Consider the following 72089-nt stretch of genomic DNA (forward strand, 5'->3'; position numbering starts at 1 on the left):
GAACAGAATAGTCATGGAATAAACAGAAGTAAAAGAAGTATAGTAATCTTGTGTTGGACAGGAGTAAAGTTCCATGGTTTGGGGATAAATTTCATTATTTGGTAAACATTGTTGGGAAAGGGGGCATCTTGGTAGCTCATTGGATTGAGAGTCAGGCCTAGAGATGGGAGGTCCTAGGTTCAAATCCGGCCTCAGAAACTTCCTAGCTGTGTGACCCTGGGCAAGTCACTTGACCCCCATTGCCCACCCTTACCACTCTTCCACCTAGGAACCAATACACAGAAGTTAAGGGTTTAAAAAAATTGTTGGGAAAAGTACAAAGCAGACTGACAGAACATAGCTATAGATCAATACATTTTACTATCAACCAAGATAAGGTCAAAATGATTACATGACCTCTATCTTAAGGTAGATCAGAGCAAATTAGAACAGGAAACATAATGACTATTAGATTCATGGATATGTGAAGAATTCATGAATAAACAAGAGATAGAGAGCACTGTGAATTGAAAAATGGGTAATTCTGAGTGTATTTAAAAAATGGATTTTAACAAAAAGATGAATGTAGCCAAGATTAGAAGGAAAGGAGAAAATCTTTGGAAAAAATTTTATATATAGTTTCTCAGATAGAGTCCTCATTTCTTAAATATATAGAAAACTTTGGCAGATTTATAAGAATCTGGCACGAGGGCAGCTACATGTTTCAATGGCTTGAGATCCAGGCCTATAAATAGTAGTTTCTGGATACAAATCAAGTCTCAGAGACTTTCTTGCTGTCTGTCACCCTGAACAAGTCATTTAATCCCTATTATTTAGCCCTTACCATTCTTCTGCCTTGCAACCAATGTAAAGCATTCACTATATGATGGATAGAAAGGCTATTTTAAAAATGGAAGGAAGAAAGAAATTTAAAAGAATATGGGGTTCCCCAATTGATGAATTATTAACTGATATGAACAGAGAGGTATTGGATAATAAAAAATCAAAGATATATACAAGTTTGTGAAAAATGCTCTAAATAGTTATTGATTAGAGAAATGCAAATGAAAACCACTAGAATATCAACTTACATCTTTCAGATTGGCTAAGATGATGAAAAGGCAAAGAGACAAATGTTGAAGGTGATGTGGAAAAATGGGAACACAGTAACCATACTTGAGAATGGGAATGGCATGATCTCACTCATAAAAGGTTGGGACTTAGATATGTTTGTAGATGAATTCATGGAAAAGATTGGAAGTAGGATAGGCAGGGTGTACAGTGAAGAAGAAAAAGCAAGGTTGGTGATTAATAATGCCTACTGGCCCACTAAACCATTTGGGGAAAAAAAAAAAAAACATGTTTCTAGCTCCTATACAAATCCTGACTGGATGAAATGAGAAAGGAGATCTGAGACATGGGAATGTACTGAGAAAGAAGGTGAATGGGGGAAGTTAGTGCTGGGTGGAACATTGTAGCTGAAGTTGAGAATCTGGGAGTTGCTGGGAGAGCAGTGAAGAATCGCTATAGATTTCTCCGATGAGGGGTGATAGCATGAAAAAAAGGGAAGAATATTAAAATTAAATTAATCATTTGAGTTAATAGCTACTAGAGTTCCATATTTCAACAGATGCCTAGGATTGTGGGGGACTTAGAACTTGCACCTCAGTCTATCTCTAACTGAACTGAGGAGAAGCTGTGAAGGTCTTTATTCCTCTGACCACCATCAGTACCACTATTATCATATTGTTAATTAGCAGTTAATTGTCATTGTGTGTCCACCAAAGAGAAACTCTTAGAACTAGATTCTGTGCTACCAGAACTAACAATAGCTAAAACAACATTAAATTGAACAAGTGAATGCCAAAATAAAATGAAATAAAAGTTATAGAAGTTGTGGTGGTTTACAGAATAATTGTGAACAAATATGTTTCATTGGTTTAGGAAAATATAATTAAGGAAATTACTTATTAAAAAATTTCAGAGAATTTTAATTAAATTAATTAAAAAAGATTTGTCTCAATATTATATTGCGACTTTCCAGAGTTACCCAAAGAGACTTGAAAGCCAATTTCCTTGTTTTGAAGGCTAGCTTCTTGTCCAAAAATCATGGTTCATGAATGTGATAGAATAGAAATAATCTAGATACATATCTCCTTACTACAAATTATTCAAGACATATTAGCACCTAATTATGTGTTTTCTCATATTTTAATCTCTCTGTGGGTGCATGAGAACCTGAATGCATACTTGTGTGCATGCAGTCATATATGTGTATAGTCGTACATGTATGTATGTATGCGTGTTAATTCATGAGACTGGCTGTGTGAGAATTGGAAATTAATTACATATATTTAGATATATGTTGGAAATTAAGTACATATATTTAGATAATCTGAATTGGAGCTTTATACTATAGTGACACATAGTAAGTCCACTAAGAATTGATGTGCTTTTCCTCCACAGTGGGAGCAAACTGATTCACCTTTTTTCCAAATGGAAATGCTTGTTCAGCCAATCAATTCATCAATCAGAAGACTTTTGAGGGCTTTGGACTTGAACAAATGTTTGAATTCTCATTGATTAAGAGCTCTAGAGTCAATTGTTACCAAAATAAGATTTCAGGAATTTTGTTTGGGCTGCTGTGGTTTATTTACTGCCTTTTCCTAACCTACAAACACTACTGTATAACCTACTCTCCCTCAAGAAATATTTTTTCAAATACTGATTGCTGTAACAGTTATATCATTTTATTTTTAGACCAGAGATCCATTCAGACATCTTACTAAATGCAAAGTATGTCCCCTCTAAACAAACACCCAATTCTTTTCTTTTAGGAAGCTAAGACATTATGAACCAAATATGAAACAATTTTAAAATTCAGAGAGCAATTCTCTCCAGGCTAATTCCTTGCAACTGTCTAAATTTCATTCCATCTTTGGTGAACGAGTAGGGAGCAAAGAACAATAGAACTGAAGAATTTTGGAATGAGGACTGGAAATGACCTTCATGTCTTCTGCCCTGCTCATTTACAGCTGAGGGAGCTGAGGCTCAGAGGACGTCAATGGTTTTTATGAACTTTTTAGGATACTAGGTAATAGTCAAGAATCAACCTGAGGTTATCTGACTCAAATGCAATGTTCTTTCCAGGACAATAAGTTGCAACCACTTGTGACTAACTGGGATGAGAGCTACACTGGCCTGGTCAGTGGTTGCCTGATACTGAGAATGAGTGTTATTGAGTGGAAGGAGCACCAAACTGGGGGATTGGATATCCTGGGTCTAGACCTGACTTTGCCACTTACTGAACTGTATGAGATCACTGGCTCTAAGCTTTAGGGAGAGATGAACTGTGAGATTTTATGTGACTTCCTGAGTCAATGTTCTTTTCAATATCTAAGACCTCAGTCATTCCCCTCTGTATATTGGGTGGATTAGATCTAGATCTCTATTCTACTTCTCAGTTCCAGCATTCTATTAGTGACAGAGTCAAGGGCATATCAGACCACACTGTAGTGCCCATAATACAGGCCCAGGTACCCAGTGAGATAAGATGAGAGGAGAATAATCCAAGTTGATGAATGAGAAGGAGGGACTGTTCTCTCCCAACTCTCTGCTTCACTGATAGAATATATTGGGTAGAATAGCAGGAAAAGGGAAAACAGAAGGCAGAGAAGGGATAGAGATGTTCTTTGAGGTTGGCTCATATCTCTACCTCTCTCTGGATTTGTTCTGCACAGCTTGGGAACTGTGGCCAGTCACTGCTCCTCATTCTCTCTCCCTTTTTTCCTTTTTTTCTCCCTCCCCCCCTTTTTAAAGACCCTCTTCAGCATCCTCATAGTTAGGGGCAGCCCCTTTTAAACAAAGGTCACTAGGGATCACTAGACCCTTTCCAAGTCATTGGGCCTCTGAGTTCCAAATCTATAACTGTGTACTCACCTTCCTTATCTCGATTGGAGTTTATGAATTCTTGCAAGTTCTTCATGATCAAATGTTCTCTCTTTCTGAAGCTCACTCACCTCATCACAATTCTCCACATTTTGTCATTGTGGCTGAGGTATTGCCCTGTGATGGTGGTTCTCATATATAAAGACTCATTTATTGTTGAAGTAGGCTTCGTTTGAGAATTCTGAGTACCTAGTTGTGGTCTCTGAAGTAGCAATGTCACTGTAGTTCAGAGAATCACACTTGAGGCATAAAGAACTGAGTGAGGCATTTTGAATACAAATCTCCCAGATTTGTTCAGTCATTTTCTATCATATCAGAGTCCTCATTACCCTAATTTGGTCTTCTTAAGAGAGACACTGGAGAGGATTTTCATGTTCTTGTCTAACTCATTTTATAGATGAGAAAACTGAAGCAACCATAATAAAGTGACCAGCTTATGGTCACAAAGATATTAAATGTCTGAGGTCAGATTTGAGCTCAGAAAGATGAATTTTCCTGACTCCAGATTATACCACATAGCTGCCTTAGAGTTCAGAAGATCTTAGTTCATTTCTCTCAGACACTTTGAGGTACTTGCATAGAATTAAAGCAGAGAAATGGGTAAGAAGTGAGGTAATGACATCTGAACTTGGGCTACCTGGGCCAGGAGTTACCCTTGTTGCCCTCTTCTCACCCTCACTCAGCAGCTTTGCCATGAAATGATCTCAGCATTATGACACTTTCCTTGTCATATTTGGAGTAATCCAAGCATTTTACCCTAGATAGTGACAATTAAAGAATGAAGCAACGAACAAAGATGCTTTTATTAAATACTTCATGTTCTGGGCATAGAAATAGAAAAAGAAATTAGTAATACATCTCAAGTGACACCCAAGTGGTGAAAACACACTTTAAAAGGACTGTTCAAAGGAGGATAAGGAGACTCAGATTTTGGTCATAGGCAGACCAGTTGAAGGAACCAGAGATGTTCAATCTTTAGAAAGGATGGCACTTCTGTATGTTTTGGGTTGAAGGAACATGAAGGAAGTACTTACTTTGGGCAGCTTGACAGAGGGGCAGGGCATTCAAAAAATATTCTCAGGTGCTTAGAAGGGAGCAGCTTGCCCTTGCCTAGGGTGGCATGCATGCCAATACTTTGACAACACTGTTCTAAAGTATTCAAGCAAATATTGGATATCCATTTTAAGGCATGTGGGAGATGAACATTATTTCTATGTTGACTGGAAGGTTAAACTAGATTCTCTCTGAAGTCCCTCCTTCTCATGAAAAATCTGGGTTTCTATTAAGCTCATGTCTCTGGGGGCCCTATCCAACTGCCCCAACCAATAGCTCCTTAATGTTCCTTCTCTTTTGCTGGTCTCAGGAGCTGAACAGTCTCAGCTCTCCTAGAAGAACAGCCTGGTCTACATCTATAAGGAAGAAGATTTGGAGAGAGAAGAGAGAAGCTGGAGCCACTGAACCTTTCAAAGCATTGGCTTTCTCATTACTAAAATACAAATGACATTATTAGAATGACTTACTGCCCAGGATTCAGTGCATAGTATAACATGCCCTATAAGACTTAAGTTTAGAGTAAGTAGTTTTGAATCCTGGCATTGCTACTAAATATCTGTGTAACTTCAAGTAAATAATTGGAACTCTCCAGACCTCAGTTTCTTTCTCTGTGAATCAGGGACTCTGAGGAGCTAAGTAAATTTGGTATTAACTCTAACAAATTTTATAGTATACATAAAGTTTGTAATTATGATACGAAGTTAAGGACACGGAAATTACTGTTCTGGGTTGATCTAATAATCCTCTTACTCTGGTAATGTCTCCAATAGGATTACCATTGGACAAAGAGTAAGGGCTTTTCCTTTCCCTCTATGATTATTGGCCCAGATGGTTTTTTATTTACCTCAGAGGTCCCAAATTTCCTACATGATCTGCTTTTGCACATCCCTCAGCCTCATGGGAGTATCTGACAGAGTTTGGAAAAGGATCCCTAGACTTCACTCCCCAAACTCCTTTCTCCTTCATTTTATTTTTGTTGCTTCTGAGAGGTTACACATTGAATTCTGGAACTTCTAGGGTGACTGGGTTAGGGGCAAAAAGGTGTTTTGGTTGGGTGAATATTAAAAGGTTTGGTCTCCAGGGAATTGAATAATTATCAATCCCCAATTAAAGAATAACCCTCAGGTCAAAATAACTTTTATGAAGTTTATTTACAAATAAGAAGAGGAAGAGAAAATAAGGAAATCAGAGGGAAGATAGCATAAGATAAATAATCTAATACACTAGGTAATTTGTTCCCATCCCCTAGTTTAACCCAGGCAGATCTAATTAATCCTCAGTCAAGCAAGGCCTAGCTTTGAACCCAAGGTTGTAGAGCCTGAGGGCCAGAAGGCCTCAGAGGTAAATGAAGCAAAGACTTCAGTCAGAACTTTTGAAAAGGAAGTTCCTTAAGAGAAGTTCAGAAAGATTTAAACTTTAAACTTAGCACGTGTAATTCTAAGGGAAAGATTTTAGAAAATCTCACCAAGGTCTCAGGGTCCCATATAGAGAGCTCCACCATCTCCAAGTCATACACAATAAGAAGTCCTTCAGGTCCAAAACGCAAACAAGAAGAGAGAGCTGAACTCACTGAACTCTCTTTTAAATTGGCTTCTTTTGTGTCACTTCCTGTGTCTTCCTCCTAGTTTAAGTATCCAATCACAACAGATGCTTTTCATAGGACTGTCTGGGGGGAGAAGGGGGCAGTCAGTAGATTTTGATTTCTTACTTACTTTAGCACACTTGGGTCACAGACCTCCCAACTTGTGAGTTAAGTGGAGTTGTTAACACTTTTGGTGATTAGATTTGAAAATGGGCAAGGGAGATTTAATTTCATTATCACAACTGTTGGCATTATATCATTGGTCCACACACCTTTGTTCCATTCCTACACTCCTCCTGGCCCACTAATATCCCTTCAAACATTATTGCCAAACTGTATAGACTGTGCCTTCCACATAGCCCTGAAGGATTTAGTGCACCATGAAAATGTCCCAGCCCTCACTGTTACTCTTTTTTCTGCCCCAAATGCAAGTTTTTCTTTTCAGTAAATTAATATTTTTTATATCTATGTTGTTTCTTTCATCTCCTTTCATAGGGTTAAAAGTCTAGAGAAAGGATGGCAATTCCACAGGAATAATGGAGCATGTATTTCCATTGATTCCTTTCATTTGTGCCTGTATCTATGTGTATGTATGTATCACTTGTCCTTTCAAATGAGGAAATAGAGGAGCAGTAACCTCTGATCCTAATAGACTCCATCCTATTATCTCATATTTTGGGAAAACCATGGTGGTTTGAGGAGAATCCTGCCACTTCTTTTCTCCTTTCAAATCCATCTCTTTGCTCTCTAGATTTCCCTTTGCTTTGCCTACTTCAAAAATTATTTCTTTGAGCATAATGCATTTAACTTTTTTAAAAGTACCTTAGGGAGGGGGCAGCTGGGTAGCTCAGTGGATTGAGAGTCAGGCCTAGAGATGGGAGGTCCTAGGTTCAAATCTGGCCTCAGACACTTCCCAGCTGTGTGACCCTGGGCAAGTCACTTGACCCCCATCATCCACCCTTACCACTCTTCCACCTAGGAGCCAATACACAGAAGTTATGGGTTTAAAAAAATTTTTTTAAAGTACCTCAGGGACTGGCAATAAAAGCAAATGTTGATGAAAGAAACCCATTGTACCTCTGACATATGTCGCCATATAGATTCATCTGTTTAGAACTTTAAGGTCTCTTAGAAAAAATATTGGTCAATCTCCTAATCCCACTCTCATCTTCAAGGTAAGATAAATTAGCCTATAAATATTAAATCACTTACTCAAGATTAACTAGATTCTCTGACTCTAAATCTAGACATTTCCTCTCTATTCTCTGATTTCTTCCTACTTCTCAACTCCCAAACCAGATAGTTCTATCCCATTTGCTTTACTCACATTTTCTTGGTTTCTGGGACATTATGGTCCCTGAAAGCAGTAGCAAGAAGATGGCAATGGCCAGCTGTTCCATCATTCTAAATTCAGTGATATGGGTCAACACAGAAATCTAGTTAGATTCAGCTCACAAAGGATGCTCTGATAGCACCCCTCTGCTGTCATATATGCTATTGAATCTCAAGAGATGACACTCCATTGGCCAGTAAGAATTTCAAGGTGGAATCTACTTTCTGTGTCATTTGGAATTATCCTAAACCCTGGGAGACTACAACTACCAGGACTCTCTCTGCTACAACTTCCCTTGCCACCTCCCACTTCCTTTGGGGGAGGTTTCAGGGAAAGTATAAAAGGGAAAGTTTGGCACCTTTTCATTCTCTCAACCTTGGAGGCTGGCTGGGCTCTCTACCCTGAGACCCTGATCTCTATCTTGGTGCCTTTTTCCCTTTCTTCCTCCCCCCTAGTTTTCCCTAGACCTTTCCTTTTCTAATTAAAATAAAACCTAGCTATTCAAAACCTATAGTTGCTCTCTGATCATTTATTTGAGCCCCTGAAGAGCTCTGATCAATTTCCCCTGCTGGGGCTGCGACAGCTACATTCCCTTCTCTTCCTCTACCACCCAGTATTTCTAGAGTGTTGCAACACACTTTTCCCCCAGATATTCTTTGGGTAAGGTTACAGCATGTTGGTCTTGGTTCATTTCAACTACAGAATATAGTGTGTCCTGGTACTTTATATTCATATAGATTTTCAGTAAATTTATTCTATAAATACCAATACACAGCTACCTTGAAAGTAGCGATTTGGACAAAGTTCACAGCCAAAAATTGACTTAAAATGTAGACACCTGAAACAAGCCCCAGGTATGATGAGTTATCCAAAGTACAGTAAAATGTGTTTTCAAGTACTGATTGCTGTAACAATTATATCAGTTTGTTTTTAGACCAGAGATCCATTCAGACAGCCTACTAAAAGCAAAGTATGTTCCCTTTAAACAAATAAAACAACCAATTATTTTCTTTTAGGAACCTAAGACATGATGAACCAAATATAAAATAATTTTAAAATTCAGAAAGCAATCCTCTCCAGGCTAATTCCTTGCAACTGTCTAAATCTCATTCCATCACTGTCCCTGATGAAGGAGGAGGGAGCAAAGGTCAGTAGAAATGAAGAATTTTGGAATCAGGACTGGAAATGACCTTACCATGATCTCTTCTCCCCTGCTCATTTACAATTGAGGGAACTGAGGCTAAGAGGAGGGCACTGGTTTTTATAAACTTCTTAGGATACTAAGTAATAATCAAGATTCAACCTAAGGTTCTCTGACCCAAATTCAATATTTTTTTCCAGAACCACATGTTGCTACCACTTGTGACTAACTGGGATGAGAGCTACACTGTCCTGGTCAGTGGTTGCCTGATACTGAGAGTGAGTGTCATTGAGTGGAAGGAATAGTAGTCTGGGATATTGGACATCCTGAGACTAGACCTGACTTTGCCACTTACCAAATTATATGAGATCATTGACTTCAAGCTTTAGAGATAAACTATGAGAGGTCATGTGGGTTCCTCAGTCAATCTTCTTCCCACTTTTCTAAGATCTCACTCATTCCCCCTCTGTATAATGGGTGAATTAGATCTAGATCTCCTTTGTACTTTTCAGTTCCAGCATTCTATTAGAGACAGAGTCAAAGGCATGTCAGACAACACTGTAGTGCCCATATTAGAGGCCCAGGTGCCCAGTGAGGTAAGGTGAGAGAAGAATGAATCCAAGTTACGGAATGAGAAAGAAGAATTATTCTCTCCCCACTTTCTGTTTCACTGACAAATTGTGTTGGGGAGAATAGCAGGAAAAGGAAAACCAGAAGAAGGCAGGGAGGTGACAGAGATTTGCTTTTAGGTTGACTTTATCTCTGCCTCTCTCTGGATTTGTACTCCACAGCTTGGGAATTGTGGCCAGTCCCTGCTCCTCCTTCCTCTCCCCTTTTGTTCTTTTATCTCTGCCCTTTTGATAAACCCTCTTCAGTCCCCTCCTAGAGACAACCCCTTTTAGACAGAGGCCCCTGGGGATCACTAGACCCTTTCCAAGGCATTTAGCCTCTCAGTCATAGACCTATAACTGTGTACTCACCTTTGTTATCTGGATTGGAGTATAAGAATTCTTGAAAGTCCTTCATGATCAAATCTTCTCTTTCTTTTTGAAGCTGGCTCACCTCATCCCAATTCTCCACATTTTCCCATCCTGGCTGAGGTATTGCCTTCTGATGGTGGTTTTCATATGTGTAGACTAGTTGATTGTTGAAGCAGTCTTCCTTTGAGAATTCAGAGTACCCAACTGTGGGCTCTGAAATAGCAAAGTCCCTGTATTTCAGAGAATCACACCCTGAGGTACAGGGAACTGAGTGAGAAATTTTTAATTCTAATCTCCCAAATTTGTCCATTCATTTTCTATCATATCTGACTCTTCGTGACCCTATTGTGGGTCTTCTTGACAGAGATACTGGATTTTCATCTTCTTGTCTAACTCATTTTATAGATGAGAAAATTAAAGCAACCAGAGCTAAGTGACCTGCTTATGGTCACAGAGCTAATGAGTGTCTGAGGTCAGATTTGAGTTCAGGAAGGTGAATTTTCCTGACTCCAGACTATATCACATAGATGCCTTAGAATTCAGAATCTTATTTCCTATTTCTCCTCATATACTTTGAGGTACTTCCAGAGAATTAAAGCAGAGAAGTAGGTAAGAAGTGAGGTAATGACATCTGACCTTGGTCTACCAGGGCCAGGAGTTACCCTTGTTGCCTCCTCTTCTCACCCTCACTCAGCAGCTTTGCCATGAAATGATTTCAGCATGATGGCACTTTCCTTGTCACATTTGGAGTATGCCAAGCATTTTAGTCTAGATAGTGACAATGAAGGAATGAAGCAATGAACAAAGATGTTTTATTAATACTTAATATTCTGGGCATAGAAATAGAAAAAGAAATTAGTCCCACATCTCAAGTGTCTGACACCCAAGTAGAGAAAACACACTTTAAAAAGGAGTGTTCAAAGGAGGATAAGGAGACTCAGATTTTGGTCATAGGCAGACCAGTTGAAGGAAACAGGATATTCAGTGAGTAGAAAGGAAGGCACTGCTGTATGTTTTGGGTTTAAGATGTCCTCAAATATTTGAAGGACTTTCAGATAGAATGGAGGCCAGACAGGGTCTGTCACTCCAGAGGACTTATTTTTTGAAGGAGGATCAGTACGTTGAAGGAGGATCAGTACAGAGAAGGCAGCAATCAATTGGATAGAAAGAAGAGTCTAAATCTCTGATTGCTCTTAAAAATGGATTAGATTGCCCTTTGAGATTGGGAGCTCCTAAAAGCACCATTGGGAAAGGTTTTCCAGGTTGAGTGCCCAGAGGGCAAATTCAAGCAGTCTATGAGCCTTCATATTACCAGAGAGCTGAGGGAGTAAGTGCTTACTTTGACTGGCTTGACAGAGGGAAAGAGCATGCAAAAAATGTCTTCAGGTGCTGGGAAGAAGGGGAAGGGAAGAGAAGCTCTCCCTTACCCAGGGTGGCCCATGTGACAATACTTTGACCACACTGTTCTAAAGTATTCAAGCAAAGACTGGATATCCATTTTATGGCATGTGGGAGATGAACAGTATTTCTATGTTAACTGGAAGGTTGCACTAGAATCTCTCTGAAGTTTCTCCTTCACCTCATCTCATCTGGGTTTCTATTAAGCTCATGTCTCTGGGGGCCCTATCTCACCTCCCCAACCAATAGCTCCTTAATGGTCCTTCCTTTTTGCTAGTCTGAGGAGCTGAACTATCTCAGCTCTCCTAGAGGAAAAGCCTGTTTTACATCTATGAGAAAGGTTTGGAAAAAGGAGAGTGAAGCTGGAGCCACTGAACCTTTCAAAGCATTGATTTTCTCCCTACTAAAATGCAAATGATGATATTAGAATGTCTTACTGCCCAGGATTCAAAGCATAGTATAACATGCCCCATAAGTCCTGAGGTTTAGAGTACTTAGTTTTGAATCCTGGTATTGCTACTAAATAGCTATGGGACCTTAGGCACATAATTTGAACTCTCCAGACCTCAGTTTCTTTGTCTGTGATTCAAGGATTCTGAGGAACTATATGAATCCCTTCACATTTCTCTCTTATCATACTGATAAAGTACTGGAAATTCTTATTCTTAATTGAATAGTATTGACTTCACCTTGAAGAGGCAATGAGTGACTTTTGCAAATTGAAATGTTATTTTCAGTTGAAGAAACTTCCTAATTCTTAAAACCTTGGCTTGACCCAAGGCTATAAATGATTGAGGAGAGCTGATTCAACTGATTCTTCTCTGATTTCTTTTCTTTTGATTGTATTTTCTATCTGAATTTTTTAGAACAGTTAATGTTTTCTTATTTTTCATATCCAAAACACGCCATTAGTAAAGGACTGATTATGGACCCTTTCCTTAATATGGAGATTCTGGGAAGAGCCAACCTGACAGAGGAAAGAACCCTAGGAGCAGAATATTCTTCTAGTGTTAGAAGTCCATTGGTTGGGCATAGTTCCAGGGAAATGAGGCCAAAGGCCTAGAGTAGGCTTCTAGGATAAGAAGGATTTTGCAGTATATTGGAACAAGGTTAGAGTTTAAAGTTATTAAAACCTCTCCTGAAATTTGCTTTTGGAGATTGAGGAGTCCAGTCTAAATTCTAGTGCTGGTCTCTTTCCTTCTTTGTTCTTTAATTAATTCACTTCATAAAGAATTTTTTATCCTTAACCACACACATTCACTTTCCTTCCTTTCCTTCCTTTCTTCTTCTGATGCTTTCTCTCCCTTTTTTATGTCTCTCTGTTTCTGTCTGTCTGTCTCTCTCTTCTTCTCCATTCACTCTCCCTCCTTACTGCCTCTGTTTCTCCAAACTTGCCTTTCATGACAGAGTATCATTTATGTAGTATAGTTTATAGACTCAGGATCAAGAGACTTTATTCTTCCAAATGGTATCTCAGACACTTATTAGCTGGCTAGTGTAGTGCAAAAGTGCAAACAACCCTGCAGAACCTTGCTAACTACAGAAATTTCTGACAGTTAAGAAGGGTTTAGAACCCTAACTAGAGGTAGTTGGTCCTGGAGGCTCGGTCAGAGCAGAAGAGTCAACTGAGCTTGGTTTTGGGGCTGAAACCTGGCCTTGATTCCTTGATTCTGTGCCTTTTCTCTTGAGATTTTGTAGCTTAGCTAATTCCTCTGGATCTCCCTGACATTCCCTATCCTATTCCCCATTTCCTTTCCTAATTTCCTGTTGGTTTTGGGAGAAGGGTGGATTTGGGTGGTAGCAATCAAACTTTAAAGACTTAAGTTTCCCCATAGTCAAGTAGGGCTTACCCTTGATACAAATTATCTCCTAATTCATTGTGTGTAACTTCCCTAACCTTAAAGGCAACAAAACCTCCCAGGACTGAGTGAAGGCAGACCCTTTCTCAGTCTTCCATTCCTGTGTCCCTCCCCCTCCTGGAGCTTCTCCCTAGGCGGTTGTTAGAGAAACCTTGTATCCCTCTGTCCTTTATAATCGACCCTGAAACTCAATAAACCCTGTTGTCATTTAATCAAACCTTTTGCTAGATCAATGGTTGAATGATAAAAGAGGGATAAGGAGAGAAAGGAATAGATTCTCTCTGGGTCCTGAGGGGAGTTGGAGGCATACATCTTGGAGGAAGTGGTGATCTCTATACTTCCTCTGAAGAAGCCCATCTATTTCATAGACAGGGAAGAGCCTTGGGACACTTCCTTTGTGAACCTGAGAAATTGACTAGAAAGCCCTCTAGTTAGTTTCAAACCATTTGTGACTGGTCCTAACCCTTTGTCTGTAGAAGTGCCCTTCCTACCTGGAAGGGTTCAGCCTGTTTCCCTTCAGTGTCCTCTGTCTCAAGCCTGTGTACCCAGTCTGTGTCTCCCTGTTGCAGCTGCCTGCCCAACTAACTCATCCTCTCTCCTTGCTGCTCATTATACTTCAATGTCTTATATTTCCCTAAGCTCAGCCATTCCCTTACATCTCTCCTACCTCTTTTCCTACCTTCTGACATAGGGACTCACAAACCCCATCCACTTGTTTTATTCCCTTATTACACTAGTCATCATGGCTCTGCTACTTACCCTGTCATATCCTCTGTTTCTTCTAGTAAAATGAGGAATATAAAAGTTAGAATACACACCTGAGTAGCTGAGAGGAGAGCACTTTGCAAGTTATTGGAGAGCATGCTATGTAAATCTAAGTTTTTCTTTACTACAATTCTAAGCACATAAACATTTTTGTCATCAGGGATAGCTGGTGGAGAGTGGATAATGAATCCCATCAGAAAGACCCGAGTTCAAATTATCTCTCAAACATTTAAAAGTTGTCTGAGCAAGTCACTTTACCTCTACCTGCCTCCATTTCCTTAATGGTAAAATGGGAATAAATATAGCATCTGTCTCAGAAGGTGCTTCTGAAGATCAGATGAGATAATACTTGCCAAAGCTACTTACTATCTTAGTATAGTACCTGTTGCATAGTGGACTTTATATAAATGCTTTTTCTCCATTCCCTTCCCCCATCCTGGGTTATCTACATGGTCTTCCCCACCCACTTATGTCTCTGACAGGGCCATAGAACAAGGTTCTGCCTTTATTGGTGTGTATGGATTTTATTTTCATTGTGTTCACTTCAGTGGGTTCAGTATTTACTTCATGGGCACATTCTTATTTACATTAACCTTTTCTGCATTTCTATGAATTTTAAGACTTCTGCATTCCTAGTATGCAATCTGGGCTTTAGTAAAAGGTTCTTCTTTCCCACGGTTTCCTGTTTCCATGGATATTGGCCATGTCTAATAGAGAAATTTGGCTTCATTATGTCTGGCACATAACTGCAAGTAAATGGAACAGTGGAAAGAATGCCAGCCTTGCAGTCAGGAAGACTCATCCCCCTGAGGTCCTATCTGTCCTCAGACATGTACCAAGTGTATGACCCTGGCCAATGACTTAACCTTGTTCATCAGATTCCTCATTTGTTAAAATAATTTAGAAACAGAAATGTAAACCATTCTAGTATCTTTGCCAAAGAAATCACAAATTGGGTCACAGGGAATCAAACATGACTGAAAATCACTTGAACAACAACAGCAAATGTCTGGCACTAATATATATGGTCAGTTTGCAGAGGGTTAATCTGTGGACATCAGCCTGACTAGTGAGGAATAAATAATTAGAAACAAAAGATGAAGACAAAGCTTCCGTCCCAGGCACCAGGTATTTTGGCCTCTGAGTGTCTTCTGCACTTCCATCAAGAAAAGGGTGCCATTTCTCAAAAAACAAACAAATATAAATCTATTTCATTGAAAGGACAAAACATCAGGCCCTCTTCAAAGTGTAAAATCTTTCCTTCCTGAAAATTGGCTAAATAACCTCCAATATCCCAATGTGGAATAAAGGTATATAAATTGGCTTTCACTAATTGGAAAATTTGGAAATCCATTCTTTGTGGCTTGAGTGGTTGGCTACTTGAGAGTTGTACTGGAATTGGAGTGTTCTGGTCACAAAGGCCAAAATTACTCGCCTCATGAAAACTCACAAGTGTTTACAAAGGCGTAAGGAAGTAGACATTATTTTATTAATGAATTTGTGGGCCAACTAAAGATTCCTGAATTGGAAAAAGCCTAAATACCTCACCTCTTATTTGGAAGAATTCATGGTATCTTGATTGAGTGACACAGTAGAATAATAATCAAATACAAATGTTCCAAATATTTTAAAATCCTTTCCTTTTGTATTAGTATCATTTCTAAAACAGAAGAATGGCATGGGTGAGCCTTCAGGGTGAAGTAATATGAGCAGGGTCACACAACTAAGAAGTTTCTAGGGCCCAATTAGAACCCTCTCAACTCCATGCCTGGTATTTATACTATAATACTTAGCTGCCCATGCTACATATATTTGGAAATAATTTCCACACATTCTCGGCTAATCATTATATTGTACATAGACACATGTAAATGGGAAAATTATTGTAGATTATTATTATGGTTGGACTGAATATTAAAATATGTGGTCACCAGGAATTTAATAAATATCAATTCCAAAATGATTTTTTAGAAAAATTTTTTTATAAACTATCAGAGAGAGTGAAAGTAGAGAAATGAGAAGAGGGCAGAGTAAGCTTTAGTAGCTTAAAGCACTAAGTATTTTGCTCCAGTCCCTGGCTCAACCCTGGCCAAGTTAATTAGTCCTCAACCAGAGGGGCCTCAGCTTTGAGCTGAGGACTGAGGGCAGGGGGAATGAATAAAGAAAGTCTTTGGTCATGAAGACCCTTTTAAGAAGAGAGTCCCTTTAGAACAATTCAAGAAGAAGTTGAGCTTTTTCACTCACCATGTGGTAGTTCAAAGGAGAAATATAAAACATTCCAAAGTCTCAGCCAGCTCTCCTCCAGGTCCAGTTCATGGCTGAAAAGGTGACCCACAGGAAGTTGTAACTCACTTTTTTTTAAATATAGTTTGGTCTTGGTTTATTTTTTTTTAAACCCTTAACTTCGGTGTATTGTCTCATAGGTGGAAGAGTGGTAAGGGTGGGCAATGGGGGTCAAGTGACTTGCCCAGGGTCACACAGCTAGGAAGTGGCTGAGGCCTGATTTGAACCTAGGACATCCTGTCTCTAGGCCTGACTCTCAATCCACTGAGCTACCCAGCTGCCCCCTGTAACTCACTTTTAAAGGAGCTTCTTTTGTGTCACTTCCTGTGTATTCCTCCCATTTCACTTGTACCAATAACAACAAAGGCTTTGCTTAGGACTCCCCAGGGGGTATTCAGTCAGTTCTGATTCACTCTTGCACACATGAGTCAAAGACCTCCCCCACTTGAAGATTAAGTGGTGTTGTTTACACTTTTAGTGATTTAATCTAAAAATAGGCAGGTTAAGATTAAGCCTATATTCACACATACACACAGGGTGGCATTATGTAATGCATAGACTCATAGTCAGGAAATGTAGATCTGAGATGTAATAAGGGAATTAAGGTAGTTGGGTAATAAACTGGTTGTAACAGGGGAATTAATCAAGTGGTAATAAGGGGATAAAGGCAAGTAAGGTAATAAACTGAGATGGCAATAGAGGAATAGGCTGCAGGTAATAAGGGAATAGTCAAGTAAAGTTGTAATAGGGGACAAGGCACTGTGGATAGGGGTTTGTGGATCTCTAAGGCAATAAAGTGGACAAGGAGGGTACAATCGTGGAGCAAAGGGAGAGGATGAGATAATTTGGGCAGGCAGCTGCAACAGGGAGACACAGACTGGGTACACGGTTTGAGACAGAGACACTGAAGGGAAACAGACAGAGCCCTTTAGGTAGGAAGGGCACTTCTACAGACAAAGGTTAGAGCCAGTCAGAAATGGCTTGAAACTGACTAGAGGGCTTTCTAGTCAGTTTCTCAGGTTCACAAAGGAAGAGTCCAGAGGAAGTATAGGGATTACCACTTCCTCTCAAAATGGATGCTTCCAACTCCCTCAGGACCCAGAGACAATATTATTTTTTTCTCCCCTTCTCCCTCTCTTATCAATCAACTAATGAATTAGCCAAACATGTGATTAAGTGACAAACAGGGTTTATTGAGTTTCAAGGTTGATTGTGAAGGACAGAGGGATAAAAGGTAACTCTAACAGCTGCCTATGGAAAGCTTCAGGTGGGGGAGGGACCCAGGAATGTGAGACTGAGAAAGGACCTGCCTAACTCAGCTCCGAGAGGTTTTGTTGCCTAAAAGGGGTAGGAAAGTTGGATATAACGATTCAAGAAATAATCTGTATCAAGGGAAGCCCTACTTGACTACGGGGAAACTAAATCTACAAAGTTTGAAATCTACCACCCAAATCCACCCTCCTTTCAAAAACCCACAGAAACTCAGGAAGGGACAATGATAATTGGGACAGGGAAGGTCAGGGGAATCCAAATGAAATAGCTAAGCTAACAAATCTTAAGAGAAAAGCTGCAGAATATAGGCCAGGTTTCAGTCCAAAGACAGAGCTCAGTTGACCCTCCTACTCTCATCGAGTCTTGTAAAATTGGAATTTGGGAGATGCCATTTAAAAGTATATATATATATATATTTTCCCCCCCTATGGACACGTGGGAACTATCAAACTACATTTCCCAACGGGTTTCCAGTTCTGGTTCTTTGGGCGTGGGGACGCCTGCATCACCACGCATAGGACAGTTTAAATGGGAGGAGAATCCGAAAGGAAGTTCTCTCTCTGAGCTAGCAGGCATGCGATACAAAAGGTAAAGATGGCTGAGGCTGCAGTTTGAATACAGGCGCGGTCTTATATATATTTTATCAGCATGGCCATGGCTTTAATTAAAATACTAATTTCTATTATTATATCAGTCTTTATTATTTTTAATCTTAACAGTTTGGCAAACCAGAAGGTCGAAATTCAAACTCTCAATTTTCTAAATAGCCTAAGAAGAAGCCATGCGGCTCTGTGACCTAGAGTCTCAGAAACGATCTTTTTCCTCGCCCAGTCCTCTCCCTATTTTCCCTAGCCTCTAGGCTGCCTTTTAGGAAAAAGGGACAATGGTTTTAATTGCTGCTGGACTGCGAATTATTTCGCTCAATGCCCTGGGCCTGGTGGCCCTTGCTGACATTGATGGACTGCCTGAGCCCAGCCAGTATCGTCTCGCAGCTGATCTCCTTAAGTCCTGACCTGGACTCCATTCCTGCCGCTTCCTGCCGCACCTCGCTTCCTGCCAGTGCCCAGTGCCTGTGATATTTTCCGATTTTACTGCTGCCTCATGTTCCTACAGCAAGCTAGCCAGTGCATACCATTTCTGTGGATCCAGAATCCTGAGATTTCCAAGAAGCAATCCCCCCTTGACCCCCCCCCCCCGCCCTGACTTGCTGAACACCGCTGTTCAGCTTTAAAGAATTTGGGAAGTATTCCCCTTTCTCTCTGCTCTCTTATAGGGGACTCTTAACCTGAAAGGCATTCTAGCCTCCATGTGTTTCTCTAAAGACCTAATTTAGGAACCTCCTACCCCCACAAGCTCTACACGTGGGATTTTCTACAAAACTGACCTAAGTTTTTCTCTAGCCCCAAGCCCACAACCTGACCCCACTTGGACCTAGCGTCTGAACCTTGAACTAGAATTTAACCTTAATCGGGTCACATGGTCTATTCACCCCCATACCTGCTCAGAACTTTGAACTTTAAAAAACCCCTTAAACTCAGCAGAACTCAATTAGAAGAACCTTAAATTGAACCAGGGGTGAACTTTTAAACCTTGGAACTGAATGAATTTTATTTCTGTTTTAAAGAGACTGTATCTTATTGTATTCTGCTAATTAGTTTTGTAAATTAATCTTGCTTATTTCGTTGATTTTCCTGTTGCACTGAATCATTTTAAGTTAATGAAGTTTGTAGCTGCTAGATTAATTCTGTTTGTGATTTTATTGTAACTCCCAAATAATGAGAAAAATCTATTAGAACTGGTAAGAGGTTTTGACCAGCTTGTTAATCTGATACTCATATTATATTTCCTACACATTTTTAAAGTTGTAAATTGCCTTCTGTATACTGGATTTATAGAGCACATGTCTTTTAAAATTTATTCTGTCTTGGTAATTGTATAGAACCTTGGAGGTTTCCATGCCTTGAGAATTAACTTGTAATTTTACAAGAGATCTTTTTAACTTTTACTTTAAATCCTAAAGAATTGTTGACTTAAAGGATAAGCTTTTATATATTTTATTATAAGAGAAATTGTTACCTTAAATGGGTAGAAGCATAAAATTTCCTACCCGGGATTGTTTTTTTTAAAACAGGAAGCCAAGGAGCTCCTGCATATTCTTATCTGAGAATAATTTAGACCAGAAGGGTTCTTTTTTAAAATATCAGATTTTGCTATGGAAGCAATAACAGAATTTGTTGAGAAACTCTTAGCCAAGATTTACAAGTTGTTACAAGTATATGATTTTTTTTAACATCATTGTTTATTGTTTTAAATTGTGCTATTAGAAATTATGGTACTTTATTTGAATGTGGATTGTGAATCTGCTATTTGTAAGATCTCTTTTCTCTCACAGAAAATCTCATTTTGGGGTAACAAAACACTTCTAGTTCTAAGCTATATATATATTTTTGATTTTTAAAACATTTTTTTATGAGAGCAATTGATTTTTCCTTTTTCTCATCTTGTACTGGAAGTACACATATAATCATTATTTATCTTTTTTTATTTTGTTTTACAGCGATATAAGCTTAATGCAAATACCTGAGAATATGGGACTGTGATTAAATGCCTCTCTGATTCCAGAAGGGAACATAAAGCCGTTAATAGTGCTAAAGAAAGCACATGGTCAGAGACTTGACTGACTAAAATCTGCATGGATTGCAGGATTTCTATGCCAATACTTTAGGGCTTGGAAATTGGGGTTTGAGTCCTGGAGTCCCAGTTTTTTCTAAAACTTTAGAGGACATCGGTCCCCTTGACTTATTCCTAAGCCAGCACCTAAGATTGGTTATTTATTTGGCTCACTTCCCTGAAAAGCAGATGGTGAATCAGATCAGAGGGAGACATTTCCCTTAAGTCCTGGCCCTAAGTGGGAAATAGCAACTGCTCAAATCACTTTCATTGGGCCTTGATTCAAAGGCCTGTTTATTTCCCCTACATTTTTTGCACATTTTACATTTCATTCACAAGTTAATTTTTTTTTCTTTTTTCTTGAATTTTATTCTTTGTATTTTGCCAATTGATTTCATACAACCCCCGGGACTCAGCCACTCATCCTTAGCTGACCTGAGGTACCCTTTTCAAGGAAAGAAGGTGTGTTTAGAATTTACCTCAGGGGGATGTCTGTTAAGTTGTTTTTTTTTTTTAATTCGATAATGTCAAAATATATGTATATTTAACTCTTTTAGGAGTAATTTCAGGGGGAATTGTATAATTCTTAGAAGAAAATGTATGTTTTGTAATCTATAATGTAAAGTTTAAATTCTTTTGAGAATAATTTCAGGATAAGGATCTTGCCATCTCCCCAGAATCCAGACAACGAACCTGTTTGGTGAAGACACCATGAAGATGTCTGAAAAGCCTTCACTGTACCATGAAGACCAAAACTGAGCTTTGGGGTGCAGTTGATTGAACTATGGGGAGTGGAAATTGAGTTGAATGCAATTTGTTCTAATTGTACACTGTTATGCCAATAGGGGACTGCCCCCAAATTGGTTTTTTGTCAATGCAGCTAGTTTATCCATTTGTTCATCTATTTCTTTTATTCCCCAAATTTCTAAAATTTAGAAGTTGTCTATTTTTACAGGTCCAGCAAAGAAAAGGGCTAACCTTTTTTTTTTTTTTTTTTTTTGCTGGACCTCAGGGGGAATTGTAAAATTAGAATTTGGGAGATGCCATTTAAAAGTATATATATATATATTTTCTATGGACACATGGGAACTATCAATCTACATTTCCCGTGGTCCAACGGGTTTCCGGTTCCAGTTCTTTGGGCGTGGGGACTCCTGCGTCCCCACGCATAGGACAGTTTAAATGGGAGGAGAATCTGAAAGGAAACTCTCTCTCTGAGCTAGCAGGCGCACAATACGAAAGGTAAAGATGGCTGAGGCAGCAGTTTGAATACTTACAGGCTCGGTCTTATATATATATTTTACCAGCATGGCCATGGCTTTAATTAAAATACTAATTTCTATTATTATATCAGTCTTTATTATTTTTAATCTTAACAGTCTCCAGGATCAACTGCCACTNGCCATCTAAAATATATATATTTTCTATGGACACATGGGAACTATCAATCTACATTTCCCGTGGTCCAACGGGTTTCCGGTTCCAGTTCTTTGGGCGTGGGGACTCCTGCGTCCCCACGCATAGGACAGTTTAAATGGGAGGAGAATCTGAAAGGAAACTCTCTCTCTGAGCTAGCAGGCGCACAATACGAAAGGTAAAGATGGCTGAGGCAGCAGTTTGAATACTTACAGGCTCGGTCTTATATATATATTTTACCAGCATGGCCATGGCTTTAATTAAAATACTAATTTCTATTATTATATCAGTCTTTATTATTTTTAATCTTAACAGTCTCCAGGATCAACTGCCACTACTCAGGATTCTAAACCCTTTTCAACTGTCAGAAATTCTGCAGTAAGGCTTTGTAGGGTTAATATGCACCCTTTTGCACTACAGAATTACTTATATTCCACATGATTTATGTAGTATAATTTTATTAGCTATTTAATGGGCATCCACTTTGATTATAGATCATTATCATAGTATAAAGTATTGCTTTGAATATTACTCTGTGTCAGACTTTTCTTTCTCTCTTTCCCCTTCTGTTGGGAAGATTTTATTAGCCAGGATACCAAAAATAAAACAATGTCTCCAAGCCAAAAAGAAATAGGTTTATTGAGTAAAGACTATTGTCACAATAAAGTCAGACTCTGGTGAGCAACCAAAGACCACGAGCCTTGAAAGCAGCCCCCTTTTACAGCACAATTACAAAAGTAGAATCAGAAGTACAATGGGAGTTGACAGAATTAACTTGATCATTATCACTCAATTAGCTCATGCCAGCCATTTACACCAATAAACAGTGGTAATTTGATGTGTCTTGGACACCTGCAGGTATTCTGGAACCAATTACATCATGAGGATAACTTGCTTTAACAGACATACTGGAATAGGTCCTTTATTGTACTTGTGCCAAGAGTGCACCATTGGGCCTTAGTCCTACCAATGCAGGGCATGTATTTTAACTCAGTGTGTGAGAAAATCATGGACACATTACAGAAGAGGATGTACAGCTTAGTTAGCCAGCTTTGAATCAAGTCAAAAGTTCAACTAAGAACATAATTGATATTAAATATTCCAGAATTATTACAGAATACTGTGGGGTAGGGAATTTCCAATCATGTCCCCTCCTCTGATCCAAAGAAAACTGTGAGCATTTTTCTTATGGATCATTTACAATCTAGGAATGATGCCACAAGAAAGGTATAGCAATGAAAATGGGCACAACTTCTGTGATGACAAGGTCATTGATTAGTTTTATAAATATAATATAATGACAGAGAGTACAACAGGGACTAGTTATTGTTCCAAGAAATGAAAGTTACTGATTTTGCAATGAAAGAACACTATTTCACTCTAATACTTGATGTTGAAGGATATTCTGTTTACAATTTCAGTGTGTACCTGCTCCACTGTCAACTCAAAGCAAAAGGAGAGAGTTCAGGCGGAATAGAGGCAAATGAGCTAGAATATAGCAACTTCAGGAACTGGAAGAGAATAGACTGGTTTGTAGTGGTGCTAGTTGGCCAGACAAGTAAGGGTTCATCCCAACATGGGCTTAGCTTCCAGAGAAGAACCAAGCATCTTACAGACAGAGTAGATAAGAAGTCTATCAAGACCATAATATTTTGGAAGTGTCTAAAAAATACATCTAGATAAAATCTATATCACATGATTAGAAGCAGATTAAAATAAAAAAATTAGTAGTACAACAATTATAATTATCTTGATATGGATAAGAATTCTAAAAATGATTAGAACCCATTTAAGAATGAATTGAAATAAAGCACCAGTATTGAACCCTGAAGCTATCCAAGAAAACCATGAAGAAGGGTCATATCAAGAAGTAATTTCATCATCTACTTGAGTGTGTTGTGTTATCTGCAAAGTATCATTTAATAATTTTTGTAATTCTCCAATATCATTGGTATCTCTCAAGTAATATATATGTGAACACAATTGATTAATTATAGCACAGGCTTTTTCTTGGGCAGCTATCAGAGGTCTAACACAAGTCTATTTTACATAACCATATGAGCAACAGATTCAAGTTCACCCTGAAGATTGTACAGAGTCCTAGATATATGTAAAATAGTAACTGCTATATTCTGAGACATTCCCTCAAGTTCAGAAGATAAATTCAGAATCTATCATTGCTGTAATCCCTAGGATAGGAATAAATGTCCATAGAGATTTGTACCCATGGTTATTTCCATGTGTTGCTACTGGATTAAAACTTCCTTCAAATTTATATCTCTTCTCTCAATGCCACTATACACCAAGGTGTCTTATAAATATGACACCAACTAAGCCTTTGGTGAAATTTTTTATGGTCACAATTGGGATCATATAAGCTATTCCACAAGTGCAAAACCATCCTGAGGGAAGAGATAAAACACTTGACCAGCAAAGATAAAAAAAAAATTGTCCAAGGGTCACTAGTCTCCAGGATAATGCCAGAATAGGCTTGGTCTCATTATATGTTATGGTAGCAAAAGTAGTAGTAGCTTTATTTCTTTTGAATGAGATTTTGGTAACAGCACAAAAGAAAGAAGTCAAATTGTTTTTAGAAGGATTCTTAAAAGTCAGATTATAGTTAATGCTGGAGCCCAATTTAATGGTAGTATAGGGAGTCCTGTGCCATATCACACATAAAGTGAAATTTGGCAATGGATGCAAAACATTCAGAGGGGAAATCATGGTCTTAAAATTAATATGTTTGATTTGAGGAACCTAGAGTGGAGTAAATAGGTTCCTTGTTCCTTATCAATTATTTGTAGTACACAGTAATGTTCTCTTTTTTAAGTAAGGAGTTCAACCTAATCTATAGGTACAATATACATTTAACATAATTATTAAGAAAACTCATATGATATTTTACTTTGTCTAAAACTAGAGAAAGACATTTGCTAGATTAATTTATTTAATTTTACTTTTGATTTTTATTAATTTCTCCTTTAATTTTTAGGATTTCTAATTTAGTTTTCATCTGGGGATTTTTAATTTGTTCACTTTCTAATTTTTTTATTTGCATACCCTATTCATTGACCTCTGCCCTCCCTAATTTGTTAATATATACACTCAGTGATATAAATTTCCCCCTCAGTACTGCTTTGGCTGCATCCCATAGGTTTTTGTAAGAAGTCTTATCATTGTTATTTTCTTCAATGAAATTATTCATTGTTTCTATGATTTGTTCTTTAATTAGCTTATTTTGGAGAATCATATTATATAATTTCCAATTAGTTTTTGATTTACCTCTCCATGAACACTTGCTAATAACATTTCTAAATGAAGTGAAAATGATCATAACAAGGTAGAAAACTTTAGAAAAGGAAAAGTTCTGGTGGGAGTTGAAATAAGACTTGAAGTTTAAGAAAGTATTAGATAAGAAGAAAGGATGGAAGGGCATTGCATATATGAGAAAAACACAAATCAAAAATGGAAAGGAAAAACTATTTTTAAGGGCTACTATGTGCTAAGCATTTGTGAATGCTATCAGATTTATTCCTCACATGAACTGAGGGAGGCAGCTGCTATCATTATCCCAATTACACTGAAGGAAACTGAAGGTCAGTAGCTTCTCAGGGGTCACATCACCTCTCAATTTATGAGAACTAGTAAAGTCTGAAGTATTCCTGACTCCAGGCCCAGAACTGTGTCCAGTACCATTTAGCTGCCTCTAAGCACACAGAGAGGAATGACTTTGTTTGGGGAATGGGTCAATGAAGAGGTATGATTTCCCTGTGTAGCCTGGGGATTCCCATCAGAAGTAAGACAAAAAGTTCTCAGGATGTGATAAAGGGTTCCTATGGAGAAGGTGAGATCTGATGTGTGGAGATAAAAAAGGCTTCTTTCTCTTTCCTTCACCATTGTTGCCATTTAAGCCACTATGTTTTCCTGTGTCTCTCACAATGCCCAGTAGCCCTCATTTGCTAGGGTTTGTTATATCAGTTTGAAGAGACCTATAGAGTTTTCTGAATTCATATTTTCAAGCCCCATGTTCCAATGATTATTAGAAAGGTGAGATGAAGGAAAGATTCTGGACAGTTCAGGCTTTAAAATAAGAGTCATTTTCAGGCCATCTAGTGTGCAGTGTCCCCAGTTCCTAAAGTTACCTAAAAATGGTAAGTTTGACAACAGAATGTAGACAGATTACCTGGCTTGTCCTAGTGAGCATTCCTATAGTTCCGGTATTTTTGGAGCATTGCAAAACACTGTTTCTCCCAATAATCTTTGGGTACAATTACAGCACTTGGGTCTTCATTCATTTCAGCTGCAGAATCTTGTGTTTCTATGTACTTTATCTTCAAAGGGTTCTTCAGTAAATTTATTGAATCAAAAAACAAAGCTATCTTGAAAGTATGACTTGGACAAAGTTCACAGCCAAAAGATTGACTTAAAAGGTAGACACCTGAAACACACAAACCCCAGTTATGATGAGTTCTCTAAAGTACAGTAAAATGTGTTTTCAAATACTGATTGCTGTAACAATTATATCAGTTTGTTTTGCAAAGTATGTTCCTTTAAACAAACAACCAATTCTTTTCTTTTAGGAACCTAAGACATGATAAACCAAATATGAAATAATTTTAAAATTCAGAAAGCAATTCTCTCCAGGCTAATTCCTTGCAACTGTCTAAATCTCATTCAATCATTGTCCCTGCTGAAAGAGGAGGGAGCAAAGGGCAGTAGAACTGAAGAATTTTGGAATCAGAACTGAAAATGACCTTACCATGATCTCTTCTACCCTGCTCATTTACAGAAGAGGGAGCTGAGGCTCAGAGGAGGGAAGTGTTTTTTATGAACTTTTCAGGATACTAAGTAATAATCAAGATTCAATCTGAGGTTCTCTGACTCAAATTCAGTGTGGTTTTTTTCCCAGAACCACATGTTGCTACCACTTGTGACTAACTGGGATGAGAGCTACACTGGCCTGGTCAGTGGTTGTCTGATACTTAGAGTGAGTGTCATTGAGTGGAAGGAACAGAAGCCTGGGGGATTGGACATCCTGGGTCTAGACCTGACTTTACCACTTACTGAATTGTATGAAATCATTGGCCCCAAGCTTTAGAGAGAGATGAACTATCAGAGGGCATGTGGGTTTCTGAGTCAATCTTCTTCCCACTGTTCTAATATCTCAGTCATTCCCCTTCTGTATAAATGGTGGATTGTATCAAGATCTCCTTTGTACTTTTCAGTTCCAGCATACTATTAGTCACAGAGTCAAAGACATGTCAGACAACACTGTAGTGTCCATATTAGAGGCCCAGGTGCCCAGTGAGGTAAGGTGAGAGGAGAATTAATCCAATTTTATGAATGAGAAGGAGGAAATGTTCTCTCCCCACTTTCTGTTTCACTGTATCACTGACAGATTGGGTAGAATAGCAGGAAAAGGGAAACCAGAAGAAGGCAGGGAGGGGACAGAGATGTGCTTTTAGGTTGACTTTATCTCTACCTCTCTCTGGATTTGTTCTCCACAGCTTAAGAATTGTGGCCAGTCATTGCTCGTCCCTCTCTCCCCTTTTGTTCCTTTCTCTCTCCTCCCTTTTTAAAAATCTTCTTCAGTCACCTCCTAGTTAGGGGCAACTCCTTTTAGGCAGAGTTCACTAGGAATCACTAGACCCTTTGAATGTCATTAGGAATCTCAGTCCCAGACTTATAACTGTGTACTCACCTTGCTCACCTTGATTGGAGTTTATGCGTTCTTGAAACTTTTTCAGAATCAAAATTTGTCTCTCTTTCTGAAGCTGGCTCATGTCATCCCAGTTCTCCACATTTTCCCATCCTGGCTGAGGTATTGCCCTCTGAGCATAGTTATTATATGTGTAGACTCGGTTCATGTTGAAGTAGGCTTCATTTATGAATTGAGGGTACTGACTTGCGGAACTTGAAAAAACAATGTCCCTGTATTCCAGAGAATCACACCCTGAGGCATAGAGAACTGAGTGAGACATTTTTAATCCTAATCTCCAAAATTTGTTCACTCATTTTCTATCATATCTTACTCATCATGACCTTATTTTGGTCTTCTTGACAGAGATAATGGAGAGGATTTTCATCTTCTTGTCTAACTCATTTTATAGATGAGAAAACTAAAGCAACCAGAGTTAAGTGACCTTATTTGGGGCACAAAGGTAGTAAGTGTCTGAGGTCAGATGTGAGCTCAGGAAGATGAATTTTCCTGACTCCATACTATACTACATAGCTGCCTTAGAGTTCAGAAGATCTTAGTTCATATGTCTCCTCACACACTTTGAAGTACTTGCAGAGAAGTGGGTAAGAAGTAAGGTAATGACATCTGAACTTAGGCTACCAGGGCCAGTAGTTACCCTTGTTGCCCCTCTTCTCATTCTCACTCAGCAACTTTGTCATGAAATGATCTGAGCATGATGGCACTTTCCTTGTCACATTTGGAGTATGCCAAGCATTTTAGTCTAGATAGTGACAATGAAGGGATGAAGCAATGAACAAAGATGCTTTTATTAAATACTTAATGTTCTGGGCATAGACATAAAAAAGAAATTAGTCTCACATCTCAAGGGTCTGACACCCAAGTGGAGAAAACACACTTTAAAAAGGAGTGTTCAAAGGAGGATAAGGAGACTCAGACCAGGGATGTTCAATCTGTAGAAAGGAATGCACTGCTGTACATTTTCAGTTGAAGGAACATGATAGGTGTCCTCAAGTATTTGAAGGACTGTCATATAGAATGGGGACAAGACAGGTTCTGTCACTCTGGAGGACTTAGTTTTTCAATGAGGATCAGTACATTGAAGCTATAGAAAGACCGTGATCAACTGGATATAAAGAAGACTCTAAGTCTCTGATTGGTCTTAAAAATGGATTGGATTGCCCTTTGAGGTTTGGAGCTCCTAAAAACAGCATTGGTGAAGATTTTCAAGTTGAAGTGCCCACAGGGCAAATTCAAGCACTCTGTGAGCCTCCACATTACCAGAGACCTGAGGAGGGAAGAGCTTACTTTGGGCAGCTTGACAGATGGGCAGAGCATGCAAAGAATGACCTCAGGTGATGGGAAGAGGGGGAGGGAAGAAGCTCACTCTTGCCCAGGGTGGCACACATGCCAGTACTTTGACCACACTGTTCTAAAGTAATCAAGCAAAGACTGGATGTCCATTTTATGGCATGTGGGAGATGAACAGTATTTCTATGTTGACTGGAAGATTACACTCAATTCTCTCTGAAGTTCCTCCTTCTTCTCATGAATAATCTCGCTTCCTATTAAGCTCATGTCCCTAGGGGCCCTGTCCCACATCCCCAACCAATAGCTCTTTAATGTTCCTTCCCTTTTGTTGGTCTGAGGAGTTGAACAGTCTCAGCTCTCTTGGAGGAACAGCCTGGTCTACAACAATGAGAAAGGAGGTTTGGAGAAAGGAGAGAGAAGCTGGAGCCACTGAACCTTTCAAACCTTTTACTTTCTCACTACTAAAATGCAAATGACTTACTGCCCAGGATTCAGAGCATAGTATAACATACCCCATAAGTCCTGAGGTTTAGAGAACCTAGTTTTGAATCCTGACATTGCTACTAAATATTTGTGTAATCTTAGGTAAATAATTTGAATTCTCCAGACCTCAGTTTCTTTCTCTGTGAATTAGGGATTCTGAAGAGCTACTTTAAAGCAAATTATGGAGAAAAATATAATAATTTGTGCAGTATAAATATAGATTATAATTATAATACAAAGGTAAGACCATGGGAATTATTGTTCTGGGTTGATCTAATAATCCTCTCACTCAGGTAATGTCTCCAATAGGATTTCCATTGAACAAAGAGTAGTGCTTTCCCCTCCCCTCCATGATTATCAGCCCAGATGGTTTATTATTTACCTGAGAGGTCCCAAATTCCCTACATGATCTGCTTTTGCATATCCCTCAGCATCATGAGAGTACCTGACAGAGTTTGGAATAGGAATCCTAGACTTTAGTCCCACAAATTCTTCCCTCCATCATTCTATTTTTGTTGCATCTGAGAGGTGGCATATTGAATTCTGGAACTTCTAGGGTGACTGCTGGCATTATATCTTTTGGCACACACACTGTTTTTACACTCCTCCCAGCCCCACTAATATCACTTCAAACATTATTACCAAACTGCATAGACTGTGCCTTCCACATAGGCCTAAAAGATTAAGGGCCCCTTAAACTGTGAACTGCTCACTAAGTTACTCTTTTTTATGCCTCAACAACAACATTTTCTTTTCAGTAACATCAATACTTTTTATATCTATGTTGTCATTTCCATCTCCTTTCATAGGACTAAAAGAGCCTAGAAATAGGAGGGCAATTCATCAGGAATAATGGAGCATGTATTTCCATTGATTCCATTTATGCCTGCATGTATCTATGTGTATGTATGTATCATTTGTCCTTTCAAATGAGGAAATAGAGGAGCAGTGACCTCTAATCCAATAGACTCCATCCTATGATCTCATGTTTTGGGAAATTCATGGTGATTTGAGGAGAATCCTGACACTTCTTTTCTCCTTTCAAATCCATCTCTCTTGGCTCTCTAGATTTCCCTTTCCTCTGTCTACTTCACAAACTGTTTCTTTGAGCACAATGAGTTCATCTATATAAAAGTAGTTTAGGGACTGGGAATAAAAGCAAATGTTGATGAGAGAACCCCATTCTACCTCTGAGATCTCTCCCCATACAGATTCATCTATTTAGAGCTTGAACATCTCTTACAGAACATCTTGTTCAACTTCCTAATGCCACTCCCAACTTCAAGGTAACATGAATTAGCCCATAAAGATTAAATCACTTACCCAAGGTTACCTAGATGAGACAGAAGTAGGATTAGTACCTAGATTCTCTGACTCTAAATCTAGACATTTCCTTCAGAATCTCTGATTTTGATGTACTTCTCAACTCCCAAACTAGATAGTTCTTTTCCATTTGCTTTACTCACATTTTCTTGGGTTCTGAGACATTATGGTCCCTGGAAGCATTACAAAGAAGATGTCAATGACCAGGGGTTGCATCATTCTAGATTCAGTGATATAAGTAAGCACAGAAATCTGGTCAGATTCAGCTCACAAAGGATGAGTGCTGTGATAGCATTCCTCTGCTGTCATATATGCTGTTCAATCTCAAAAGATGACACTCCATTGGCCAATGAGAACTTCAAGGTGGAATCTATCTTCTGAATATTGGAAACAAAACAAACAGGACCTTAAGTTCCAGAAAGAACACCAACAGGATGTGTTTCAAGGTAAGTTCATAGGAAACACGCCTGGAGGTTTTAGTCAGCAGCAAGCTCAGGGTGAGTGAATGAAACTGGTAGCAACAAACAAACAAACCAAAGTAAATCAAACCTAATGTCACATTGTGCTGCATATACATATCTAGATGAAGGGGCTGAGGGCGGAATCATTATTCTGGATTATAACCTGTTAACATCCCATGTGGAATATTGTGTCCAATTCTCAAAACATGTTAAAAGGAACACTGGACACCAAGAATGTTCCTAAAAGAGGGGATAAAGGATGGTAAGCAGGTTAGAAACAAGCAAGACCAATCTAAGAAACAGGAGATATTTTCTCTGGTAAGTATATGCAGGAAGGACACATTGCATTTCTTCAAATATCTTAAAGAGTTTCATAGAGAATACAGAATAAATTTGTTCTTTCTGGCTACTGAAGACTGGATTAGCCTCCAGAACTCAGACTTAACAGAGAAGCAGATTTCAAATAGACTTTCTTATCAAGGAGAGCTCTTTAAAAATTGAAGGTGCTGCCTCACTGATAGTGAGTTCTCTCTCTATTAAAGGGCTTCCAAGAAGAGCTTATGAAGGCTATTTACATTTTATATCTGGGATAAAGTAGAAGAGCTCTGAGATTTCCTTTAACTCTGAGAATATGTGACTCTGGGGACAAAGCATCCAAACACACTTGCTATGGTTTTTCGGGGAAGGTGGCCTGGGTTTGACCACAGCCAAGGTAAGGTATTAGATGGAAGATGAGTATTTTTAGAATTAGAATTGTGTAACCTCAAGGTTTATCAGTGGTCATTGTTTCCATCCTAAGAGGATAAGAATCATGTGCTGAGTTGTGTTGAGCTTTGGGTAAGTTCAGGATAGAAACTTCTATTTTGTGTGCTTTGGGGATGTTTAGGCACAAGGAATAGAGAGCATCAGTGCCCAGAATCTTTAACTCCTCTTGGTCATTGATTACTGACTTGCCCAAGGGAGATAAAATAATTGACTTCTCCTTATTCGGTAATTTGGAAATCAATGTGGTGGCCTTTGTGGACAGATGACTATTCAAGGTTCTGATTATAACTGCCTAAACTCCTTCCCAAGCACACTCACATTATTTTACAGTAGTACAAGGCCCTAAAAGTTTTCCTTTGGATGGACTGACTGACTAAACAAAGGTTACTGAAATAGAAATAGGCTAAACCAAATGGCTCCTATTTGGACACCTGGGGAATCACTTCCTGTTGTACCTTGCTTGGATACCATAAGCCTTTTCAACTCAAATTCAGGTGATCCAGTTATAATAACTAACTGGATACCTTCACATTTCTCTCTTATAACACTGAGAAAGTACTAGAAATTCTTATTCTCAACTGAGTAGTATTGACTTCACCTTGAGGAGGCAATGAGTGACTTTTTAGAAATTGAAATGTTATTTTCAGTTGAAGAAAATTCCTTGTTCTTAAATCCTTGGCTTGACCCAATGACTGAGGAGAGCTAATTCAGTTGATTCTTCTCTGATTTCTTTTTCTTTTATTGTATTTTGTATCTGAGTTTTTTAGTACAGTTAATTTTCTGATTTTTCACATCCAAAACATGTCATTAGTAAAGGAGTGATTATGGGCCCTTTCCTTAACATGGAGATTCTGGGAAAAGCCGACTTGTCAAAGGAAAGACCCCCAGGAGCAGAATATTTTGTTGTGTGAGAAGTCTATGGAATGGTTGGAGTTCCAGCGCAATGAGGCCAAAGTAGCAAGCAAGGATTGGTATAGTACCTTGAAACATGTTTTGGGTTTTTTTCCCCCAAATGTTTTAGTGGACCATTTGGGATTATTAATCATTAACCTTACTTTCTCTTCTTCAGTATACACCCTTCCTATCCTACTTCCAAACTTTTCCTTCAATTCATCTACAAATATATCTGAGTCCCAACCTTTTATAAGTAAGATCATCCTGTTCACATTCTCAGTTATGGTTACTATGCTCCCATTTTTTTACATAGCCTTCAACATTTGTCACTTTGCCATTTTATCATCTTAGTCCATCTCAAAGATGGAAGTTGACATCTCAGTGGTTTTGATTTGCATTTCTCAAAATACTTGGATATTGCTTTGATTTCTTTATCCAATAACTGTCTGTTCATATCTGTTAACCATTCATCAATTGTAGCATGGTTCATTTCTTTAAAATTTCTTTCTTCATTCCATTTAAAAAAAACTTTCTTTCCATCTTATACTCAATATTTTACATTGGTTGCAAGGCAGAAGAATGTTAAGGGCAAAGTAATAGGGGTTAAATGGCTTATCCAGAGTGACACATCAAGGAAGTTTCTGAGACCTAATTTGAATACAGGACCTACTGTTTATAGTCCTGGATCTCAGTCCATTGAAACATGTAGCTACCTCCTGCCAGGTTTTTATAAATTTGCCAAAGTTCTTATTATATTTTAGATATGAGAACTCTATCTGAGAAACTATGTATTAAATTTTTTCCAAAGATTTTCTACTTTCCTTCTCATCTTGGCTACATTTATCTTTTTGTATAAATCCTTTTTAAAATATACTCAGAATTACCAATTTTTCAACTCACAGTGTTCTCTATCTCTTGTTGATTCATGAATTCTTCTCATATCCATGAATCTAATAGACGTCATGTTCCCTGTTCTAATTTGCTCATGATATATCTACCTTAAGATAGAAATCATGTAATCATTTTGATCTCATCTTTGTTGACAGTAAAATATATTGATCTATAGCTAGGTTCTATCAGTGTGCTTTCCATTTTTCCCAACAATTTTTACCAAATAATGAATTTTTATCCCCAAACCATGGACTTTTACTACTGTCAAACACAAGGTTACTATACACTTACTTCTGTCAATTCCATTGCTGTTCTGTTCCTCTGCTCAACCTTTTTAGGAACAATGGCTAAAGATTTGAATTCAGGTACGAGTTCTATGTGTTAAAAAAAAAGATTTCAAAAGGAATTTCTTCCAGGGAGAGCCATCCAAAAATGTAATGTCAGTAGAATATGAATTCTGTTTCTAATCAAGGCCTTCCAAGAGGACATTATACAGAGAATTCATGCTACAGCTTAAAGTCAGACTTGAAGAGTTCTGAGATTTCCTCCATCTCTGAGACTCTGTGATTCTCTGGGGGAAGACATTTATAATTACTTTTTGGCTTGCTGAAGGGTAGGTTATGGTCAGTGTGATCCTTTGCATGAGGTGAGTGTTACCTAGGCATGGCTTGGTCTAGACTAGAGTTAGGATTGTATATTGGTTGTATGACTCTAGGCAAGTCATTTTACGCACAATGCCTAGGACAAGAATATTCAAAGTTCCAGAAACTGTTGAACTGTTTCAATAAATATCACTTCTAGGACTGCACTATCCCTATGGAACCAAAAATCTGTATACACACACACACACACACACACACACACACACACACACACACACTAACACAAATGCAAAGTGCTATATGACTTTAATTTCATTTCATAATGATATTTAGTTGATTCATCTTAATGTTGTTCATCTCATATTGTAATTGCTTCCTGGGAAGGATCAGAGTGTATGTAATCCTCTTGGCTGGAAATCCAATTACAGGAAAAAAAATAAGTAACAGTATACTTGTGGGGGGTAGTCATGGAGGTGAAAACCTTCACAACTTCTCACTTTCCTCAATGTACATCCTCAAGGATGTAGACAGATTACCTGGCTTGTCCTAGTGAGCATACCTATAATTCCAGTATTTTTAGAGTGTTGCAATTCACTGTTTCCCCAGATATTCTTTGGGTAAGATTACAGCATGTTGGTCTTGGTTCATTTCAGCTACAGAATATAGTGTGTCCTGGTACTTTATATTCATACAGATTTTCAGTAAATTTATTCTATTGAAATACCAATACAAAGCTACCTTGAAAGTGCGATTTGTACAAAATTCACAGCCAAAAATTGACTTAAAATGTAGATCTCTGAAACACAAAAGCCCCAGGCATGAGTTCTCTAAAGTATAGTAAAATGTATTTTCAAATACTGATTGCTGTAATGATTATATCAGTTTGTTTTGCAAAGTATGTTCCCTTTAAACAAATAACCAAATCTTTTCCTGTAGGAAGCTAAGACATGATAAACCAAATATGAAGCAATTTTAAAATTCAGAAAGCAATTCTCTCCAGGCTAATTCCTTGCAACTGTCTAAATCTCATTCCATCACTGTCCCTGCTGAAAGAGTCAGGAGCAAAGGTCAGTAGAACTGAAGAATTTTGGAATCAGAACTGAAAATGACCTTACCATGATCTCTTCTACCCTGCTCATTTACAGAAGAGGGAGCTGAGGCTCAGAGGAGGGAAGTGTTTTTTATGAACTTTTCAGGATACTAAGTAATAATCAAGATTCAATCTGAGGTTCTCTGACTCAAATTCAGTGTGGTTTTTTTCCCAGAACCACATGTTGCTACCACTTGTGACTAACTGGGATGAGAGCTACACTGGCCTGGTCAGTGGTTGTCTGATACTTAGAGTGAGTGTCATTGAGTGGAAGGAACAGAAGCCTGGGGGATTGGACATCCTGGGTCTAGACCTGACTTTACCACTTACTGAATTGTATGAAATCATTGGCCCCAAGCTTTAGAGATAAACTATCAGAGGTCATGTGGGTTCCTGAGTCTTCCCACTTTTCTAAGATCTCAGTCATTTCCCCTATGTATAATGGGTGGATTAGATCTAGATCTTCTTTGTACTTTTCGGTTCCAGCATACTATTAGAGACAGAGTCAAAGGCATGTCAGACAACACTGTAGTGCCCATATTAGAGAGACCCTTTCCAAGTCATTTGGCTTCTCAGTCACAGACCTATAATTGTGTACTCACCTTTGTTATCTGGATTGGAGTATAAGAATTCTTGAAAGTCCTTCATGATCAAATCTTCTCTTTCTTTTTGAAGCTGGCTCACCTCATCCCAATTCTCCACATTTTCCCATCCTGGCTGAGGTATTGTCTTCTGATGGTGGTTCTCATATGTGTAGACTAGTTGATTGTTGAAGCAGTCTTCCTTTGAGAATTCAGAGTACCCAACTGTGGGCTCTGAAATAGCAAAGTCCCTGTATTTCAAAGAATCACACCCTGAAGTATAGGGAACTGAGTGAGAAATTTTTAATTCTAATCTCCCAAATTTGTCCATTCATTTTCTATCATATCTGACTCTTCGTGACCCTATTGTGGGTCTTCTTGACAAAGATACTGGATTTTCATCTTCTTGTCTAACTCATTTTATAGATGAGAAAACTAAAGCAACCAGAGCTAAGTGATCTGCTTAGGGTCACAAAGCTAATAAGTGTCTGAGGTCAGATTTGAGCTCAGGAAGATGAATTTTCCTGACTCCAGACTATACCACATAGCTGCCTTGGAGTTCAGAAGATCTTATTTCCTATTTCTCCTCATATACTTTGAGGTACTTCCAGAGAATTAAAGCAGAGAAGTGGGTAAGTAGGGAGGTAATGACATCTGAACTTGGCTTACAAGGGCCAGGAGTTACCCTTGTTGCCCCTCTTCTCACCCTCACTCAGCAGCTTTGCCATGAAATGATTTCAGCATGATGGCACTTTCCTTGTCACATTTGGAGTATGCCAAGCATTTTAGTCTAGTGACAATGAAGGGATGAAGCAATGAACAAAGATGTTTTATTAATACTTTTAATATTCTGGGCATAGAAATAGAAAAAGAAATAAGTCCCACATCTCAAGTGTCTGACACCCAAGTAGAGAAAACACTCTTTAAAAAGGAGTGTTCAAAGGAGTATAAGGAGACTCAGATTTTGGTCATAGGCAGACCAGTTGAAGGAAACAGGATATTCAGTGAGTAGAAAGGAAGGCCCTGCTGCATGTTTTGGGTTTAAGATGTCCTCAAATATTTGAAGGACTTTCAGATAGAATGGAGGCCAGACAGGGTCTGTCACTCCAGAGGACTTATTTTTTGAAGGAGGATCAGTACATCGAAGCTATAGGAAGGCAGCTATCAACTGGATATAAAGAAGAGTCTAAATCTCTGATTGGTCTTAAATATGGATTAGATTGCCCTTTGAGGTTGGGAGCTCCTAAAAGCACTATTAGGGAAGGTTTTCCAGGTTGAGTGCCCAGAGGGCAAATTCAAGCAGTCTATGAGCCTCCATATTACCAGAGAGCTGAGGGAGTAAGTGCTTACTTTGACTGGCTTGACAGAGGGAAAGAACATGCAAAAAATGTCCTCAGGTGCTGGGAAGAGGGGGAAGGGAGGATAAGCTCTCCCTTACCCAGGGTGGCCCATGTGACAATACTTTGACCACACTGTTCTAAAGTATTCAAGCAAAGACTGGATGTCCATTTTATGGCATGTTGGAGATGAACAGTATTTCTATGTTGACTGGAAGGTTGCACTAGATTTTCTCTGAAGTCCCTTTTTCTTTTCATGAATAATCTGTGTTTCTATTAAGCTCATGTCTATAGGGGCCCTATCCCACCTCCCCAACCAATAGGTTCTTAATGTTCCTTCCCTTTTCTCCTTATTCGGTAATTTGGAAATCAGTGCTCTGGCCTTTGTGGACTGATGACTTTTCCCAGTTCTGTATAAACTCCTCCTCAAGATCATTCATATTCTTTTACAGTAGGCCAAGGCCCTAAAACTTTTCCTTTGGATGGACTGACTGACTGAACAAAGGTTCCTGAAATAGAAATAGGCTAAACCAAATGGCTCCTATATGGACACCTGCAGAATCACTTCCTGGTGCACTTGCATGGATGCCACAATCTGTTACAACTCAAATTCAGATGATCCAGTTATAATAACTAACTGAATCCTTTCATATTTCTCTCTTATAATACTGCTAAAGTACTAGAAATTCTTTATTCTTAACTGAGCAGTATTGACTTGACCTTGAGAAGGCAATGAGTGAATTTTGGAAATTGGAATGTTATTTTCAGTTGAAGAAACTTCCTTGTTTTTAAAACCTTGGCTTGAGGGGGCAGCTGGGTAGCTCAGTGGATTGAGAGCCAGGCCTAGAGACGGGAGGTCCTGGGTTCAAATCTGGCCTCAGACACTTCCCAGCTGTATGACCCTGGGCAAGTCATTTGACCCCCATTGCCTTATCCTTACCACTCTTCTGCCTTGGAGCCAATACACAGTATTGACTCCAAGATGGAAGGTAAAGGTTTAAGGGGAAAAAAAAAAACCTTGGCTTGACCCCAAGCTGCAAATGATTCAGGAGAGCTAATTCAGCTGATTCTTCTCTGATTTCTTTTCTTTTGATTGTATTTTGTATTGAGTTTTTTAGGACAATTAATACTTTCTGATTTTTCACATCCAAAACTAGCCATTAGTAAAGGACTGATTATGGTTCCTTTCCTTAAAATGGAGATTCTGAGAAAAGCCAACGTATCAGAGGAAAGTCCCCCCAGGAGCAGAATATTCTTGTAGTGTGAGAAGTCTATGGGCTGAGTGTAGTTTCAGGGTAATGAGGCCAAAGTGCTAGAGTGGGCTTCCAGGATGAGAAGGATTTTGAAGCATATTGGAGGAAGGTTAGAGTTTAAAGTTATTCAAACCTCTCCTGATATTTGCTCTTGGAGGCTGAGAAGTCCAGTCTAAATTCTAGTTCTGGTCTCTTTCCTTCTTTGTTTCTTAGTTAATTCACTTCATAAAGAAATATTTTTCCTTAACCACATACATTCTCTTTCCTTCCTTTCCCTTTTCTTTCTTCTTATAATGCTCTCTCTCTTTTTCTCTCTTTCTATCTCTGTTTCTGTATGTCTATGTCTCTTTTCTTCTCAACTCTCTCTCTGTCCTTACTGCCTCTGTTTCTCCCAACCTGCTTTTCATGAGAGAATATAGTTTATGTAGTACAGTTTATAGACTCAGAGTAAAGAGACTTTATTCTTCTTAAGGTGACCTCAGATACTTATTAGCTGGCTAGTCTTCATGGCTCTGATACTTACCCTGTCATATCCTCAGTTTCTTCTACTGATGTATGTGAGTTCTTGCAAGTTCTTAATGATCAAATCTCTCTTTCTGAAGCTGGCTCATCTCATCCCAATTCTCCCCATTTTGCCATTGTTGTTCTGCCCCCTTATTATGGTTGTAATATGCATAGACACATTGGTTGTTGAAATAGGCTTCATTTTTTAATTCAGAGACCCCTATTATGGGCTTTGAAATACCAAAGTATCTGTATTCCAGAATCACATACATAGAGAAATGAGAGAGATATTCTTAATACTAATCTCTTAAATTTGTCCATCTCCTTGTCTAGCTCATTTTATAGATGAGGAAACTGAGGCAGCCAGAGTTAAGTGACCTGCTTATGGTCACATACCTAATAAGTTTCTGAAGCTAAATTTGAGCTCAGGAAGCTGAATTTTCCTGGCTCCAGACTATACTACAAAGCTGCCTTAAAGTTCAGAAGATTTTGGTTCATTTCTCTGCTCAGACACTTTGAGGTACTTACAAAAAAAGCAGATAAGTGAGTAAGAAAGGAGGTAATGATATCTGAACTTAGGCTATCAGGGCCAGTAGTTACCCTTGTTGCCCCCTTTTCTCATCCTCACTCAGTAGTTTTGCCATAAAATGATATCAGTATGATGGCACTCTTCCTTCTCACACTTGGAATATGCCAAGCTTTTCAATCTAAATAATGACAATGATGGAATGAAGCAATGAACAAGAATGCTTTGATTAAATGCTTAATATATAACAAGTGCTTTGTTCTGGGCATAGAAATATAAAAAGAAATCAGTCCCACATCTCAAGAATCTCATACCCTAAGTGGTAAAAACTCATTTAAATAGGATTGTTCAAAGGAGTAATATAAGGACAATCAGATTTTGGTCATAGGCAGACCTGTTGAAGGAACCAGGGATGTTCAGTCTATAGAAAGGAAGGCACTGGTGTATTTTTGGGGTTGAAGGTACATGATAGGTGTGCTCAAATATTTGAAAGTCTTTCAGATAGAACGGCGACCAGACAGACTCTGTCACTCTGGAGGACTTATTTTTTAAAGGAGGATCAGTGGGTGGAAGCTATAGAAAGGCAGCTATCATCTCCATATAAAGAAAAATCTAAATCTCTGATTGCTCTTAAAAATGGACTGGATTGCCTTTGGAGATTATTAGTTCCTACAGTAGTTAAGGAGAAACTGGATGTCCATTTTATGACAAGTAGTAGATGAAAGATTTCTATGTTGACTAGAAGGTTGTACTAGATTCTCTCTGAAGTCCCTCCCTCTTCTTATAAAGAATCTAGACATCTATTAAGCTCATTACCATAGGGGCCCTGTCCCTACTCAATACCTTGGGCAAATAATTAGAACTCTTCATATTTTGATTTCTTTCTCTGTGAATCAGAGATTATATGATTTGCACTACGCTCTGAGGAGCTACTTTAAGAAAACTTCTTTAGGAAATATTAAAGTTTGTGAAGTAAAAATATAGGTTATAATTATCACACGAAGCGAAAAAATGGGAATTACTTTTTATCAATCTAAGAATCCTCTCACTCTGGAAATGTCTCCAACAGGATTAACAATGAACAAGGAGTAGGGACTTCTCTCTCCCCTCCATGATTACCAGCTCAGATGATTTTATTTCCTTATTTACTTTGTTGCTCCCAAATTCCCTATGTAATCTGTTTTTCTGCACATCCTTCAGCATCATGGCACTGCCTGATAGAGATGTGAATATAGGAGCCCTAGATTTCACTCCTCCAAACACCTCCCTCCTTTATCCTAATTTTGTGGTGTCTGAGACATAGCACATTAAATACTGGAACTTCTAAGTGACTCCTGACATTATATCATAAGGTCAACATTCATTTCCTCTGTCCCAATTCCATTCCCTGCCCACTAATATCACTTCATACTTCAGAATCACACTGCACAGACTGTGCCTTCCACATAGTCCTGAAGGATATTGAGTGTTGTACTGAAGATATCTCACACCTCACCAATTTACTCTTTTTTCTGCCTGAACAGTAAGTTTTCCTTATCAATAACATCAATACTTTTTTATATAACTGTGTTGTCATTTCCCTCTCCTTCCTTATTGTTAAAGGATAGATAGAGAGCCTAGAGATAGGAGGGGAATTCATCAGGAATAATGGAATGTGTATTCCCATTTATTCCATGTATGCCTGCATGTATCTACCATTTGCCCTTTCTTTTAAGGAAATAAAGAGCAGTGACCTCTGACCTAATAGACTACATCCAATGATTTCATATTTTGGAAAAGTCATGGTAATTTTGGAAGCCTCCTGTAACTTCTTTTCTCCTTTCAAATCCATCTCTCCTTGCTCTCTAGATTTCCCTTTCTTTTGTCTACTTCACAAACTTTTTTTTGATGCAATCAGTTCATCTATACAAAAGTAGCTGAGAGATTGGCAACCAAAGAAAATATTAAGGAAAGAGCCTACTTCTGCCTCTGAGATCCCTCTACATATCAGTTCATCTGTTGAAAGCTAGAAGGTCTCTTAGAGATCATATTCTTCAATCTCCTTACTCTACTCCCATCTTTATGGCAAGATAAATTAGCCAATAAAGATTAAATCACTTACCCAAGGTTACCTCCATAAGGCAGAAGTAGGATTAGAACCTAGATTCTCTGACTGAATCTAGACATTTCCTCTCTTCTCTCTGATTTCATCTCACTTCTCAACTACCAAATCAGATAGTTCTTTCCCATTTGCTTTACTCGCATTTCCTTGATTTTGGGGTTATTATGGACCCTGAAAGCAGAAGCAGGAAAATGGAAGTGACCGGTGTAACATGGAAATGGCAGGGTGGAATTCCTGCAAGATACAGGGTCAAGCCTCACCCAGAATTCCAGGGTACCCCCCTGGAGAACTCTGGGTGAGGGGACAGTTTAAAGCAGCTAGGGACAGTTGGTTCCTGGGGATTGAGGGAAGCAGATCTCTCTGTTTGCTTAGCCCAGTTCTGGATAGCTTTGGTGGCCTGTGGCAAAAGCCATTTACGTTCTTCACTGCTCCTAGCTTGTTTAGCTGAATTAGACCTTTCCTGCAGTAGCATTTTGTTATAATGTAGTTATTTTAGATATTAGAAGGGATATTTATAGGCTTTTAGGGCAAGCTAGTTAAAAGGTCTGCCACTCCTTCCTGGGGGGGAGTGGCTGTTTCTACCTAACAGTTCAGGGCTTCCCAGATCTTATCCAAATCCATGAAGCCCTTTCCTTTCCTTCCCCTTCCTCTTTTATCAGTAAAACTTCATCTTTGAGGTAGCGGTGCCTTGGCTATTATTTTGGGAATACTCACTTCCTCCATAAAGCTTGGTTCCTTTCAGTTGCCAGCCCAACAAGTCAGATCCTCATTCTGTCCCTGATAGCTACCAGATATCAAGCTGTGCCTATCTTCCCTAGTCAAACCTGTGGGGGGAAAAAGTAGAGAAAGTGAACATCTTGAGGGGATTAGCCTTGCTCACCCAAGCCAGTGTATCTGATCATCCTCCATTTTCAACTGATTCCAACTGCTTGGTGGGAGGGGTGAGAGTAAAGGAGTACCTACCCCTCCCTACTCACTCAAGCCTGTGTGTGTGTGGGGGGGGGGGAATTAGTCCTGAGGGTTTCTGGTTTCTGACCAACACTTCAGCTTCCCAAATATCTCTGTTAAGATCAACATAACGCCAGGGATCCCATCATTTTAATTTCAGTGACATATAAAAACAGAAATCTGGTAAGATTCAACTCACAAAGGATGGGTGATATGCTAGCACTCTCTTCTGCTGTGCCCCCTTCATTATTTCCTCTCAACTTCCTTGTAAAGTAAGATAGATTTCTATACCCTGCTAGATCTGGCTTCACTTCCCTCTCAGAACTAATTCCCTTGAGAGTAAAGTTTGAGTATTACCTATTACCACTCTCTTCCTCCCCTTCTTGTAATAGTATTCTTCTCCCCACCCCCATGCACCACTTTATATGATATAATTTATCCTATTTTTCTTCTTCCTCAACTTTCTCTTAGTACCATCCTCTCCCCTCCCTTTTTTCACATATCATCTTAAACAACTTTGTACCACAGCCTCTACCAATGAATAACTCTTCTATCTACTATAATAATGAAAACAATTTTCATGACTTACAGATATCATTTTTCCATATAGGAATATAATCAATTTAACCTTACTGAAGCCCTTAAATAATTTCCCCCCTTTTCTTGTTTATCTTTTTATTATTCTCTTGAATTTTATAGTTGGATATCAGATTTTACATTCAGTTCTGGTCTTTTCTTTAGGAATGCTTGGGTGGTGGAGTGATCAGCTTGTGCTTTGATAAGTGTAATTTTGTCCCCTTATAGCATGGAAATCCCCAAACACTGCCAACCTTTAAGGCTGTGTCTAGTAGGAAAGCCCTTTTACTCATCTAATTTTGATTTCTGTCCTCTTGAGACACTTTGTAATGAATGGTTGGAAGGAGATTCAGAAAACTCCTGCTACTCTACAACCATTTTGGCTATGCCTCTCTCTGTGATCTTCGTGAATGGATGACAATTCAGTGTTCTGATTATAACTGACTAAACAACTTCTCCTCAATGAGCACTCACATTCCTTTACAGGAACCCAAGGGCCTAAAACTTTTCCTTTGCATGGACTAACTGACTAAACAAAGATTCCCAAAATAGAAGTAGGTTAAACCAAATGGATCCTATTTAGACACCTGGGAATTAATTCCTGTTGTCTTGCTTAGATACCACAAGGTGTTAAAATTCAAATTCAAATAGCCAGATAGGGGTTCTGGGTTAAGATGGCAGCAGATTAAAAAGCAGCTGCTTGACCTCTTCTAACCCACTCATATAGGACTCCTCAAGAAGACATAAAAACAAATCCAGACAAATGAAGGGACCCTACAACAAGGCACAGCATTAAAGGTATGTGGAATCAGGGCATTTCCATGCTATGAAGGGGTGAAATAGCTCTCACTAAAATGTGAGCTGAGCAACCCCTCCCCCACACATACCACCTACAGTGCCAAAGCCAGTTCAAAAGAGTTAGAGCAAGTTTAGGGCACCCATTAAGTCATTGGTAGCTCCAGGGCCTGCTCCTAAGAGCAGCAAGACTTAATACCCCAAGAGGCTAAAAAATGCAAGGAATTTAAACACAGACTCTGACCTCAGGCACGGCCTCAGATCACAGGCACATACAAGGATCCTGAGCACAGGCAAGGACCTAGAGTGGGGACCTAACAACGAGGGGTGAACAACTGTGGAACCAGTGCCCTAAGACTGTTAAAGGAGCTTCAGGCAGAAGAAAAAGCAAGGGGACAACCAGAAGGCTTAACCATGAGAACAACTAGACCTGAGACCACAGGAGCCTAAAGAGCTCAGATAGACCCTGGGCATGAGGATAAAGCTCAGAGGGCACACAGCTCACAATGGCAAGCCAGACTTAGGAACCCCAGAAGAGAAAGATCAAGAAGAAACCTTTAACACTCTACAACTTTTACACAGAAAAAATCCAGACAACGGAGCAAACAGCAGAGGAGAACAAACAACTAACCATATCCAATCCTTGCCAAAAAAGGAAAACTGGCCACAAGGTCTTGAAAAGTTCAAATCTGATTTTATGAGAAAGATGGAAGAGATCTCTCAAGAAAATAACAGCTTAAAAGGCAGAATTTCACAATTGGAAAGTGAGGCAAGTAAATAGAAGACCAGAAATGACCAGATTGAAAAGGAAAACCAAAAGATTATAGCCGAAAATCAGTCTCTAAAGGCCAGAATTGGGCAATTCTAAAAAGATACCCCCAAATCAAAAGAATTGATAAGCAAATTGGAGACCAAAATCAAACAGCTGGAAAATAGGTCAGACCAAATCAAAAAGGAAAATCAAAAGCTTATAGCAAAATACCAGTCTCTAAAAACAAGAATTGGGCAAGGAGAAGCCAATGATCTCTCAAGAAAATAAGAAGGCAAAAGACTGATAAAATAGAAGGAAACAAAAAATATCTAAATGAGAAATTGACATCAAAAACACACATCTAGAAGAGACAATTTGAGAATCATTGGTCTTCCTGAAAAAGCAGAAATTAATAGAAATTTGGTCTCCATACTAAAAGAAATTATTCAGAAAACTTCCCTGAAGTTCTTGAACAAGAGGGCAATATAGGCATTGAAAGGATCCATAGATCACCCTCTACACTAGACCCTGAAAAGACAACCTCCAGGAATATAATAACCAAATTCAAGAGCTTCCAAGTAAAAGAAAAAAATTTACAAGAAGCCAGAAAGAGACAATTCAGATATCAAGGAGCAACAATCAGGATCACATAAGATCTGGCAGCCTCCACGCTAAAAGACCGCAAGGCTTGGAATATGATATTTAGAAAGGCAAGACAACTGGGTCTACAACCAAGGATCACCTACCCATCAAAACTGACTATATACTTCCAGGGGTAAGTTTGGGCATTCAACAAGATTGAAGATTTCCAAGTATTTGCACAGAAAAGACCAGGACTAAATGGAAAGTTCGATATCCAACCACAAAAATCAAGAGAAACATGAAAAAATAAATAAGAAACCGAAGGGAAAGTAAGAAAACTCATATTTTTTAAATTTGCCTCTTTAAGGGCTTCAATACGATCTAATTATTTGTATTCCTACGTGAAGAAATGTTATGTATAATTCTTTGTAGTGAACTCTATTCACTATTATCGTATTCGCTATTGTAGTAATTAGAAGAATTATTCATAGGGAGAGGTTGGAATACTAAACAGTCTAAGATGATATGGGGGGATGGGAAAGAGGGGGGTGAATAGTAGAGGACACCAAGAGAAACTTGAATTAATAAGAAAAATAGGATATTCTATTATAAACAAAGAGGGCATGGGAAGGGGAAATGATGAATACTATTATAAGAAGGAGAGGGAGAGAGCATTAAGAGGTAATATTTAAACCTTACTCTCAGTAGAATTAACCCTGAGAGGGAAGAGTAGCTATATCCATTAAGATATAGAACTCTATCTAACCCTACTGAGAAAGTCAGAAGGGATTAACCAAGTGGAGCAGGGATGTGGGGAGGTCAAAAAAAATGAGAGGATGAGAGGGGAGAGGGAATTCATTAGGCCTTAAAAAAATAAAAATAGGGGAATAATAAGGGAGGGTGTGGAAAGAGAAGTAAATCAAGGGAGGGAACAAGGGGGACTGGTCTAAAACAAACCACTGGTTTAAAAGGAAATAGTGTAAGTATAAGGGGTATAACTAGAAGAGGATACCAAAATGTTGGGGAATACACAATTGATAATTATAACTCTGAATGTGAATGGGATAAACTAGCCCATGAAGCAAATATCAGAGTGGATTAGAAACCAAAATCCTACTATGTGTTATCTACAAGAAACACATATGAGGCGGGTGGACATACACAGGTTTAAGGTAAAGGGCTGTAGCAAAATCTTTTCAGCATCAAATGAGAAATAGAAGGCAGGAGTGGCAATCATGATTTCTAAACAAAGCCAAAGTAAAAATGGATATGATTTAAAAAGACAGGGAAGGTAATTACATCCTGATTAAAGGCAGTAATAGACAATAAGGAAATAACATTGCTCAATATGTATGCACCAAATGGCATAGCATCCAAATTCCTAAAAGAGAAACTGGCAGAGCTCAAGAAGGAAACATATACTAAAACCATACTAATGGGAGATCTAAATATTCCTCTTTCAGACCTAGATAATTCAAACCAAAAAATAAATAAGAAAGAGGTAAGAGAGGTGAATAAAGTCCTAGAAAAATTAGATTTAATAGATATGTGGAGAAAAATAAATAGGGACAAAAAGGAATACACCTTCTTTTCAGCTGCACATGGTACATTCACAAAGACTGACCATGTAATAGGGTATAGAAACATGGCAAACAAATGCAAAAGAGCAGAAATAATAAATGTAACCTTCTCAGATCACAATGCAATAAAAATAATAATTAGTAAGGGCACCTGGATAGGCAAATCAAAAACTAATTGGAAATTAAATAATATGATTCTCCAAAACCAATTATTCAAAGAAGAAATCATAGAAACAATCAACAATTTCATTGAAGAGAATGACAATGATGAGACATCCTACAAAACTCTGTAGGATTCAGCCAAGGCAGTACTCAGGGGGAAATTCATATCCTTGAGTGCATATATTAACAAATTAGGGAGGGCAGAGATTAATGAATTGGGTATACAACTTAAAAAATTAGAGAGTGAGCAAATCAAAAACCCCAGATGAAAACTAAATTAGAAATACTAAAAATCAAAGGAGAAATTACTAAAATCAAACGTAAAAGAACTATTGAATTAATAAATAAGACTAGAAGCTAGTATTATGAAAAAACAGGTAAAATATACAAAGTACTGGTCAATCTAATTAAAAAAAGGAAAGAAGAAAACCAAACTGGCAGTATCAAAGATGAAAAGGGAGACCTCACCTCTAATGAAGGGGAAATTAAGGCAATCATTAAAAACTATTTTGCCTAATTATATGGCAATAAATATAACAATTTAGGAGATATGGATGAATATTTACAAAAATATAAATTGCCTAGATTAACAGCAGAAGAAATAGAATATCTAAATAATCCCATATCAGAAAAAGAAATTGAACAAGCCATCAAAGAACTCCCTAAGAAAAAATCGCCAGGGCCGAATGGATTCACAAGTGAATTCTATCAGACATTCAAAGAGCAACTAATCCCAATACTATACAAATTATTTTACATAATAAGCAAAGAAGGAGTTCTATCAAACTCCTTTTATAACACAAATATGGTACTGATTCCAAAGTCAGGTAGATCAAAAACAGAGAAAGAAAACTACAGACCAATCTCCCTAATGAACATAGATGCAAAAATCTTAAATAGAATACTAGCAAAGAAACTCTAGCAAGTGATCAAGAGGATTATTCACCCTGATCAGGTGGGATTCATACCAGGAATGCAACATTAGTAAAACTATCCACATAATTGACCATATCAACAATCTAACAAACAAAAACCATATGATTATCTCAATAGATGCTGGAAAAGCCTTTGACAAAATGCAACACCCATTCCTATTGAAAACACTGAAAAGTATAGGAATAGAAGGACCTTTCCTAAAAATAATAAACAGTATATACCTAAAACCATCAACAAGCATCATATGCAATGGGGATAAATTACAAGTCTTCCTAATAAGAACAAGAGTGAAACAAGGATGCCCATCATAACCTCTATTATTCAACATAGTACTAGAAACACTAGCAGTAGCAATTAGAGAAGAAAAAGAAATTGAAGGTATCAAAATAGACAATGAGGAGATTAAGCTATCACTCTTTGCAGATGATATGATGGTCTACTTAAAAAATCCTAGAGAATCAACTAAGAAGCTTGTAGAAATAATCAACAACTTTAGCAAAGTTGCAGGATACAAAATAAATGCACATAAATCATCAGCATTTCTATATATCTCCAACACATCACAGCAGCAAGAGGTAGAAAGAGAATCACCATTTAAAATCACCCTAGACAACATAAAATACTTAGTAATCTATCTACCAAAACAAAAACAGGAATTATATGAAAAAAAGCTACAAAACACTTTCCAAACAATTAAAACTAGACCTAAACAATTGGAAAAACATTTATTGCTCATGGGTAGGAAGAGCTAACATAATAAAAATGACCATTCTACCCAAATTAATTTACCTATTTAGCACCATGCCTATCAAACTACCAAAAAACTTTTTTACTGAATTAGAAAAAACTATAACAAAGTTCATTTGGAAGAACAAAAGATCAAGAATATCAAGGGAAATAACGAAAAAAAATGTGAAGGAAGGTGGCCTAGCAGTACCAGATATTTAGCTATAGTATAAAGCAGAGACCATCAAAACAGTACGGCACTGGCATAGAGACAGAAGGGAGGATCAGTGGAATAGCCTTGGGGTAAATGACGTCAGCAAACAGTGTATGATAAACCCAAAGAGCCCAACTTTTGGGACAAAAACCCACTCTTTGACAAAAACTGCTGGGAAATTTGGAAAGCAATATGGGAGAGATTAGGTTTAGATCAACATCTCACACCCTACACCAAGATGAATTCAGAATGGGTGAATGACTTGAATATAAAGAGGGAAACTATAAATAAGTTAAGTGAATACAGAATAGTATACTTGTCAGATCTCTTGGAAAGTAAAGATTTTAAAACCAAGCAAGAGTTAGAGAAAATTACAAAATGTAAATTAAATGGTTTTGATTATATGAAACTAAAAAGCTTTTTTACAAACAAAAACAATGTAGTCAAAATCAGAAGGGAAACAACAAATTGGGAAAAAATCTTTAAAACGAAAAACTCTGACAGGGGTCTAATTACTCAAATATAGAAGAAGTTAAATCAATTGTATAAAAAAATCAAGCCATTCCCCAATTGATAAATGGGCAAGGGACATGAATAGGCAATTTTCAGATAAAGAAATCAAAATTATCAATAAGCAAATGAGAAAGTGTTCTAAATCTCTAATAATTAGAGAAATGGTAATCAAAACAACTCTGAGATATCACCTCACACCTAGCAGATTGGCTTAAATGATAGAAGGGAAGAGTAATGACTGTTGGAGGGGATGTGGCAAAATTGGGACATTAATGCATTGCTGGTGGAGTTGTGAACTGATCCAACCATTCTGGAAGGCAATTTGTAACTATGCTCAAAGAGCTACAAAAGAATGCCTGCCCTTTGATCCAGCCATACCATTTTCTGGGTCTTTACCCCAAAGAGTTTATAGATAAACAGAGTTGTATGAAAATATTTATAGCTGCTCTTTTTGTGGTGACAAAAAACTGGAAAAGGAGGGTATGTCCTTCAACTGGGGAATGGCTGAACAAATTGTGCTATATGCTGGTAATGGAATACTATTGTGCTCAAAGGAATAATAAACTGGAGGATTTCCATGTGAACTGGAAAGTCCTCCAGAAATTGATGCAGAGTTAAAGGAGCAGAACCAGAAGGACATTGTACACAGAGACCAATACACTGTGGTAAAATCAAATGTAATGGACTCCTGTAATAGCAGCAGTGCAATTACCCAGGACAATTCTGAGGGACTTATGGTAAAGAATGTTACCCACATTCAGAGGAAGAACTACAGGAGTGGAAACACAGTAGAAAAACAACTGCTTGAACACATGGGTTGAGGCGGATATGATTGGGAATGTAGACTCGAAACTACCACACCAATGTAACTATCAATAATACGGAAATAGGTCTTTATCAATATCACATGTTAAAACCAGTGGAAATGCGTATTGGCTTTGGTGGGGGAGGTCAGGGGGGGTGAAGGGGAAAGTAAGAGCATGAATCATGTAACCATGTTAACTTTTCTAAAAAAAAATATTATTAAATCTTAATAAATAAATAAATGAATGAGTGAATGAAAATAAATAAGTAAAACTCAAATTCAGATGTTTCAATTATAAATAACTAAATCCCTACACATGCCTCTCTCACAATACTGGTAAAGGTACTAAAAATTCTTATTCTTACCTGAGGTGTACTAACTTTACTTTGTGTAGGCAACTGGTGACTTCTGGAAATTGGAATGTTATTTTAAATCTTTAAGGAGCATCTTTGTTCTTAAAGATTGATCTTGACCCTGGGCTATAAAGTATTCAAGAGTTGTCTCAATTGAATCTTCTCTGATTTTCTTTCCTTTGTATTTTATATTTGAGTTTTTCTGAACAGTTAATTATATTAAAATTTTATCATCTCTCAATTCTAAAACATGGATTAATAAAGGACAAATTATAGGCACTTTAATTAAAATGGAGATTCTGGGAAGAGCCAACCAATATGAGGGAGAAAACTCAAGGGCAGGATATTCTGGTAGTGTAAGAAGTCCATGGGCTGGATGAAGTTGCAGGGTGAGGAGGCCATAGAGATAGAGTGGGCTTCCAGGATGAGAAGGCTTTTGTAGCATATTGGAGAAAGGTTAGATCAGTGATGGCAAACCTATGGCACAGGTGCCAAAGATGGCACACAGAGCACTCTCTATGTCATTCAGCCACCTTCTGCTCTCCACTCCTTGTCTGAGTTTGTTACTAGAAAGGCAAAGAGACTCATATGGAACTTCTCTCCTCCCCCTCTTCACCATACCTGATGGCATTTTTTCATATCCCCTGCCACCTCTGCCCAGAAGCCCAATGGGAGCTCACCGGGGATAATGTGGGTGTCTCACAGGCAGCAGAGCTAGAGGAAAGCATAATGCTCTAGCCACTCTGCTGACCCTCTTTACACTTGCTGAGGACATTCCTCACTTCACCCACACCTCCACTTAGCAGCCCAATGGGAGTGCTTCTTCTCTCCCTTGTGTGGCTTAAGGGGGGGGAGGCACAGCACATGGTCTCTGGTGGGAGGGCCCTGCACGGCACTCAGTCTGGGGGTGGGATGGGGGCAAGACCCAGTACTCCATCTCTAAAAAGTTTGCCATCACTGATTTACAGTTTAAAATCATTCAAACCTCCCTTGTGACACTTGCCGTTGGGGGCTTAAAAGTACAATTTAAATTCTAGTCTAGTCTCAATCTCTTCCCTTCCTTGCTCCTTAGTTAATCTACTTCATGAGGAATATTATCTTTTCCTTAACCACAAAAATTCTCTCTCCTTCCTTTCCTTTCTTCCTCCTCTTCTCTTTCCTTCCCTCTCTTCTTCCTCCTCTCCCTCTCCCTTTTCCACTCATCCCATCTCTGTCTCTCTGTCTCTGTCTGTCTCTGTCTCTGTCTCTCTCTCTTTATCATGAGGGAGTGTAATTTAGGTACTACATTTTATAGATTCAGAGTCAATAGACTTAATTCTTCTGAATGTGACCTCAAACACATATTACCTGGCTACTACTGATGATGGCTTTGCTACTTACTCTGTCATAGCCTTACTTTCTTCTGCTGTGAAATGAGGAATATAAGAGTTGGAGTACCTACTTGAGTAATTGAGAAGAGAAGTAATTGCAAGCTCTTGGAGAGCATGCTATGTAAATGTAAGTTATCATTTATTGCAAATGTAAGAACATGAGGATTTCTATCACCAGGAGATGCAATGGATAATGAATTGGACCTGGCATCAGAAAGACCTGAGTCCAAATTAGACCTCAAATACTTACTAGCTGTGTGACACTGAGTAAGTCACTTCACCTCTTTCTGCCTCAGTTTCCTCAAGGGTAAAATGGGGATAAAAATAGCATCTACCTCAGAGGGTGCTTGTGAAGATCAGATGAGATAATATTTCCCAAAGCTTCTTAGTATAGTGCCTGGTACATAGTGGACTTTATATAAATGCTTTTCCCCATTCCCTTCCCCCATGTTGGGTTATCTCAATGATCTTCCCAACCCAATTATGTCTCTGACAGGGTCTCAAGACAGGGCTCTGCCCTTATTTGGTGAGCATGAATTTGACTTTTATTATTTTCACTTCAGAGACTTTGGCCTCTACTTCATGGGCCCATACATCTCTACATTAGCCTTTTCTATATTTTCCTGAATGTTAAGAATTCTCCATTTCTAAGATGAAAACAGGGATTTGATAAAAGATTCCTCTTTCCCTGGAGCTCAAAGTCTTCATGGACATTGACCATGTCTCAGAGAATAAGTAGAGATCATTAAGTCTAGCACTTACTGGTAACTAGATGATGCACTGGATAGAAAGCCAGAGTTAGAAAGACTCATATCCCTTAGTTCAAATCTGCCCCCAGACATGCACTAGCTATGTGACCCTGGCAAGTCATTTAACCCTGTTTGCCTCAGTTTCCTCATCTGTAAAAATAAGCTAGAAAAGGAAATGATGAACTACTCTAGGATCTTTGTCAAAAAAAAATCCTAAATGGGGTCACAGAAAGTTGGAAATGACTGAAAAATGCTTCAACAACAACAGCAAAACACTAATATGTATGCCAAGCCTCCAGAGGTTAATTTGTGGACATCATTCTGACCAAGGAGGAATGAATGGGTCTAGGCTAGAAAAAGAAACAGAAGAGGACAAAGCTTCCATTCAAGTCACCAGTTAGTTTGGCCTCCAAGTGGCTCCAAGTCACTTCCATCATGACAGAGGTACCACTTCTCAGAAAACAAACAAACAAAAATCTACTTAATTGAAAGGACAATACATCAGGTCCTCCTCAAAGTGTAAAAACTTTCCTTGATGTAATTGACTTAATAACCCCCAGGATCCCAAGGTGGAAAGAAGGTAAATAAATTGGATTTCCCTGTTTGGAAAATGTGGAAATTCATTCTTCATGCCCTGTTTGGCTGGATACTTGGGAGCTAAAATGGGAACTCCAGTATCACAAGGCCTAACTTGGTCTTATCTCATGAAAACTCACAGGTGTTCACAAAGGTTTTAATGACCTAGAAATTCTTATTAATTAATTTTGGGGCCAACAAAAGGTTCCTCAATTGGTGGGGGCAGCTGGGTAGCTCAGTGAATTGAGAGCCAGGCCTAGAGACGGGAGGTCCTAGGTTCAAATCTGGCCTCAGACACTTCCCAGCTGTGTGACCCTGGGCAAGTCACTTGACCCCCATTGCCTACCCTTACCACTCTTCTGCCTTGGAGCCAATACACAGTATTGACTCCAAGACGGAAGGTAAGGGTTTAAAAAAAAAAAAAAAAAAAAAAAAAAAAAAGGTTCCTCAATTGGGAAAAAGTCAAAACTACTTGGCTCCTTATTTAAAGGAATTCTTGGTGTCTTGCATGGTGACACAATAGGGTAAAACTCAAATTCAGATGTTCCAATTTTTTTAAAACACTAACTAGTTTTAAAACAGAAGAATAGCAAGGGCTGAGCATTTGTGGTGAGTGATTTGAACAGGGTCACACAATTGGGAAGTGACTTAGACCCAATTTGAACCCAGGTTCTTCCCCTCTAGACTTGGTGCTCTATCTGCTGTACTACCTAGCTGCCTCTACTCCAAGTATATATAGCTAACTTCCTCACATGCTCAGATAACAATTATTTTGTACATAGATAGAGAGACCCCAACATACACACACATATGCCCCCCCACAAGATGATATTGTTCATAGTCAGGCTCGTAGTCAGGAAATTTAGATCTGAATTGTTTCTCTGACCTTTCTTGTTATGTGTATATGTATATACATTTGTATATACATATACACATACACACATAAATATATTTACATATATATGTATGTATGGTGGTAAAATATAACTTGGTAATGTAGCATTAATCCTCTGGAACTATTTCCCCAAGTTGCATATTACTGGCAATTTGTGTTATAGGTGAGTGGCTGATTAGTTCTCCCCTTGGGGATAAGAAGAGGTAAGTAGTGGTGCCTTTGAGCCCCACCAGACCTCTCCCTATGAATAATCAATTATTTGACTATTATCTCTAAGAAAAGGAATTTCCTGAGAAAATATAGCAAGAACAAAAATTCAGGGCAAACTTTCAGACAAATACACAGAGGATACCCAAGGAAAATGAGCAGAAACTTAACTATGAAAGAAGTGAGGAATAATTTAGAAAATAATGTGTCAAAAGGAATATTCATAATTTCAGGTTACACAATCAGCTAGGAAGCACAGTGGATAAACCAACAGGCAAGGAGTTGGGAGAACCAAGGTTCAAATATGGCCTCAGACACTTCCTAGTTATGTGACCCTAGGCAAGTCACTTTATCCTGTTTGGCTAGCCCTTGCCCTTCTGTCTAAAAGTTTTTACAAAGACAGAAAGTAAGTGTTTGTTTGTTTTTAGTTTGTTTGTTTTTTAAACTCCTGGTGACTAGAATTCTTTTCTTTACTCTTTAGAGTCCTCATGAAGTTCCACTCAGGTATAGCTCTATGACTGACCCCAAAGGTCAGTGCCTTGTAGAATGCATTGTTGCCCTTTTCTCTCTAACCCTCAAAAGGGATCCTATACAGTGAATCCATTGCTGTTTTGAAGTGACTCTGTCCTTCTACAACCTCTTTCACTGCCCTCAGTTACTGTTCCTCTAATAATCACTCAGATCAGCTGCTAAAGAGACCTCTGAATCTTTGAAATTAGACGTTTGCCTATATACTCCCATTTTAAGATTCTTTTTTCCCTCTATGATCAGAAAAAAAATAATCCCAAAGACACAAGGTCAGGTGTGGCCATGTTATCCTAGGTGCTGTTAAAGAAAAGGGGATATAAACCCAGGTGCTATTGATCTGGGTTGACAGGCTCTATAATCATGACCAGATGAGAGACAATAATTCTGTACCTTTCCCACCTGACACTTGGGACAGGTTCCACAAAGTCCTTCCTCACCATATCTACAATGGAAAAGAGCTTGTGTATAAATGGAATTAGCTCAAGCCCATTCATAGTCAAAAATCTGCCCATCCTAGGGGTAGAAATGATGTAATCCTCACCTTCCTTAGTGGGGAGGGGAGACAAGTTACCCACATGGGACAATGAGTAGCAAATCTAGAACAATGGACTGCCCTCTGGGCAGTCCAAATCAATGTAGAGACTGCCATTTGTCCACTTGAATTAGAGGTGGACCCACAGGAAGTGACAAAGGACACTATCTCTTTAAGTATGTTACTCACTTCCTGTGGAGGCAGTTCCAGCTTCGAACTCGGTGCTGAAGGATCTCCTGAGACCACAGACAGCTTACACTCTGTATTGTCATGTGGGTAAGTTAGGCTGACTTCCTTGGCCTAGCTGGGCCGCTTCCAAACTCTGCCTATCTGGCTGTTGTGCCTTGTGGCTTACAGCTTCATTTATTTAGCCTTTAACCCTCTCTCTCTCCGTCCAGTTCTTTGGCCTGGACTAGCCTCTCCCTTTCTCTTTAGTCCTACTTTTTACCTACCAGATTATAAATAAACTCCTCAACCCGATGCTGACTTGGGTCTGATTTAATTACGGGATCAACCTGAATCGTTGATTCCTGGCAGCCACACTTTAAATATATATCTATAAAATACCCTAAATTTTCCCTCTTACAATTTACCCACACGTGATATTTGACTTGTCTGAGGGTAGCCCTGTTTGTATGCAAACCCAGTGCAAACTCAGCAAACCCCTCCAAGACCCATTAAAAAACATATCCCGATTACATAATACAAGCCTTTCCATCACAAAGGACTAGAAATTGGCTTCCCTAGAGTTCATCCAGATGGACTAAAACCAAGTATGGAATGTCTAAGTGTGCTCTGTATGTACACCAGGAAGAGCAAATCTGAGCATGCTTGTTACACTTGTCCTGTAGACAATGGACCTTCTTCAGTAGTCCAGAGACATGAGCAATATATTAATATGGGAATTTCAACCTGACATATGGTAAAGGATATATGGATGAAAGGAGTGGTGAAGATGCCAATTAAGAGAATGTTACAATAATCTAGGAAAGAAATAACAAGGTTCTGACCAAAGATCATGGCCATATGAATGGAGAAATGTAGCAGGAGTAGAAAGAACCAGATGACCACTAATTGGATGTGGGCTAAATGGTGAGATGAGGAAAGACTTAAGATGTTTGGAAAAGCTAGAGTCCCAATTAACTTACCAGATAGTCATGTTCTCTACAGAAGCAGAGAAGTTAGAAAGAGGAGGTCTTAGGGGAAGGGAAAAAAGAGGAGAGGTATATGGATTTGCTTAACATTGCTATGTTCCAGGAATTGTGTTCAGTTCTTTATGCAAATATTATCTCATTTGATCTTCACTAAAGCCTTGCCAGGTAGGTGCTATTATAATCAAGGGAGAGCTGCCCAGAAATGGCATTTACTTATTCTTCTTAATGTCGTTTTGACTATTGTTAGCTCTGATAGCAAAAGATCTAGTTCTAAGAATCTCTTTGCTGGACACACAGTGACAATTGACTGTTAATTAACAGTATAGTGGTTGTGGTGCTGGGGTGGTCAAAGGGATAAAGACCGTCACAACTTCTCAGCCAGGCTTGAAGAGAGGTGGAGGTGAAAGTCCTAAGTCCTCCTCATTTCCTGGCATCTGTTAAAACATGAATTTCCCAAAGCTATTTACCCAAAGGACTAACTAAATTCTCTAGATTTTCCTTCTCTTTGTCTACTTCCCAAATTGATTCTCTGAGTACAATGAGTTTATTTATGCAAAACTAGCCTAGGGACTGGCAATCAAGTCAAATGTTGAAGAGAGAATCCCAATTTGCCTCTGAGATCCCTCTCCATAGAAGTTCATCTATTTAGAGCTAGAAGACCATCTGATCCAACCTCTCTACATCACTCCCATCTTCAAGGTAAGATAAATTAGCCCACACCAGTTAAAACACTTACCTAAATTAAAAATAGATAATAAGGCAGAAGTAGGATTAGAACCTAGAATCTCTGACTCTAAGACATTTCCTCTCTACTCTCTGATTTCACCCCACTTCTCAACTCCCAAACCAGATAGATTTCACCCATTTGCTTGCTCACATTCTTCAGGTGTTTTAGACATTGTGGTCCCTGAAAGCAATAGCAAGATGATAGTGATCAGAGGTCCCATCCTTGCAAATTCAGTGATATATGTCAGCACAGAAATCTGGTCAGAACCGGCTCATTGATGATGAGTGATTTGATACTACTCTTTTCTTCTGTCTTATATGCTGTTGAATTACAGGAAAACACAATCCAAAGGCGAATGAGAATTTCAGGGTGGAATCCACCCGCTGAATATTGGAAACAAAACTAATAGAGCCTGAAATTCTAGAAAGAACATTAACAGGATGAGTCCCAAGAACAATTTATAAGAAAAAGACCTGCAGGTTTTAGTGGACAGCAAGCTTAGATTGAGCCAATGAAAATGGTTGCAACAAACAAACTAGAGCAAACAAATGAAATGTAACATTGTGCTATGGTTGAACATAAGTATTGTAAAAATAAAAAGCAACTCTAAAATAATATAGGGAAAACTATGCAAATAAAGGTTCAAAACTGTTTAGATACTTTTGATAGATGTAATCAAAAGTATCTTCAGTGATAAAATGAAGTGAAGCTCATAAATGAACTTCTCTTCAGGGCCAGGCACAAGGATGCTTAAGAGACTCTTGTTATAAAAATTAACATATTTATTGAAAGTATAAGGATAAAAGGATTTCTAACTCTAAGGGATTCTAATTCCATTCAAATAAAAGTCCCTGGTTCCACAAGGAACCACTTTTCCTTTGTCTACAGGCTACACTGATCCTTCCTGATCTGACTAACCCAAATTTTTACTATTCAAAATAAACTAACACTAATTATCCTTATAATTCTTAATTTCAACTTCAAGTTATAAAAATAACATAGGCTAGCTGGTTGAGTCTCAACAAGAATCAATTTAGGACTCTGAGACTTAGCAGACTGAGAGTCCAAACCAAAGACCATGCTTTTCTTTGGTCTTCTCAGAGTTAAAACAATCTATAAAAACAGCAATAGATAGTCAATAGTGTTTCCCAATTTGGAAAAAGAAAACCCTAAGTGCCTCAGTTCTTTTCCTCAGACAGTGAGAGAGAGGCAAAGATGTTACCTTCTCCAGCCCTGAGAGACAGTCCCTCTGTGTGTGATTCTGCTAACTACCAGAGAGAGTAACTGTCCCAGAAAAAAAAAAAATGTTACACTTGAAACTGACACTGACTCAGCTCTATTTGAAATTCCAATTCTTTCTCAAACCAGCTTCTCTACTTCTTTTTTTTAACCCTTACCTTCTGTCTTGGAGTCAATATTGTGCATTGGCTCCAAGGCAGAAGAGTGGTAAGGGTAGGCAATGGGGGCCAAGTGACTTGCCCAGGGTCACACAGCTGGGAAGTGTCTGAGGTCAAATTTGAACCTAGGACCTCCCATCTCTAGGCCTGGCTCTCAATCCATTGAGCTACCCAGCTCTCCTGAGCTTCTCTACTTCTTATCTCTAAACTAATAAAACAATTCTTATTTTCTAATGTCATATATAGTTTGGGGTCTTGCTGAAGGGGAAGAGAATGGGATTCTGCTCTGTTCACACCTCATATGGGATATTGTTTCCAATTGTTAATGCATATATTAAAAGGAACACTGGAAAGCTAGAATGTTTCTAGAGGAGGAGAACTAGGATGAGAAACAGATTAGTGAAGAAGTTGTAAAGGGATTTCATACTTTAGATCTGGCACAGACTAGATGAGCTCTGAGATTTTCTCCAACTGAGAATCTGTGACTCTGGAAGCAGAGCATCCAAACACATTTGCTATAGTGTTTTTGAGAAGGTGGCCTGGGCAAGGTGCTTCTTGGTATATGACTAGTGTTAGTGTTAGATCCACATGTAATTGTAAAAAGAAAGCTCCTTCAGGTGGGGGATGGTTAAGGGAGAGAGGAAGGACCAGATGGAATCCCTCACAGGTCACTATTGGAGTTCTCTAATTACTTAGGGATGTTAATTGATGATGGTTTCCCTAAATGAAGTGACATGATCAATTCCTGCCAGCCTGTACTAGAAGGAGGATGAGTTTCTCTTTTGATTGAGATCTCTCTGATCTCTCTGAAATGTGATAAACCAGAGATCCGAGGAAACCTCCTCCCTCCAACACCTCCTTGTCTCAACTGAATGTCAGTTGGAAAATGGTGGATCTTCCCCAGGTAGGCAGCAGGCTAAGTTCACTTCTTGTATAACTGTGTTGAAGAAACTAGTAATGCTATCTGACTTTATAATTGGCTTTAATTAACAGGATTGATCAGATGGAAGGGTACAGGGATGAGGCAAGAGGGCATATAGGAAATGTTTGTTGGATCTTTGTTTAAAATGTAAGAAGTTCACAGCCCAGCAAGGCTAAAGCCTAGGCTGGGTCTCTCTCTCCTTCCCACCAAACGCCTTTGACCTTAACTATCTTACTGTAAGTTTGAAGTCACTAATGGGATAATTGAGGTGGAAAGCTGAGAGAAAGCTGTTGTATGGAAACAGGCTCTCTAATGAGTCTCTGAATCTTTCAGTGGGTGCAGTAGAGCAGGATCAGTCTTAACAGGAATCAAAGATGACTGCAGGAACTGTTATCTTGAGATACCAAAGCTTTGAGTAGGTTTGAACCACAAGCTGTAGGCATTCACCTCCTTCTCCATTATAGGACCCAAAACCAACCTTCTTGCTTGAGGGGGTTCCCCCCCCTTTAATACTCTTGGTTCCAACGGCCTTCAACAAATCCTGCTTCTAGGGGTTCTGCTGAAGTCCCCCTCTAATTCCACTTTTATGTAACCTAGGGATATATTAGTGGTCAGTGTGTCTTAACCTAGGAGAACAAGAAAGCATGAGTTTAATTGTGTTGCAGTTGAGGAAAGTACAGTATAGAAACTTATATTTTACATACCTAGTTACATACCTAGATGAAGGGGCTGAGGATCATTATTCTGGATTCTGTTCTGTTGCAGGATATTTTGTCCAATTCTAAACACATGTTAAATGGAACACTGACCACCTAGAATGCTTCTAGAAGAGGGGATCAAGGATGGTAAGCAGGTTAGAAACAAGCAAGATCAATCTAAGGAACAAGAGATATTTGCTCAGGTAAGTAGATGCAGGAAGGACATACTGAATTTCTTCAAATATCTTAAAGAGTTTCATAGAGAATACAGAATAAATTTGTTCTCTGTGGCTACAGAGAACTGGATTAGCCTCCTGAACTCAGATGTAGCAAAGAAGTAGATTTCAAATGGAACTTCTTATCAAGGAGAGCTCTTCAAAAATTGAAGGTGCTGCCTCAGTGACAGTGAGTTCTCTCTCTATTAAAGGGCTTCCAAGAAGAGGTTATGAAGGGTATTTACATTTTGTATTTGGGATAAAGTAGAAGAGCTCTGGGATTTCCTCCAACTCTGAGAATATGTGACTCTGGGACAAAGCATCCAAAGGTGGGGAAGGTGGCCTAGGTTTGGCCATAGTCAAGGTAAGGTGCTAGATGGAAGATGAGTATTCTTAGAATTAGAATTCTTTAACCTAGGGCCTAATCAGTGGTCATTGTGTTGCATCCTAAGAGGATAAGAAAGCATGTGCTGAGTTCTGTTGAGCTTTGGGTAAGTTCAGCATGGAAGTTAATTTTTTGTGTTCTTTGGGGGAGTGTAGGCACAAGGAATAGAGAGCAGCAGTGCCCAGAATCCTTTAATTCCTCTTGGTCATTGATTACTGGCTTCTCCTTACTGGGTAATTTGGAAATCAATGAGGTGGCCTTTGTGGACAGATTCAGGGTTCTGATTATAACTGACTAAACTCCTCCCCAAGAGCTCTCACATTCTTTTACAGTAGTCCAAGGCCCTAAAACTTTTCCTTTGGATGGACTGACTGACTAAACAAAGGTTCCTGAAATAGAAATAGGCTAAACCAAATGGACACCTGTGGGATCACTTCCTGGTGCACCTTGCTTGGATACCACAAGCCATTAAACTCAAATTCAGATGATCCAGTTATAATAACTAAATGAATCCCTTCACATTTATCTCTCATAATACTGATAAAGTACTAGAAATTCGAGTAGTATTGACTTTACCTTGAGGAGGCAATGAGTGACTTTTGGAAATTGGAATGTTAATTTCAGTTGAAGAAAGTTCCTTGTTCTTAAATCCATGGCTTGACTCCAGCCTGTAAATGACTGAGGAGAGCAGATTCAGCAGATTCTGCTCTGATTTCTTTTCCTTTGATTGTATTTTGTATCTGAGTTTTTTGGGACAGTTAATACTTTGATATTTCACTTCCAAAACACGGCATTAGTAAAGGACTGATTATGGGCCCTTTCCTTAAAATGGAGTTTCTGGGAAGAGCCAACCTGTCAGAGGAAGGACCTCCAGGAGCAGAATATTCTTGTAGTGTGAGAAGTCCATGGACTGGATGGAATTATAGGGTAATGAGGCTAACGGGTTAGAGTGGGCTTCCAGAATGAGAAGGATTTTGCAGCATATTGGAGGAAGACTAGAGTTTAAAACTATTCAAACCTCTCCTGATATTTGCTCTTGTAGGCTGAGAAGTCCAGTCTAAATTCTAGTCCTGGTCTCTTTCCTTTTTTGTTCCTTAGTTAATTCACTTCACATAGAAATTTTTTCCTTAACCACACACATTCTCTTTCCTTCCTTTCCCTTCTCTTTCTTCTTGTGATGCTTTCTCTCCCTTTCTCTTTTTCTCTCTGTTTCTATATGTCTTTTTCTCTTCTTCTCTACTCATTCTCCCTCCTTACTCCTGTCATTTCTCCCAACCTGCCTTTCATGAGAGAGGATGGTATATGTAACATAGTTTATAGACTCAGAGATGAGAGACTTAATTCTTCTGAATGTGATCTCAGACACATCATCTAACTAGTCATTGTGGCTCTGCAACTTACCCTGTCATATCCTCAGTTTCTTCTACTGTAAAATGGGGAATACAAGAGTTAGAGTACCGACATGAGTAGCTGAGAGGAGAGCACTTTGCAAGCTATTGGAGAGTATGCTATGTAAATCTAAGTTTTTGTTTACTGCAATCGAAAGAACATAAAAGTTTCTGTCATCAGGGACAGCTGGTAGAGAGTGGATAATGAATCCCATCAGAAAGACATGAGTTCAAATTAGCCCTCAGATATTTACAATTTGTGTGACTCTGAGCAAGTCACTTTACCTCTGCATGCCTCAGTTTCCTCAAGGGTAAAATGGAAATAAATATAGCATCTACCTCAGAGTTTGCTTGTGAAGATCAGGTGAGATTATTTTTGCTATAGCTACTGAATGTAGGGCCTGGCACATATTAGACTTTATATAAATGCTTTTCCCCATTCCCTTCCCCCATCATGGGTTATCTCAATGGTCTTCATTACCCACTTATGTCTCTGACAGGGCCACTGGACAAGGCTCTGCCCTCATTGGTGTGCATGGATTTGATTTCTATTGTTTTCACTTCAGAGAGTTCAGCATTTACTTCATGAGCCCACTCTTCTTTACATTGACCTTTCCTGCATGTCCCTGAATTTTAAGACTTCTGCATTCCTAGGATGCAATCTGGACATAGGTAAAAGGTTCTCTTTTCCTGGGGCTCCCTGTTTTCATGAATATTGGCCATGTCTCAGAGACAAATTTGGGTTCATTAAAGTCTGGTACATAAAAGCAAGTAGATGGTACAATGGAAAGAGTGCCAACCCTGCAGTTAGGAAGACTCATCCCCCTGATGTCCTATCTGTCTTCATGTACGAGGTATATGACCCTGGCCAATTACTTAATCCTATTTATCAGTTTCCCTATTTGTTAAAATAAGTTAGAAATAGAAATGCAAACCATTCTAGTATCTTTGCCAAGGAAACCCCAAATTGAGTCACAGGGAGTCAGACATGACTGAAAAATCACGTGATTTTCAAATGTCTGGCACTAATATATAGGGTAAGCCTGCAGAGAGTTAATCTGTGGACATCAAACTGACTAGTGAGGAATGAATGGATTAGAAACAGAAGAGAACAAAGCTTCCATCCCAATCACAAGGTATTTTGGCCTCTTAGTGGCTTCTGCAATTCCATCAAGATAGAGATGCCACTTCTCAAAAAACAAACAAATACAAATATATTTCATTGAAAGGGCAACATATCAGGCCCTCTTCAAAGTATAAAAACTTTCCTTCCTGAAAATTGACTAAATAACTTCCAGCATCCCAACATGGAAAGAAGGTATATAAATTGGCTTTCACCATTTGGAATATTTGGAAATCCATTCTTTGTGGCTTGTGTGTTTGGATACTTGAGAGCTAACATTGGAATTGGAATGTTCTGGTCACAGAGACCTATCTTACTCACTTTATGAAAACTCACAGGTACTCATGAGGGCCTAAGGACCTAGAAATCATTTCTATTAATTAATTTGTGGGCCAACTAAAGATTCCTAAATTGGAAAAAGTCTAAATACCTGGACTCTTATTTTGAAGAATTTATAGTATCTTCCTTGAGTGACACTGTTGAAAAAATCTCAAATACACATATTCCAAATATTTTTAAGTCCTCATCTTTTGTGTTAGTATCATTTCTAAGACAGAAGAATGGCATGGCCTGAGCCTTCAGGGTGAAGTGATATGAGGAGAGCCACACAACTAAGAAGTTTCTGGGGCACAAATTGGGCCTCTCAACTCTAGGCCTGGCACTTTATCTTGCTATACATAGTTGCCTATGCTCCATATATTTGGAACTAATTCCCATACATTCTCACCTAACAATTATTTTGTATGCACATGCACACACACACGCACACACACAGTGGTATTATGTAACACATAACCTCATAGTCAGGAAATGTAGATCTGGATTATTTGTATTCCATATGAATTATGTATTATACTTTTATTAGAAATTTCATGGACATGCACTTTGATTATAGAACACTACCATAGTATAAAGCATTGCATTGAACATTTCTCTGTGTGAGACCTTTCTTTCTCTCTTTGCCCTTCTGTTGGGAAAATTTTATTTGCTGAGATACCAAAAATAAAACATTTCTAAGCCAAAAAGAAATAGGTTTATTGAGTAGGGATGGTCTCACAATAAAGCCAGACTCTGGTGAGCAACCAAAGACCACAAGCCTTGAAAGTAGCCTCCTTTTATAGCACAATTTCCAGAAGTAGAATCAGAAGTACAATGGGGGTTGACAGAACTAACTTGACTATTACCACTCAGTTGGCTCATGCCTGCCATTTACGCAAGTAAGCTGTGGGGACTTGATCTGTCTTGGACAACTTAAACCAATGACATCATAAGGATAAGTTGCTTTAACAGACATACTGGAGCAGGTCCTTCACTGGACTCAGGCCAAGAGTATGTCACTGGACCTTAGTCCTACAAATGCAGGGTGTGTATTTTAACTCAGTGTGTGAGAAAAGTACAGACACATAATAGAGGAGGATGTACAGCTTAGTCATCCAGCTTTGAATAAAGTCAAAAGTTCAAATAAGAACATAATTGATATAAAATATTTCATTTTATGGAGTAGGGGATTTTATATTCACATTATCCCTCCTCTGATCCAAAGAAAAATGTGAGCAAAGCTACCTCAAAATGGGAGTAAGACCAAGATACCAATGAAGCTGAGACACTAATTTATCCAGTTCAAAGATGGATGCTATAAAGAGAGAGAGCACTGAGCTCAATGGGGATAGAGGCAAAACAGAGAATGAGGCTAAAGTTTAGGTTAGGTATCAAGGATAATCAATATACAGTATTTGAGAACAGAAACAGACAGGGGACTGCTGAGGAAATTGAAATGCATAAAGAAATAGCTCAAATGTAGAAAGAAATCTTTGGGGTTAGACACACTGTAGTTGGGAACACTGAGCAAGCATATGCTCCATTACAAGATGGGGATGTGAGAGAAAAAGGCAAGAGTCTGGGCAGAAGCAGTATAAACTTAAACCCAGCCAGTCTGATTAATAAACCTGTATTGGGAAAAGACTTCATTTCAGATTGAAGCCAAAAGCCTATTCTGAATGAAGATAAACACAGAGGGAAACATATTGGCAAAAGAGAAAAGCCATATGTAACCCAGCCCAGGGGGCAGTGTTCCACAAGAGAGAAAAATGAAACAATTTTTCCATTCACTTCACCCAAAGTACAAAGTAGCCAAGAAAAACCCCTAACAGAAACAGCAGACTTGCCAGTCTCCACAATTAACAATTGTAACATAATATCTGATCTAAACCCCAAGGCTTGTGATTTCAGACCAAGAACCCATACAGGAAATGAATTTAAAACCAAACAGTTTGCAGATGAGGCTTTTCAAAAACCAACCCCCACCAGCCTGACTGAAGATTCTAAGGGACTAATGGAGAAAACTAAATTCACTTGGGACAAAGATTAACATCAAATAATCCCAAAATTAGAGCAGAGACACCCTGGCATAGTGAAAGAACATGATATTACAGCAAACTCTCACCCTAAAGCTGTAAAAGGGAACTCTCATAAGCCTCTAGCTTTGAAAATAAAAGATCAAGTTGTAACTGACTTTCCAGGTCAGCCATGTTTCCCAAGTAGAGCAGTCCCTGAAAATTCCAAGCCAGGCACAGTTACCAGGAAGACACATGAGATGCAGAAAGGGACAGTATAGGGGGCCAGCCTCTACATGCAAAATGAGGGTTCTGAGTGGCGTTTACGGCGTCGGATTGATAAGACAGGAAAAAGAAAAATGAGAACAACCAGACTAGTGGTTAGCCATGCTGTTCCAAATTCTGTGGGCATGGAAGTTTATTATATATCTTCCTCAAAAAAGAAGTCACAGTTGGTAAGGGGCAATAAATCACGTATAATCCATTGAAATTTAAAGAATACAGATGCAAAGACAAATGGTCAAATTCCAAACCCCAATTCAGCAGGTTATAATTCCGGGAGAGGAAATATCCTATGGAGATGCTCATCAATTGAAATCTGCATTCAGACTAAAGACTCAGGTTTTAATCTGAGTATGGAATCAGCGTTTGTTTAAGATTTAGGCTTCTTCAATTATCAAGGGAGGAAATTATCAATTCAATAGAAGCTGGTCTGCTACTTCAAAGCTCTCCAATAAGAATTGTAAAAAAGGTGGGGATCAAAGACTGAGTCAGAAGAGGAGCCTCAGATTTTTATCTTAGATGGCCCATTCAGTCTGCATCCTGACATGCAGGGCAGAAAAATCATACACACAGTTTTACTTGCTGATGATTTTGTAATGGGATCCAGATAAAATATCTGTTACAGACTCTGTTTCTCTAAATGACTCCTAATAACCTTTTTGGAGGGATCAAGTTGATTTTGGATTAACCTACCTGCTGGTACCAGAGCCTTTTTGGGGCTCAGGTGACCAGGACCAAACACAAAGACTGCCTCAGCCTGGATTGGTCACGTAGGGAATCCAGATAACAGGCCCTAAATTTGATCCTATTTCTCCAAAGGTTTTAATACATAGAACGGCTTCCCACAGGACAGGTTAGAATGTTCCAGAGGCAGCCATGTTGGATTACTATAAACCATCTAATATACTGACTTTGGAATCTGATACCATTGGTTTTAAGCCACAAAGACAACTAAACCAGTTGCTTCCTTTGCACAAGAATAATACCATTAGGGAACCAATAGATACTAGGGCAGAGTGTTCCATATTACAACATTTGCCAAGGGATTATGAAATGCAAGGGAATGTACAAGTGAAGGGAGCTACTGGGGTATCACAATTGGCACCAAAATTTAACCCAAAATGGTGAAATTGGAACCCATCCACTTTGATCACTTATTTCTCTTACTTCCATCATGTCCAAACAATCTGATTGGGAGGGACATCCTATGCAAATTAGCTACAACCATTTACGTGAACCAAATGGTGAAATCTATTTGCATCTTCCCAAGAGGTTATTAAACAGGTTAGAAAGTGAAGCTGATATACTAACAATAGAACAAGATAACATCTACAAGATTCCTGATACAATCCCAAAAGACATCTGGGCTACCAAACCTACAGATGTAGGAAGAATCTTATCAGCCAAATCTGTAAAGATCAGAGTGAAAGGAGAAATACCACCTAGGATGCCTCAATTCAAGCTTAGCAAAGAGACAGTGACCAGTATCAGGCCAATAATCCAAAGTCTCCTAGAACAAGGAATACTAGTCCATGACTTTTCAGAATTCAATACTCTCATTATACCAATAAAGAAGGAAAAGCTAGATGCTGAGGGAAACACCCAGTGGAGAATGGTTCAAGACCTGAGGGTTATCAACAACTATGTGGAAAAGACTCATGCGGTTTACCCAATCCAACAGAAATCATAGCAGAAATCCCAGGCTCAGCTAGGTGGTAAACCATTTTATATCTCAGCTCAGCCTACTTCTCAGAGCCTGTGCACAAAGACAGAAGAAGCTTTTTGTGTTCACATGGGAAGGCAAGAGCCTACTATGGAGTCATTTAAATACAGGGGTATGTCGATAGTGCCAACATATTTTGCCAAATCTTGCAAAAAGACTTGGCATCTATTTCTTTCCCTAACAGCAAAATGGTACATTATGTAGATGACATCCTACTAATGTCACCAACGGGAGATATTTGCCAATGGGATAGCATTCACTTGTTAGAAGACCTGTGTAAGAGAGGGCATAAAACTGCAAGAAATAAAATACAGTGACTTAAGACCAAAGTTGAGTACTTAGGATTCATACTAGAGAACGGTGCCAGAAGTATATGCCAAAGAAGAGTTGCAGATATACAAAAGTTGAGCTTGCCTAGAACAAAGGAACAGCTAAGAGCAATAAGAGGCATGACAAGTTTCTGTAGGAAATGGATACCTGGTTATTCACTCATAGCAAAACCATTGACAGAATTAACAAGGAACAATGTCACAGAACCGCTGAAGCTCAACAGAGAACATATACATGCCATAGAAAAGCTGAAAGCTGCCATACTATCATCTCTAGCTTTAGGCATCCTAAATTATGATAAGCCATTCCATCCATTCATGAAGATAAGGGAATAGCTTGTGGTGTTCTCGTGCAATCTCTAAGTAATAACCTCAGACCCGTAGCCTTCTATAGCTCCATATTGGATCATGTAATCCAAAGCATGGTTTACTGTTTGAAGATCATCTCAACTGCAGCTCTGATGGTTAGGAAGCTTTCAAAGCTAGTTCTTGGAGGGGAGCTGAGACTGTATTCACTGTACCAAATCGAAACCACACTGAGGAATGCAAATCTCCAAACATTTACCTCACAACGGCTCTCTCAGTACCAAGACATATTACTAACCAATGAGAACTTAACCTTCCATTGATGCAAGAACATCAATCCAGCAACACTAATCCCTGAATTACCTCTAGAAGGGGATAGCCTTCACAGTTGCACTGACACCTTAGAGGTCGTGCAGAAGACCAGAGAGGACTTATCAGACATACCTCTGATTAATGCAGACCTGACTTTGTTCTGTGATGGTTCCAGTTACAGGGTTGATGGCAAATGTTTTACAGGGGCTGCAGTTACCACTCAAGAAGAAACTCTATGGTTCACAGTACTTGAGCCAAATATCTCTGCTCAAGTGGCAGAAATGCTAGCCTTGACATGAGCTCTCCAAATTGCAAGAAACAAAGCTATTAACATATACACAGACTCGAAATATGCATTTGGAGTAGTACATGCATCAGGGGAAATCTGGAAACATAGAGGATTCTTAACAGCAAACAGAAAAGCAATAGCCCATGGGAAACTGATTGATGAATTGTTGCAAGATATCTAGTTACCATCCAAAGTTTCTGTGAAGCACTGCAGAGCACATCAAAGACTAGAAGAGCCAGTACAGTTAGGCAATAGAAGGGCAGGTGTCACCATGAATTTTGGAGCTAGATTTGGAGCTTTGCAAATACTATACTTATCCTTAGTAGGGAGAGACCAACTACTAAAAGCATACTCCCAAAAAGAAGTGAAATATTGGCAAGAACATCTTGGGGCAAATATAGTGAACAGAGTGGATGTCTATCTCGAGTAAACCATTTTTGCTGAAGCTACTGCACCAGACCTTGTGCAAAGCAATTTATAGAAAGGGTCATTATGGGAAATTAGCAGTGGTCAACATTATAAGAAAATACTGGATTGCAATCAGCATCACAACAGACACTAAAAAGTGTGTGACAGTTGCAAAGTATGCATGAAATACAACCAAGCCATCACCAAAGTCAAGGCATTGGGAGGGAAACAGTTAGTATACACTCCTTTTGAATGCTTGCAGATCGATTATATCACAATGCCAAGGCTATAGGTACATATTAGTCATAGTGGACAGATTAACAAAGTGGCTAGAAGCATTTCCAGCCAGGAGAAACAATGCAGCATTTGTAGCCAAGATCTTAGTTAGAGAAATAATACCCAGATTCTTTATACCTGCAATAATTTTGTCTGACTCTGGTAGTCACTTTGCTAATTCTGTTCTTGGCCAAGTCTACCAGGTTCTCCAGATCAAGAGACATTTGTGCTCTATATACAGACCTCAGTTATCTGGGTACATTGAAGGGACCAACAAAACTCTTAAAACTATGATAGGGAAGCTATGTTCAGAAAACCATCTCAAATGGCCAGATGTTCTACCTATGGCACTTTTCCATATCCATAGCCAACCTAATAGTTCAACTCATTTATCTCCATTCGAGTTACTATATGGGCAACTACCATGGCATGGAAAAGCTCCACAAGACACCAATTACCTGTCACACCTTGGTATAGAATGCAAAATGTATGAGTACATCACTCTACTAAAGAAAAGGCTAGATGAACACTGATTAGCCTTGATCCAAACAAAGAATCCCATTAGACTACAACTTGCATGATTTCAAACCTGAAGACACAATTTACATCAGGAACTTTACCAGAAAGTCAGTACTAGAACCAAAATGGTTAAGGGCAAAGAAGCATGGTATCATTATACACACATAAAGTCCTCCAAAGACAAGCCTCAACAGAAAGATCTAACCTTTAGATGAAGAACAGCACTGATCAGAAAGCCAATTCATAGATGAACAACAGCAGCAAGATAGCCAAAATATAGACAAAAATCAGTCAGAAATCCAAATCATACATGAACAGCAACAATCTGAAAATCTATGCATACAAGATCTCAGCAGTGGCAATGATGAGGGAACACAAAACCAAATAACATTACCATCAATGACAATCTCTAAAGACTCATGAAAAGGAGAAAAAAATTTGTGGCAATAACAAAAAGTTTGCAACACAACACAAACCTACACAATCACACACTGTTCCTGATCCAAGCCAACTCTATGATCAAGTCAACATCTGTTGAAATGGCTATCCAGCAGAGATGAAGACTAGATGAGATCCCAGAGGACATAAGGACATCAGGACATCACAAGGACAACACAAGAGACATCGCACAAGGACTACATAATGACCTGAACTCTTTCAGCACCTATCTGACTTGGACAACTTCACCAGAAGAATCACAATGACAACAAGATCAACTTGCAAGATTTAGGTTTCAATGGTACAAGATTATACATTCAAACACAAATCAAAGGCATAAGTTAGTACATTCATACATTAGAATACATGCATCAGAACATTAGCTGATGGACAAGAATGATTCTAAAGAAGAGGGTGAGTATGAACCAAGAAGAATATGTTAGGTCATACGTCCAACACATAAATGCATTAAATCAACTTCACATGTACATAGTGTAAATAATGTATATAGTTATGAGTACAAAGTACCTTGACCATATTAAACAAGAGAACCTGTGTTCCTTGATAGGTCAAACAGTACTTACCTTACTCTTTTTAGTTAAGACATCACATACAAAACCTTGCATATCTGTATTATATTTGATACTAATGTATAATAAATGCATAGCTACTAACCATTAGGGAAAGCATAGCTGGGGAAAATTTTATATTTAGTTAATTAGTAACCATCCAAGACTATTAGGAAGAGGAACCTTATTTTACACAATCAGAATTTCAGCATTATCCATCTAGCATTAACACCAGCCCAACAACAAACCCAACCCTAAGTCAAGAGGCTAGAGGAATTGTCAACACACTCCCAACTCCTTCTTGGTTACTTGACTTGGGCAACTTTTAAGGGAGACAGCTTGGCAGGCACAGTCCAGCAGAGCCTGTCAGGCAGAGTAGCACAGCCCTACTATCCAAAACTACAAAGCTGCTGTACCTTTTGTGCTTCCTCTCTCTTATTTTTTAACATGAGTAGAGAGCAAAGAGCAATAGAACAGAAGAAATGTTGGCATCAGGACTGGAAATGACCTTAACATTATCTCTTCCACCCTGCTCATTTACAAATAAGGGAGCTGAGGCCAAGAGGAGGGCACTGGTTTTCCTCAGCTTTTTAGAAGTGTAAATAATGACCAAAATTCAACCTGAGGTTCTCTGACTCAAATCTAGTGTTCTTTCCAGGTCAATATGTTGCTACTCACTTGTGACTAACTGGGATGAGAGCTACACTGGCCTGGTTAGTGGTTGTCTGATACTGATAGTGAATGTTATTGAATGGAAGGAACAGTAGACAATTTCATATTATAGTTAGTCACTTGATCCAGTAATCTGTGGAATGCATTCCTGCCTGAAAGCAGTCACAATAGCAGCAATAATGGTTAGAAAGGCATCAGTCTTGATATTGGGAGAACTCATATTGTATTCTTTTATGGTGAAAACAAGGGGAGTTAACTTAAATATTATATGTGGGTTCAGAAGGGTGTGTAGGAGACAGGAATGGACAGTAGGGGGGACCAAACAAG

At 38.7% G+C, this 72089-nt stretch overlaps 1 protein-coding gene and 1 pseudogene across 1 annotated transcript; both read right to left on the reverse strand.

Annotated features, from left to right (window-relative positions):
• Positions 1-8478: 8478 nt before the first annotated feature.
• On the reverse strand, positions 8479-18617 carry LOC123234035 (annotated as a pseudogene).
• Positions 18618-34653: 16036 nt separating this feature from the next.
• LOC123235897 (zinc-alpha-2-glycoprotein-like) lies at positions 34654-42596 on the reverse strand. The gene is given in 4 exon segments (XM_044662128.1): positions 34654-34901; positions 35800-36051; positions 41641-41696; positions 42577-42596. Coding segments are annotated over 4 exon segments (576 nt in total).
• Positions 42597-72089: the final 29493 nt, after the last annotated feature.

Source organism: Gracilinanus agilis, chromosome 2 (assembly GCF_016433145.1).
Source record: "Gracilinanus agilis isolate LMUSP501 chromosome 2, AgileGrace, whole genome shotgun sequence".
Lineage (NCBI taxonomy): Eukaryota > Metazoa > Chordata > Mammalia > Didelphimorphia > Didelphidae > Gracilinanus > Gracilinanus agilis.